At 39.3% G+C, this 61,695-nt stretch overlaps 1 protein-coding gene across 1 annotated transcript; it reads left to right on the top strand.

The window, feature by feature from the left end:
* Nucleotides 1–16,550: 16,550 nt before the first annotated feature.
* ddc (dopa decarboxylase) lies at nt 16,551–42,608 on the top strand (the record flags this gene model as incomplete). Its single annotated transcript, XM_081388426.1, has 13 exons — nt 16,551–16,751; nt 18,857–18,970; nt 20,036–20,155; nt 24,916–25,050; nt 25,439–25,582; nt 27,671–27,737; nt 27,848–27,942; nt 29,765–29,832; nt 31,435–31,511; nt 38,055–38,074; nt 39,029–39,127; nt 40,011–40,112; nt 42,408–42,608. The coding sequence occupies 13 exons, from the start codon at nt 16,551–16,553 to the stop codon at nt 42,606–42,608; spliced, it is 1,443 nt and encodes a 480-aa protein (XP_081244552.1).
* Nucleotides 42,609–61,695: the final 19,087 nt, after the last annotated feature.

Genomic DNA, 61,695 nt, shown 5'->3' with positions numbered 1-61,695 from the left:
TATTTTTGTACAAATAAGGGACTGATATATTCTGTTTAGAATAAAACATTAATTCATTGCTATATCTCAAGGTGTGTTGATATTATATTAGCATGCAAACATCACACACTTACATTCATATGATTAAGTCATTAGCACTGGTAACAGCCTGATTAGCATATCCGTGTGTAACGTGTGTTGTAGGAGTTTGTAAGATGCTTACTGTTTAGGGAACATGCATGCGGACGAGTGGTTAGAGCAGCTTTTATGTGCACAGCTGTAATATCTTAGGCAGTTTTTAGCACATTTCATGCATAGTATTTCATAGTGTTCACACAGGCATGATGGATGGATGGATGAAAGTTTATTCTAATTTTTGTCAGCAGTATAAATAATTTTAAAGGCCATGTTGGAATTTAAAATGTGTATTACATCGACAAAATGAATTTGAATCTTGAATCAGTTCTGCTGCATCTCAAAAATGAACTGTTCAATACATACACAACAGTGAGCACTTCTCATAAAGGTTCTAAACGTTAGAGAGTTGTGATTACACAGCATACAATAAGACTATTTGCTTAATTATTTTGTAGAATCACTGTTTCTGTGTGATGCAAGCCATGTTCATGTCCACTAGAGGGCAGACAATCTCATTATCAGTAAATCATTTCAATCATCCTCACCTGGGGTGCGTTTCCCGAAAGCATCGTTGGCCAACTATGGTCGCAAGTTCATTGCAATGTCCATTGAACTCTATTGGTAACGACGGAACTTGCGACCATAGTTGGCCAACGATGCTTTCGGGAAACGCACCCCTGGATGATTCTTCGTACGTGGACGGTGGATTACTCAATTATCTGGATTTCACTGTTGACGATTTGACATGATACAGGATTGTTTGGTTCTTCGAAGCTCATCCCAGAGTTGCTGTCATAGCAACAAGTTCGTAAGCTCAAACCTGCTTTGGAGCAGGCATATTTCATGTAAACAGGGTTAGATTGCATTTTCTTGATGAGTCTTTGACCACACCAGAACTCTGTTGTTGTCCCCTCTGTTGTTTTTTTTCCCTCTTGATGAAACTCTGGCCTTCAATATATTCTAGTTTCGTCTGGAATGATTTCCCTCTTGCTAAAATGATTTTTCTCTTGCTTTTATATAGCTTCTACAGTTTAATTTTTGAGTGAACTATCAAAGAAAGGGGTGGGAGTGCCACCCTTTCTTAAAGGGATAGTTCACCCAAAAATTAGCAACAAGTCCGTAAGCTTAAACCTGCTCGGGAGGCAGGTTTTATTTCATGTAAACAGGATTAAATCTTTTAAAGATCTTAGTCTTTTTAAGTGGAGGCGATACTTAAAGTCCGTCCCAGCCACTGCTACTACTACTACTGCAACAATAATTTTAAATAATAATAATTTTAAAATTAATTTGAAATACCATTATGATATTGTGTAGTCTATCATAATAAACACAGACAGTTCTCACTAAGAGATTTATTTGTGAGGGAATAATTACATGATAATTTTATTGGAGTCTTACACGCATGATGTACGGTATAGTCTAAGCCATGCATTAACTTGTTCCGCTCTTATGGGACATGTTTTTGATAAGAAACTTTGATTAATGCCGACTCATAACAAATCTGATTCACAGATAAAATTAAATGAATGGCCGATTACAACATTTAAATAAAATGTAAAGCCTGTACTAATAGTAGAAATCGTGAAATAATGGAAATAATTGGGATATGTAGCAAACAGTACACATTTTATTTATCTATCCTCCTGAGAACCAGAACATTTTTCCATGTCATTATATTGTTTAGAGCATAAGAATCGAATATGAAAAAAAAAAAAAAAAAATTATATATATATATATTGTATGTTATGCTATGTCCTTTGTAGTGGACACCAGGATCAATAAAAATACATGGAATTACATGTAGGCTATAGGCAAAAACAATGCAATGTTTTTCATTCACCAATTTTTTTTTTTTTTAACTAAACTTTGTAAAAAGATGATTCTCAACTATGTTATGAAATATATAATAGAATCAATTGATATAGGGGGAGAGTGGGGTAAGATGAGCCAGTGGGTAAGTTGACCCACCCTCTTTATCTTGGCAACCGTACAGTTTTATTGTATTGTGACCATATATTTTGGAACACTCATCATTTCCACCAGACTGTGAAAGGGAGAAACACATGGGAGGGGTTTAAGACACCCATTTACTTTAAAAACAGTTTTTGGCTTGTCAAAGTAAAATTTTGCCATTTATGACTATTTAAAAGGAAATTTAATTATTAAATTAGTTTTTAAAAGAGGTAAATTATCTTTAAAATTTCACATGGGTTTGATTCAGATTCAGCTAGATCAGGGTGTCCAATCCTGCTCCTGGAGGGCCACTGTCCTGCAGAGTTTAGCTCCAACCCCAATTTAACACACCTGAACCAGATAATCAGGCCTTGATTATCTGGTTCAGGTGTGTTTAATTGGGGTTGAAGCTAAACTCTGCAGGACAGTGGCCCTCCAGGACTGAGTTTGGACACCCCTGAAGCTGCTAGATGGTCAGTTTACACCTAGATGGTGCAACTTACCCACTGACTCGGATCAACTTACCCCTTCTCTGGGAAAAATTGAGCCACGGGAACTCTTTTTTTTTTTTTTTATAATGGCGCTTTTCCACTGTATGGTACGGCTCGGCTCGATTTGCTTTTCCACTGCAGTTTAGTACCGTGGGATTATAGAGCCATACCGAACTGTACCATGCAGTGGAAAAACACCGTAAAAAACACCGCTCGGTAAAGCGAGCTGTACCGAGCCGTACCAAACGGAACAGCACCATAAGAAGCCATATTTTTAGAACCCTTTTTCATAGATATATTCTGATCATTTTAAATGTTATAAAACATCCTGAAATTACTTTAGATACTTTCATTGTACTTCTGCCTGATTTTCTGATCTTGAGGAACAAAAAAAAGGCTCATCTTACCCCACTCTCCCCTACTATTTTACCTACTATTTTACTTTATGCAATATGTGGGTAAAATGGCCATAAATGTGTCATCCCATTCAGTTAAATGTATATATACACTGCATCTATTTTGCATATTAATGTGTTATTGGGTTAACATGTAATGAAATAAAAAGTATAATAATGGGAGTAAAAATTGGCAACATTTTCATAATATCTAAATATTTGATAGGAATACTGATATAAATTTTTTTTTTCCCTATTCACTTATTGTGTCTCCCAAAATGCATGATAAACATACAGTGGATATGTATGAAATCAATGTCCTATTCAATCAATATCATATTGTGATTAGAAAATGTACTCGGTTACTAACGTAACCTCAGTTCTCTCTAGAAGAGGGAACGAGTACTGCGTAATATCTTACGCTAGGGGAAAATCTCTTTTCCGTGAGATATTGAAGCCAAAAATTATCCTTAATTTTGAAATAATGTCAAACGCGTTGCAGCAGCATGCAGACATAGGCAAGACGGCTCGCGAGCCTATTGGCTGCCCTGCGGCAACTGCAGCAGCCTATCGAGAGAGGCCCTTCGTGACGTCAGATCCAATGAGGGTGCTTCACGGCCACTGCGTCACGTCCCACCGAAACGGGCGTGGCTTGGGCCTATAAATACAGCTCGACAGGCTGATAGAATCTCTTTTTTTCATCGCCGAAGCGAACCAGAGTGTGTTGCAGGCACGGCAAATATACACAGTACTCGTTCTCTCTTCTAGAGAGAACTGAGGTTACGTTAGTAACCGAGTACGTTCTCTTACGAGAGGTCTCTCGTACTGCGTAATATCTTACGCCAGGGGAACACAGTGTAAAACGCTGTGCATGCTGAGATCCAACACCAAAGTCCTAGGGGCAGGTGCCCGGGGCTCATATAGTGCATGATCACCAGGGACTCGCAGAGAGTCCGGGAAAGAGGGGCTAGAACAGCATCATTCCCGTAATAAGTAGCATCCTATAAGGAGCAAAATATATCAATAGTGTTCCACACATGCAGGGCGAAAACTCGGCCTGGACTGATGAATATTATGGGTCTTACACACTGCCCATAGAGTTATTTAATCGATCAGCGAGCGGCGCTCAAGCAGTTTCAGTATTCTGAGCCGATAGCATCAGGGCAGACAATACTGATTTATTAGACCGAAAGCAGCTTAGCCTGCAAGGTGGAAACCTCTAGGTTATAAAACCTTATAAATGTAGACAGGGAGGCCCAGCCTGCCGCCATACAGATATCTTGCAAAGCAATCCCACTAGACCAAGCCCACGAGGAGTGCGCTCTGACACCTAACGGGCACTGCAGGCCCTGAGAAGTGTAAGCCAGCGCTATAGCATCAACTATCCACCTGGATAGACTTTGTTTCGACACAGCTAGTCCCTTAGAACGTCCTCTGAACAAAACGAGCTGCTCCTTCTGTCTGAAGACAGTCGAGCGAGACACATAAGCCCTTAATGCCCTGACCGGGCAAAGGAAGCCCGCGTCTTCCTCCTCATTAGAGACCGGCAGAGCCGACAGGGAAATCACCTGTGCCCTAAACGGTGTGTTGAGGGATTTAGGAACGTACCAGTGCCTTGGTTTGAGTATGACTCTCGAGTTTGGCTCAAACTCCATACACGTCGCGCTCACTGAGAGCGCTTGCAAGTCCCCTACACGCTTTACTGAAGCAGGAGCCAGAAGAAACACTGTCTTGAAAGACAAATGTTTGATATTTATTGATTGTATTGGCTCGAATGGGGCACCTTTCATGGCTTCCAAAACCGTAGAAAGGTCCCACATGAGGACTGAGGGAGGTCTGGGAGGATTCAGCCTCTTAGCTCCTTTAAGGAAGCGGATAACCAGATCGTTCCTTCCAAGTGACTGGCCAAGCGCCAGTTTAGTAAACGCTGCTATGGCCGCCACGTAAACCTTGAGCGTGGATGGGGTTCTACCCTCGTCCAGTAGCTCTTGCAGGAAGGAGAGAACCTCCGTCACCCCACAGTTTGAGGGTGATATGCCACGGGCTGTGCACCAGCTAGAGAACACAGACCACTTTGAGGAATAGAGCCTGATAGTAGACGGAGCCCTAGCCTGCGTGATCGTGTTTAACACTCCCACCGGGAGGTTAGCGGGTACCCGTTGATGGCCCACGCATGTAAGGACCAAAGCTCTGGGCGAGGATGCCAGATCGAGCCCTTGGCCTGAGAGAGGAGGTCCCTCCTCACTGGTATCGGCCATTGGGCAGTGCTTGTCAGCTGCATCAGAACTGTGAATCAAGCCTGGTTTTTCCAGAATGGAGCCACAAGTAGCACTGAGCATCCGTTTTCCCTGATTCGCTCTAATACCTGAGGCAGGAGCGTCACGGGGGGAGAAAAAGAGCATCCCTGCTCTTGGAGAAAAACTCCGGACAGTGAGCGTTTTCCTGAGACGCAAACAGGTCTGCCGAATGTCTTCCACAGCAGTTGGACTGTCTGCAGGTGTAGAGACCACTCTCCTGCCGGAACATTGTTTCTGGACAGTCTGTCTGGTCCCACATTCAGGTGGCCTGGCACGTGCGCTGCACTCAACGAGCGCAGATGGTGCTGAGCCCAGACCAGGAGGCGCTCCGTTTTTGTCCGGGAAGCAGACACACTCTGTCAGTTCAAAACTAGTTTAAAGACACATCTCTTTGACCTAGCATTCACATAATACATTATAGACTTCTATAATTCAATGTTAGGCTGCATAGATTAGGTCAGATGGAACCGGGAACACTTCCCATAAATCCTGATGTACTCGTTACATCATGAGAAGAATGGCATCTACGCTAATTTTAGTGTCTTTAGCCGCGTTTCCACCGCAGGAACTTTCCCCAGGAACTAGGAACTTTGGGCTGGTACTCGATGTGTTTACACCGCAGGAACCAGGGTCTAAATGAAGTTCCGGGTAAATATTTCCCCCTCCGATAGTCCCTGCTCACGAGGTAGTACTTTTTCAAAGTTCAGGAACTTTCAGGGGTGGGACTTGTGCGCTGCACAAGCTGATTGGTTGTGTTCACGCCGCATTTTGGTTGGATGACTCCACGCAGCATTTTCTTTATTTTTAACCTCCCTTTTAAAAAGTGGCTTCATGCAGTAAAGTTGTCTGTCTGCAAATATGGAATTTAATAAAAAAAACTGGGGGACTGGCGACGAGTTTCAGGCTTTATTATTTGGGTATTTGTGGAAGAGGAAACTTTCTGCGCGTTCGTCACAGCCATCTCACGGCCAATGTCCGCAATAGCTGATAACATACAATTTTATATCTAACGTTAGCATTACGAGCTCTGAAAACGCTTTATCAGTGCTCGTCTCTTTTATGCCACAGCTTTTAATATTAAGTCATTATGTTTACACATTGTCATCTATTGCAAGGCAAACCATGTTACAAATTTACTATAACAGGATTGAAATAGCGCATTGAGGTGTAACAAACAACTATTTACAAGACTGTCACTATTTATGATTGATAGACGGGGTTCAGGCTTTTTTTAAGAGTATTTACGCAAAAGGAAATTTTTGCGCGTTATTCCCAGTCATCTCACAACGTACCTTGTCTTAATTTTATACGCATACAAGCTTTCTGAACACGCTTTAGTATCAGTGCCCGTCTATTTTGTTATGTTAATTACCTCGTTAGTAAACCAATAACTGCAACACAGTTTGAATCTCCTCCAAACTTATAAATGTGGCGCTCAAAACTGATTACTGTCCGTCGCAGACTGGGAGGAGCAGTTGCGCGCAGTTTACCTTCCCGGTACTTTAGACCGCGGTGTAAACGCAGAAAGCAACCGGTCTGGGGCAAAAAAGGTTCCTGGGAAAAAAGTTCCTGGGACAAATTGTTCCGGGTAATTTCGGTGGAAAAGCGGCTTTTGTTTATCCCGAGGTTTTCCCGCAGCCTGCCGGATCCAGGCCGTATCCAGATCTGACGAAGGACCTTTGCCTGGGCCCGATGTCAACACAGTGCTGAAGTGCCAACTAGTCTCTCCCTATGGAGGATCCCTTTGCCACTCTACAGATAAAGCGTCAACGGGAAAACTCAATTTGTGTATCTACCCCGAATTGATAAAATAAAATAAAATTATGTATCAAAACTATAAGGAAACACCAGTAGTTTGTTTAGGCTTGGTTTGTAGGGAATTACAAACCTGCGCACATATATTCAAATGCACTTAACTATAGAACCAATTCTTAATGCGCATGTGAGCGCCATCAGCGTTTCTCACAGGTTCGCGTGTAAAGTTTGTGTAGAGAGAATGGTGTCGTCTTAGCGGCCCCTAATTTAATAACAAATTATCGTTGCGACGGAAGCGAATCAATCAAAACTAACTTTAGCTGGAAAATAACTTTATTAAAGAACCGCTATAAAGCCAAAACAATCTTACCTTAAATTATACGTTTATCTCTGTAAAGCTGCTTTGAAACAATCTACATTGTTAAAGCGCTATATAAATGAAGATGACTTGACTTGACTTGACTCCATCAGCCTGTATAGGTTTCGGGACCTGATACTTCCTTGGTGATTTATATAGGCCACCATTGACATGTTGTCCGAACGGACCAAGACGTGGTGTCCTTTTAACTGGGGACAAAAACGCTTCAGCGCATTGTCGACTGCAAACATCTCCAGGCAGTTTATGTGTAGGAGCTTTTCCCCTTCTGACCACTGGCCAAAGAACGGTCTGCCCTCGAGCAGCGCTCCCCATCCCGAGGTGGAGGCGTCCGTGGACACCACCTTCACACTCGAGGAAGTCTCCAGGCTTACATCTGAAACTTTCTGAGTGGGACTATAGTGCCGTAGCGGAAGGATTTCGTAATGCGCTGAATATTCAGTCTGCGCTGTGGCGATAGTTGTGCTGTCATAGACAGCGAGTCCAGTTCTGTGCCCAGAAAAGATATTCTCTGACTGGGAGACAGTGAACTCTTCGCCCAATTGACTTTGAGACCTAGATTCTCGAGATGTTCGAGTAATATGGTCCTGTGTTCTATGAGCTCTGACTGTGATCGAGCTAGAATCAGCCAATCGTCCAAGTAGTTCAAAACTCGCATGCCCCGGAGTTTCAGGGGTGCAAGCGCCGCGTCCATGCACACTGTGAATGTATGGGGTGCTAGGGACAGGCCGAACAGCAGGACTGTGTATTGATATATCTGGCCCTCGAAGGCGAATCTCAAAAATCGCCTGTGACGTGACGCTATTTGTATTTGGAAATACACGTCCTTCAGATCTATTGACATAGACCAGTCCCCTTGGCGAATTTGCGTGAGGATTTTCCTGTTTGTAAGCATTCTGAACCGGCATTTCAAAAGCACTTTGTTCAGCTGTCTTAGATCTAGAATGGGTCTGAGACCCCCGTCTTTTTTCGGTACCAGAAAATATCTGCTGTATAGACCCCCTTTGCTCTGAGCTTGAGATAAAGGCCCCTTTGCTCAACAGTTTCGTTATTTCGGCTCCAAGTAGATGTGCTACTTCCTTTTCTACCGTAGTTTCGATTCGCGTCGCGTAACGGTGGGGACGTCGAGCGAACTGTAGCGAATAGGCTCTCTTTATAATGTTCAGCACCCATTCTGATACCCCGGGAAGCTTTGCCCATGCACTTGCATGAATAGCTAGGGGTTGAATGAGATCTGGGCTCTGGCCGCGACATGGTGGCGACCGGAGAGCACCGGTATGCTGTAACATAGACGCCGTGCTTGCAGCGTTCGAGGCGGGGGGCGCGCAGATCACAGCGGGCAGCCTGCCTGCGCTCGGCTCTCTTATGGCGGCTTGCTGAAAGAGAGCGAGCGGGGCGAGCCCCATGGGGCTTGTCATGTCTGTGAGTGAATGTGGGCGCGGGACAGCAGGCACATTTACACTGAAAACACCGTCGGCTTGAGCTGACTGTATGTGTGTTGGTTTAGTTTTTACAGAAACCGTGAGACATGCAGTGTGTAGTGTTTGTGGGCACTGGGTCGTGGGCACATTCACTATATTTAATGCACAATCGACATGAGTCGATTTTATGTGTGCGAGCCCTGTGTGGCGGGCTGTGCTTGTGTGTAGGAATGAGCACTGGGCCGTGGGCATTTTTACTACACTCATAACACCGTCGGCCATGGCCGGAATACCAGAAATTACACTCTTTATGAGATTCATCTGGGTCGCAGTAAAAACGGCGTTTGTGTGCAGGCAAATGGGCTGTGGTACCGGCTTGTTTTCTGCAAAATACACTGGAACAGTCGCATTTTCTGGAACGGAACGAGCGAGAAGTTTTGGTGGAAGTCCGGCCGCAGCGGGACTTGAACACCGTCGTTTTCCTAGGTGGGCTAGGAAGACTTTGAGGCCTCTGGCTTTATCTTAATCTTAGGCCGGGGCCCACGCGGAGGGGGGCGGCGGCCGGCAGAGCGAGAGCGTGGTCTCGGGTCCCGGGCCTGTCGAGCAGAGGCTGCGACTGGGAGCTTCGAGCAGACGGCTGTTTTGAGCGGCCTGCTGCGGAGCTGGAGCGCTTAGGCAGAAAATGTTTCATGGCCTGTGATGTTTTCTGCACCTCAGCGAATCTATCGGCAAAATCCTTGACGGATGATCCAAAGAGGCCGGCAGAAGAGATGGGGGCGTCGAGGAACGCGGTGCTCTCTGAGTCCGACATCTCTGAGAGCGTCAACCATAAATGTCTCTCCGCTACGGTGAGAGAGGCCATGCTCCGCCCCATGGCCTGTGCAGTGGACTTAGTGGCGCGAAGAGCTAGGTCCGTGGCGCTTTTTAAGTCTGGCACGCTGATAGCTCCCGGTCCTTCCTCATCCAGTTTACGGAGAAGGTCGGCCTGGAAGATTTGCAGGATGGCCATTGAGTGCAACGCAGACGCAGCCTGTCCAGCGGCGGTGTAAGCACGGCTGTGCATGGCTGAGGTCGTGCGGCAAGCTTTGGATGGTAGCGCTATCTTGGCACGCCGTCCAGCGGAGGGCGGGCAAAGATGGGCCGCTACGGCTTCTTCCACAGGAGGAAGAGAATGGTAACCCCTGTCCTTAGCACTGTCCACCACGGAGAATGCTGCTGAGACAGAGGCTCTTTTAGAAAAGAGAGTGTGAGTCGCGGCGGTGAACACACACTTAGCAGAGAAAGGATATAACACGCCGGACAGCGTAGCAGGAACGGCGACTGAAGGCGGCGAGTTGTCGGCCAGCGGCTTCAGATGCAAACAGCTCGTCCTGCAGAAGGCTTTATCAGACGGCGCGGCTTCTTCCTCTCGGGATCCAGTAGAGCTTCGCTGAAGAGATGAAAAATCAGATTCTATCAGCCTGTCGAGCTGTATTTATAGGCCCAAGCTACGCCCGTTTCGGCGGGACGTGACGCAGTGGGCACGAAGCGCCCTCATTGGATCTGACGTCACGAAGGGCCTCTCTCGATAGGCTGCTGCAGGTGCCGCAGGGCAGCCAATAGGCGTGCGAGCCGTCTTGCCTATGTCTGCATGCTGCCGCAACACGTTTTACATTATTTCAAAATTAGGGATAATTTTTGGCTTCAATATCTCGTGGAAAAGAGATTTTCCCCTAGCATAAGATATTACGCAGTAATATCCTCTCATGAGACCTCTCATAAGAGAACCTTTTTAGCGCAATTTTCCACCGGACAAAATTGCGATTGTTAACTCATGATTTCTGTTCTGTCTGTGCGCACCAATCTTGCACTTCTATCTACTCCTCAACCAGACCACTTAGAGACTTCGGGTTTTCGGCATTATGTTAAGGAAGGTCTAATCTCGGGAACGCACAAAAAAAAATCCAGGAAAAGATTTACTATCTCTTAGTGTTGTGATCCCATGACGTGAGAAAATTGCGCTAAAACACTCACTGAGTTTTTATTACTTGTTTACCTTAACATTTAACATTTTCCTGAGATGTTGATTTATAACAAACAATTTGAAAATTAGTCAGATTTCAATGATAATTAAATATTATCATCTTTCCATAATAGTGCTAAATTTGATTAAATTTGATTAAACTCAGACACCGATGACCACCTGCTGATAACAATCAGAATCACTGAAGGAAAGAGAAGCAACTAGAACAGAAAAAAGAGAAACAAAACAAATTGATTTTCAGCGACAGCCTTAGATAAAATCAACTGAAGGTAAAAGAAGACATTAAAACTCTCAAGATCTGATTAAACAACTCCACAAACAGCATTACCAGCTTCACCTATTACTAACCTTAGTACTAAGTACTAGATTGTACATCTCATTTTTTCTACAAAAATTCTTATTGAGAATTAACAGAGCTTTAGACGTTGATGATTTATTTTTAATTTTTTTAATGTTCCCATGATGGAGATCAGTGTGTGCTTTAGTTGAGCTCTTGACCCTTGACTTTTTGAACATTAGTTTTTCTTTGGCTGCTTTAACTTGATCAGATGACATTGGTTATTTATTAATGGTCACAATCATCACCTAATGGTCTGATCCACTGATCTCATTCAGAGTGTAATCTATAATTATATGGGTAATGTTTTATATTATGATCAAAGTATCCCTGTGATTCTAAAGAAAGGTATATCAGTGTTATGACAGTCAGAAAATATGAAGGATTTTAAAAACAGTTTGTGGTCAAAACATTTTGAACTACATCATTTAGACTTAAAGACAAAAAAAAGCTTTAAACTACTGTTTAATTTAGAAACACACAGACATCTCGAAACGGCATATGAATCTCAAGAATGGTGACAATCAAAAGCTTTATACCTCGGTGCGAGATGGGTACCAGCATAGTCCAATACTCATCCATGACTCCCAGCATGCATTGCAGCATGGATAAATTATGCCACTGAATTGTCCAGTTGTTTTCTTTAATTCTTACTATTTGGCTTTATTTTTGCTGTTGTTTTTGTTTAATTTTAATAGCGTGTTTTTTGATATTCAGAGTTTATCTGTTTATCTATTTTGTTGATTGCCACTGTTGTTGAGATTCATATACTGATTTGTGATGTCTGTGTGTGTCTAAATTTAACAGTAGTGCTAAGCTTTTTTTTTTTGTGTGAAAGATGATGACACCTGCTGGTCAGAAAAGTGGAAATATAACAAAAGCTCAGGCCAAACATGCGTAATAACAGCTTTTACAAACCCATTGCATTATGTTTTATTTTAAGTAAAATCTACCAAATGCAATTAACCAATCATCTAATAATATTAAATGTCACGTGTCTGTATAATATGTGTTATTTTATCAAGTTTCAGGACTTGTTTTGTTTGTTCCATGGATGGCTCAGCTAAACAGGCCAGTAAGAGACTAATAACTACTATTATTCTTTTTAATTATACTAATGTCTAATTAAAGCATTTACAAATGTATCAAACTGATCGTCTCTTTTTACTGCGCCGAGTCAAAGTGCTCCCAAGTGCTATTCCGGCATACATTATCCTTTTTACCCGCTTAGAAAAGCGCCACGCTTTATTTTGTGTCACCATACTTGGTTGTGTAACTACTCGTGTAACTGTATTTAAATAGGGAAAACGTGGAGGTGTTTGGTCGCTTCTAACTTCATATCTGTTTGGATCCTAATGGATGAACTGGGCCAAGCTAAGTGCTATCAAAGTGTCGCCGCGCGCCAGAGCTATTGAGTGCACGCACTGAGACGAGAGAGGTATGTATCAACTCATCTTAGTTAAGGGAATAACATAGTTTAATATGAAAAAACGGTGGAGTGTTCCTTTAAGCGAGGTTCGAATGGATCTCAGATGGTAGAATAGTTTGTTTTTCTGTTTCAAATCATCTAAACTGTTCTATACATCCTGTAGTCAATCAGTACGAGTCTCCAGCAATGTGAATTATACAGTACGTGTCAATATACAGGATCTACAGAAGACTGATTTTAAGAACAATGTTTTTTTTTTTTCTGATAGATAAATAAATAAATAAGTCAATAAACTACCTTACTCCACATCTTTTAGTTTTAAAATCATTATTTGTCGTACTAATTGAGTTGTTCCATAGATATTCAGTTGTTGTTGTTTTTTTATCACCAAACACTCATGGGCAGTCGTGGCTGAATGGTTAGAGAGTCACTTGTAACTCGAAGGTTGCGGGTTTGATTCTCAGTACCAGCAGGAAGTTACTGAGGCCCTTGAGCCAGGCAACTAACCCCCAATCACTCCCTGGGTGCAGCATGTCTGCACTTCATAACCCAAAAAGTGTTTACTGAGATGCCTGAAGCTTAACAAATTAAAACCAGACTGATTATTAATTCAAGCTTTTGTATGCAATAATTATTTCCGCAAATTTGATTTAGGAATATTAGTTTTAGGAACATAATGACTGATCCAAAATGCTTCTTTGCATTTGCTGGCTTGTTTGTCTTCAAAAGTATTCTTAAGTTTAATTAGCTTTTTTTGGATTGGGTTAAGAGATAACTGGCATATAAATAATTATTAGTAGTCAATGTCACCAACCCTGCTGATACAGCCAGAACTCTTTTAGAACAACCTAACACCCAATCGCTCCCCGGGTGCCACAGCTAAATGGCTGCCCACTGCTCCGGGTGTGCTTTTCAAATAGTCTGTTTCTGTTCTATAGACTTTGGTTCCAGTGCTAATTCACTCAAGATGTGAGAGTGAAACCTGTGATCTAATGACTAACTTAACAAGAAAACACATTTATTCCATCATACAATATATTATTGGCATATTGTTGAGTCATGTTAATGTGAAATAGCTGTCAACTGTCCAGAAGCACTTCAGATGCTTATAATAAACGCAAAATAACAGTTCCATGAAATATTGACCAGGATAATCTATGTGAGATCTGTTTTAGAAATATTTTTTGTAATGGGTATTTATTTTCAACATTAAATGTACAGAGAAATGCAGACTAAGGATGCTCAGATCAAAGGCCATACATAATCAAAAAGTGCTTAACACAGTTTAACTAACAGTCATATGATTAGCTTAGATCATTACAAACCAGTCACCAGAACAAATCACAGTGAATAAGACTTGAGTGACTTTCATTTTTACTCAACTGTATGATTTAAATGTACATGTATCTTTCTATTCAGAAGACTCACTTGTGTCCAGTGATCTCCCGGCTGTGGGCAACTGGAAGTTGTTTAAATTGTCCGTGGTGAAGAATTCAGATTAAGTAGGTTGTATTCGTATTAAGAATTTCCACAACAGATTTTACATACAGTATGATCTCGTACATAAACCTTTTTTTTCTCAATTGCTATATGCTATTATTGTAATAATGTGATTATTCAGAGTGATATAATGGTCTGCACTGTACATTACAGAGGTTGCATTTTTTTATGTGGACTTGTATTGGTCTGTATGTCTGTAATTGTATTCATGTTTGTGGAAAGTGAACAGGTTCTCATTAACTCCTTATGAATCAGCTCCTTTTGCCCTGCCTGTGCGCGCTGCTCTGAATGAAAGCCTCGTTCTGATTGGCCGTCTGAACGGTGGCAGGGCTGATAAACCCCCAGGCTTCCCTGCTGTTCCACATCACTCTGCTTTGCTCTCTCTCAGTGTGTGTGTGTGTGTGTGTGTGTTTATATATGTGTGTTTAAAACAAACAGAAAGCGTGTGAGGACCGACGAGGGGGACATCTCTTCTTTTTTTTGCCTGACACTGTAAGTACAATGAAAGCTATTACAGGGAAGAGAGAGTTATTATGAGCATAACACTTGTTGAGCGTTTAGAACACAGTCCAGGGACAAGGTCCAAATACAGGACTATTATGGGATTTTGTCAGGTTGATGACATGCATAACTACTGAGGTGGATTGTTTTTACTTTCTCTTTCTGCATTTTGTTTCTTATTATATAGGATGTTGAGTTTAATACTCATTTAACAAAATGTCACCTTGCCACTTAAATCTAATAAGGCAAATCAGCAGACTTTAGTTTTTACTCCTTTTTTACAACACGTACTTCAGTGCAGCATGACATGTCATAAAGATATCTGCACTTGATAATCCATAAAGTGTTTCCTGAGATGGTTGTAGGTTTACAAATCAAAATCAGACTGATTATTAATTTAAGATTTTAAATGCAAGTTTTCTTTCCTCAAAATTGTTTTAGGAACATTATGATAATGACTGACCCAAAAATGCTTCTTTGCGATTGCTGGTTTGTTTGTCTTCAGAAGTATTCTTAAGTTTAATTAGCTTTAATTTTCATTTAGGGCACCACGTAATGTATAGTAAAAATGCTTGCAAAATACAAAAATAAATTACAAAATGTCCTTTTAGGGATAGGGTTAGGGTTTTTCAATGTAAGTCCATGATATTTCCTCAAATAGCTAATTTATATTTGTACATGTGTGCAAATATGAACAACTAATAGTACTTACTAGTACGTAATCAAAATGACTAGCCACCTTCTGGATGAGTCATCACTTGCATACACACACACACTGACACTTCTCAATCCATTTGTATTATGTGGATTAGGGTGAAGAGATAACAGCCATACAAATAATTAGTAGTAGTCACTGTCACCAACCCTGCTGATACAGCCTGAACTATTTTAGAACAATGCTTTCACTGACATACTGTAGTTTCTTTCTATTATATTTGCTCTAAAAAGTACCAATTTATGGTCAAATTTAACCAATAGCCTATGTGTGATTGTGTGAGGAAAATCAGTGTCATACATTTGTAAAATTAGTGCAAATTAGCTATGCCAGCACACTGTTAAAATTTAGTTTGGAAAGTTCACATTGTTCATTTTTATAGTATGTATTTGGCAACCTGTGATGTTCTTATCAGCAAATATTGTGCAGGGATGATGGTTGATTATGTTTTAACATACATTTTGGTTGCACTACAGTACGTGCACTTAAGTGTACTTACATTGTACTTACCTAAGAAAGTATAAGGTAACTACATGGGTTAAGGTTAGGTTTAGGGGAAGGTTCAGGGTTATTACCCACTTATTGCAATTACTATAAGTACATAGTATATACATGGGAAACAGGACTGTAAAATAAAGTGCCACCTACATTTTTTCATTCCCTTTTTTCATATTCACACAAACACACAAATAGAATTAATTTGTGCACTCTGCATGAGGTGCATCCATTATTTTACAAGGTTGTTATTTCATTATTGCAAGGTTATTTATGTTTACTAAAACTTAAATTACTACAAACAAGTTAGTTATTTTAATTAAATCTGAAATAAATATAAGATGAAATCAAATCAATAGATTTTTTATATTTATATATTACCTTGGCACCTAAGTTAAAACAATAAAATTAATAACTGAAAAAAACTATAGATAGATAGATAGATAGATAGATAGATAGATAGATAGATAGATAGATAGATAGATAGATAGATAGATAGATAGATAGATAGATAGATAGATAGATAGATAGATAGATAGATAGATAGATAGATAGATAGATACATGTGGCCTTTGGCTAGTTTTCCGGTTAAGATACTGAGAATCATGTTGTCCATGAAAACAGTCTCAATCACTCTAATATAATTACAGCTCTCCTCATTTGAGGACATTGAGAAGGAACCGATACATCAGATTGACTTTTATTCTTCCCACCGAAAGACTCTACTCCTCTTTCAGCCAAAACGATGGACGCTGCAGAGTTCCGGAGACGCGGGAAGGAGATGGTGGACTATGTGGCAGATTATGTAGAGAACATTGAGAAGAGGCAAGTTTACCCTGATGTGGAACCTGGATATCTAAGGCCACTGATTCCCGAGGAGGCCCCGGAGGAGGCAGAGAACTATGAGGATGTGGTCAAAGACATAGAGAGGGTGATCATGCCAGGGGTGAGTCAGTGTTAACTAGCTCTGACATTGTTTTATTGTCTTAAAGGGATAGTTCACCCAAAAAAGAGAATTCTGAACACAAAAGAAAGTATTTTAAAGAATGTCGGTAACCAAACGGTTTCTGGTCCACATTGGCTTCCGTATGGGATACATCAAGTGTTTGGTTACCCATATTCTTCAAAATATCTTCTTTTGTGCTCAGCAGAAGAAAGAAATTCAAACAGCTTTGGAACAACTTGATCATGAGTAAATGATGACAGAATTTTCAATTTAGGTGAACAATCTCTATAAGTTGAACTTTGTTTTCAACTGGTATGTTTCGTTTAGGCATCATTTTTAATAGGATGTTTCTCTTACTAGCTTTTAGTCAATTTATGTACGATAAATTCTTTTAAGTCTTGATGGCTAATAAGCTATTGATCATTTCCACCAAATGTACAACTTACTGAACATGTTAACGTTTGTGACAAAAGCACCCCAATAGCAGAGGCAACTACTGTTTATAGACACTGATTAGAGAAAAATACATTCTTATAAAATATAAAATCTCTAAAGTGAATATGTAAAATATCTGTATTTAAAATGTGTTTTCTATTAATACTATTAGTATCTATTTAACAGAAAATTTGTTAAAGGAAAAAACTATGAAACAAAATTTATGAAATATATAACACAAAAATCAAATCATTATTTTTTTCATTGTAAATAATCAGTCATTTAAATTTAATTGGTAACACTTAATTTTAGTGTCCTTGTTATGCTACATGTACTTACTGTTGTAATAAATGTAAATAATTACATGCAACTAACCTAACCCTAATTATATAGTAAGTACCCACTGTTAGTTAATATTACTTAGTACTTAAATGTATTGCTACACAGTAACAAGGGCACCTTAAAATAAAGTGTAAGCATTTAATTGATCAAACGTTTGTAAAAACTATGCAAAAGGATAATTTCAGCTCTACATTTATTATACAGTATACAGTATGCCATTTCCTGAATGTATGTTATGTTGTTTTGTGTGCATATGCTTAGTCAACAACTATAGCAAAAATATAATCATTGAAATTTTATTTTAGAAATCAAAATTCACAAAAATAAAATAAAAGAAATAGTTGTTGCTAGAAAAAACAAACAAAAAAAACAACAACATTTGTCTAAACATTCTAGTTATAGACACAGAGCTTATTTAATTTTTTTTTTTTTTTTTTTTTTTACCAATTTAGAACCAGGAGATTGGAATAAACCTTTGCCATCTTTTATCTGAAGTTGTGTATATTTCACTTACTGACATTATGTCCACCATTTAAACTGATAGTCTACCAAGTATTAAACAGATAGGATGATAGAGTTACAGTATGTTATTCACTATGCCGATGATGTAACATCTGTGTGATTCGTCTTGTACAGATAAAGATACACTGTATTTTGTTTTATGGGCCAGTGGCCATATTGAGAGACCCTCAAAGTTTTCCTTCCTTAGACATACTCAAAGTCCACCTTTTTTGTGGCTGGTAATCTGATAGTAAGGAAATGAATCATTAAACTCTGACCTGGGGTCAGAGAAAAGCCTCCCCCACACCTTAATTTCATAGCTCAGAGGGAAAAAACTAACATTTTAATTCAGTTAAAGGTGTTAACCTTCCCAATGTGTCCACTTAGACCAATTTTCCCTTTCAGAAGTCCTGTTTTAATGCTTGTTTAAAAGTGTGTGCTGGAGCTAATGAATGACTCACAATAGGAAAATCCTGCAAGAGAGAGACAGACGCACAGTGCCTCAAGCTCTCTCCTCTGCTAAACACATGGAATAATTTCATCTAGCCTTCATAATTTCATCTAACCTTTAACTTTCTGAGAGAAAAACCCAAATGTCACTATTTCTGAAGTCATAATCCATATTCAAAATAGTAAAGGTGAACAACAACAGAGCAACCACACTAAATCTGACAGAATACAGTTCCCTTATTCTTTAGCTTGATAAAATGTTGAATTACAGAAGGAAATACAGAGGTTGTAAAAATAATCTATTAGAAGTTTTTTTTTATGAACATTGAATATAAATTTTAAACAACTGTTTCTACATGTTTACTACACTATTTCAGGTGACTCACTGGCACAGCCCGTACTTCTATGCATACTTCCCTACTGCCCACTCTTTTCCGGCAATGCTGGCAGACATGCTATGTGGAGCCATAGGCTGCATTGGATTCTCTTGGGTATGTTTTTCTCTCTATTCATCTATCCATCAAGTTTGCTCTCTGTCAGTCTGTGTCCATCCATCCATCCAGTCATTTTTCTATCATCAATTTAGGAACCTAAACCTGTCTATCAGTCCGTCCGCCCATCCATCCATCCATCCACCCAGTTAGCCATCTGTATATCCATCCATCCATCCATCCATCCATCCATCCATCCATCCATCCATCCATCCATCCAGTTAGCCATCTGTATTTCCATCCATCCATCCATCCATCATCCAGTTAGCCATCTGTATATCCATCCATCATCCAGTTAGCCATCTGTATATCATCCATCCATCCATCCATCCAGTTAGCCATCTGTATATCCATCCATCCATCCATCCATCCATCCATCCATCCATCCATCCATCATCCAGTTAGCCATCTGTATGTCCATCCATCCATCCAGTTAGCCATCTGCATATCCATCCATCCATCCATCCATCCATCCAGTTAGCCATCTGTATATCCATCCATCCATCCATCCATCCATCCAGTTACCCATCTGTATATCCATCCATCCACTTAGCCATCTGTATATCCATCCATCCATCCATCCATCATCCATCCATCCAGTTAGCCATCTGTATATCTATCCATCCATCCATCCATCAATCCAGTTAGCCATCTGTATATCCATCCATCCATTCAGTTAGCCATCTGTATATCCATCATCCAGTTAGCCATCTGTACATCCATCCATCCAGCCATCCATCCAGTTAGCCATCTGTATATCCATCCATCCATCCATTCAGTTAGCCATCTGTATATCCATCATCCAGTTAGCCATCTGTACATCCATCCATCCAGCCATCCATCCAGTTAGCCATCTGTATATCCATCCATCCATCCGTCCGTCCGTCTGTCCGTCCATCCATCCATCCATCCATCCATCCATCCATCCATCATCCCGTTAGCATCTGTATATCCATCCATCCGTCCGTCCGTCCATCCATCCGTACATCCGTCCATCAGTCCATCCATTCATCCATAGCCACCTGTCTGTTCTTGTAGGCTGATGCAGGATTTTTTGTTTTGTAGGCAGCGAGTCCTGCCTGTACGGAGCTGGAGACAGTGATGCTGGACTGGCTGGGAAAGATGCTGAAGCTACCAGAAGATTTTCTTGCTGGTACAGAGGGCAAAGGGGGAGGGGTCATCCAGGTGAGATAATTAAGAAAAGATTTTGGTTGCTAGTACTGTAAGTTTATTTGAATGGCATCACTTATACAGGGGTTTCAACCAGGGGTATGAAGGTTATTGGAGAAGATAATTTATATAAACTGTATATAATTTTAAATTGATGATATTTATATATATATTGACTTTTAAGCATCTGTAGGTCTGAAAAGGTTGATTTATATAATCAAAAGGTGTTTTGAAACCAACAACACACACTGAAATATCGAAAATTTGTTTTAAAAATATCTGAATTGGCAACAGGATCTTGCGTCAGGTGTCAAAAACGGGATGTTTCAAACCACTTAAATTCCACATGCTCAATCCATGTTTACGGGTAATTTCTTTTGAACAACAACAAATATCAAATATATTTCAATGACAGCAATTTGTTTGTCATTGATTTCTTCCCTAGGCCCTGACAATTGTTACGTCCAGTAGAAATTGCCTTTTAAGACGTCAGCTACACATGAGAGGAGAGGCGTGCGTTGAGAGCAGTCCATGTTCATTTCATCACTATTGATGCAGCAGTTGAGCAGCTGTGACCATTTAGAGAGAAACACAGGAAGCACAGTGTATGGAAAGCACACTGATGACAGTCGGTTTGATGCTCTGTCATTAGGGCCGCTTTGGAGTGTGTGTGTCCTTCTCCTGGATGGTTTTGTCTCTGGGCTTTTCAGAGAGCTCACTATGGCAACAGGCATTATTTTCACTGATAGCACACACTAATGAGGAAGTTTGTGGGTTTTGTAAGCAATGCCTTTCAGCAAAGGTGGGCATAGTAGAGAGGGGAGGAGAACAGGTGCAAGAAGTAAATTATGCAAGTAAAACTGAGCATGTAGCGTTTGACATTGCAAGTGTTGGAGTGCATTCATTCTCATCACAATATTCATTTGTAAGTCTTAACACTGTAAAGCCTGACATATGAAATAAGTCAGAATATTATTAGTATTTTTTTTTAAAACTGAACAGTTGCTCAAAACAATCAAAAAAAAAATGTTTTTGTTGAGTGTCATATTTGATATATTAGGCTTTTATGGCTCATATAATGTGATAGAAGAGAATATGGAGCAAAAACACCTAATTTTTATTAGAGGCCCACACTGAGCAAAAAATATGCAATTTGGTGCAGTTGCTGATATTTATATGGTCAAAAAGATGAAATTATGTTAGATTGTAATGTAAATAATCAAAAATCAATGAGACCTTCATAATTGTTGAGCGCTGGCTTGCCTTGATTATCCACAACAATGAGGCTTGACGCAGATGAACGATGAAATAGCATTAAATGAACTCTAGGAACCAAACAGAGATACATATCAGCCTGAAACGTTAACAAAAGACAAAGAACAGACAAAGTCTGAAGGTTTAAATACACAAGAAGACAAGGGGCTAAATGAAGGACAGGTGTAAGTCATTAGTTAACATGCTAACAAAGGTAACTATGGAAACAAACAAGATGACAATGGAAACCGGAACTAAACCACAGGACCTGAAACCAGAAACATAAAGACAAAAGAACATAAAAATAAAAGGCCTTGAACACAGAGACACAGGCAATCGTGACAGAACCCGCAACCCAGTTCTGCATAATTAAGGGCGTGGTCACTTGAGTGACAGGTGGATTGCCGCTGCTGTCACTACTAGCCGTTTGTCTTCTGTCTGTGTCTGTTAGCTGTCATGTAACCACAGCTAATTCCAGCTGCTGAACTTGCCATCTCTGCTGTGTTTGTGCTTTTTTCATACAATTTAATACACACATTATACCTTAGCCCACCCCGTTGGATTCTGTTGTTGTCAATTATCAAGGGAACAACCAGCACTGTTTTTCAGTTGTTTTCCTCTGTGAACATGCACTCATGGATGTCTGACAATTTCGTTGCTTTTGGAGTTTTCAGATTTATAAACGTCTATAGATATAGAGGCTACACTTGTTCTGCGGTACTCTCACTGAACAGATAGAATATATATATATGCTTATTTAACTTTCAAGTGTTAAATAAAAAGTACCGTCAGATGAAATCCTGCAGGTGTCAGTGCTTTCTCCATCCATGCAATATATGCACATCCTTGAATGTGCATGTATTTCTATTGCATTTACTTGAACTTCTTAGGTAATATCTTTGGTTCGACCGATTTGAGAGGTCGGCCAAAATCAGAATTTAAAATGGATTGAATAAAGCTCTCTACGAACTTGATGTGCGATGCCGTGCTGACTGATATGTATGCACATGAATCAGTGTCACACACATGCACACGTACACGCTCAGAGCAATATTGTAAGTTACTGCATGATAATACATTTTTAACTAGCAGAATAATAATGCATCACGAGTCTCAATTTAGCTATGTCTTTTACCTATTATAGTATTTCGAAGGGCAAAAACATGAACTTTAACTATTGGCTTTACTTCTTCGAGTCAGCTGTCACTTTAGCACGAAGCCAGTAGCATATAGCATTAGCTCCTAAGCTTGAGGTAACTCAATCACGTCGAGCTAAACAGCTAGGCGGGCGTGGTTTCAGCAACCTGGCACCTCAGCTCCAAGATGCCAACGGCCGGCTTCACCCACTTTAGGCTTCAAAAACGCTCTTCAGAAACCTACGGGTTTTTGTTTTTTTGGTTTAGTCTATGGTTTTTATTCTATCACTGTTTTGCCTAGTCTGCTTAATCAATTCCTTATGAACTAACCATTCACAAGGTCTAAATCAAGTGTCATGTCAGTAGTCCTAAATTAATGCTAGAGTGAATCACTAGCATTAGCTGCTAGAGAATGTGCATTTTACATTTATGCAGAAGCAAGCAGGCTATGTAAGGATACAGAGAAAAGCTTTTCTGAACTCTTTACAGGCACACTATGCAGTTTCCGTTTTTCTCAAACAGCGACCCCTAGAGTCGCTGTGGAGTACTTGTATTTAACGTAACTGTCATAAATACCGCTCACGCAGAGCCGCCTCTGCACTCTTCCGACCGCGCTTTCTACAGTTTCTCATTTTTAAAATACAAACAATGCATTCACCTTATTTACATACGAAGTATGCGAGCAGCTGCATTTTCGGCAGAATTATATTTGGGCATATACTATTTCATAACTACAGGACGGACAGTGATGTATGCTAATGTTGGAAACCTTTCATTTAGACTAACTGGTCACACGTAGAATGATAATTGTCATTTCAACTTTCCTAGAGCGTGCAAGGCAGTTTTCATGTATTTCTCAAACGAAAGCAGAGCACCACAGCGATGCTGTATCATTTTGGTAAACGCTCCACCAGGTATGTGTGTGTGTGCGCGCTGGATAATGCCAGGACTGAGTGTAAATAGGAGAAGTGCAAGAGTGTAAATAGGAGACTCATTGCAGCTTGCACAGCTCACTGATGTAGCGGCATTCTCTGAGATAGCATGGGCTTAGATAAGCGAGCAGTTTGCACGACCTAGCGACTACCCAGCTAACACAGTTACGTTGTGAAGACGTAACCGGACCGGACCATATTCGTCGTAGCGACGTATCACATAACGTTCCAGCGACATAACTTTGTGATTCCCATAATCGTCATGGCGATGTTATAGTGGTATGTCGCAAGAACGTAACGATTACGTCTCAATGACCAAACTGGCATGTTGCGAGGACATAACATCAAAGGACCATATTAGTCGGTGCGACCTGCCAAATAACGTTCCAGCAACATAACTTTGTGGTACATGTGCAGGTACGTCCTAACGACCAAAATACCACGTCCACTTCTCACCTTTAGTCCTGGGAATGAAGATGTGCTTGATCAATAACCTTGAAATCCGCATAGAACTGATAAACTCAAACATTTCATTCTCTGCTGTAAACCTTATAAATTCTAATATGGAACTGTGTATTGTTTTCCATTTCTCATACTCAAAACTAAAGGGCCAGGCACACATAGATAGCATAAACACGTTACTATGGCTCTTCGGAGAAGCATCAGTACATATGTTTTGGCGGTTGATCTGCTGGGGGTGGGGTATTTTGTGACGTACAGTAAACTTGGCTTGTATTGTATTGTCAATGTCACCTGCTCTGTTGGGGTGTAATTCATGTACGCAATATTGTACAGCAGCAGCATGTCTTACTTGCTCACAGCAGCGTGTCGTTTATATGTATTGGCAGTAGTAAGTCCCGTACTTGCTCTGCCGCAGCAGCAGCAATAATAGCAGCAGCAGCAGCGTAGCAGATCTATTCCGCCAAGACCAAACATACAACATCGTCATACCCATTACCATGCCAATCACTCTGAGAGTTGTCTAGACAGAACTACAGTCACTGACATTTTCACTCCAAATTTGAAATTGGTTTCATACTTGTGTTGCCAAACAAATGTGGCAATAGTTTTCCAGTAAACTGAATCTTTAGTGATCAGGATGTGGGTCAGAGCTATCAGGCTAACAAAGGGAAATCAAAGACAGCTCATGACTCACAATGAGCTGAGGTGATCTGTATTGAGGGGTTTCGAGTGGAAGTCTTCTCATTCACTCATTGAGAACATACAAAACAGAGCTTGAGAGCTGATGAAAATTCATCACCGCTGCATCACCAGGGCATATTGATTGAGGTTGTTTTGCTCAATTAAATATTCAAGATGAGAGAAATTATGTCTCAAATAATATTGGACATGCCTATCAATTCTGAAAACGGCTCAATATAGATAGCAACATTTGGTGTACTTGTGTAGACATGTTCAAATGAATAAATAAATATGCTGTTTGTTCATACAGGGCACTGCCAGTGAAGCCACTCTCATGGCTCTTCTTGCTGCTCGTTCCAAAATCGTCAAACTGATCCAGGCTGACCATCCTGACCAATCTGAGGCAGATATTACATCCAAACTAGTCGCCTACTCATCTGATCAGGTGAGACAACAAGCCCAGATGAAAAAATAATGCAAGGGTGTATTTAACCTACAGTACTTAAACTAATGGTCTGCAATATAATACACATCATTCAACAGGCACTATGACCATGGTGTCGTGTTCTCCTGTAAGTAAGGGCGAGAATCTGTTAGTAGGGGTGAGTAGGGATGATTAGCAAGAATTCTCATTGAATGGAACTGTCAAACAATGCAAAAGGGTATCAGGATAACAGTGAAGTGCCACTTGTTTATGAATGTGCTTACAGTATTTATGTGTCTGTAAAAATCTAATTGGAAACTATGAATATTTGGCCATGACAGTAATGGTCATGTTTTTAAAACAATCATTAATTCAGAAATAACATTGCAGTGTTTTGTTCATATTTCAGGCGCACTCATCGGTGGAGAGGGCAGGGTTGATAGGTGGGGTGAGGATGAAGAAAATTCTCTCTGACAATAAGTTTTCTGTGCATGGAGATGCACTGCGGAGAGTCATAGAGGAGGACAGAGCCACAGGACTCATTCCATTTTTTGTATGTATCTTATCACCACATGCTTCATTTAAACAACACATCACTAGTGAAAAACAATAAATAAAGCAAAATAGTAGTATTACTTCTATAACATAATTATTATAACCTATCCCTAAAATAATAATAGGTGAATAATACTGATGTTGAAGCACCTAACCCTGGTTGTAAGCCTTAACTTGAGATCAATTGTATCCTTTACCCTCAAGTATGATTGGTTGATTGGAATGTTGTTCCAGGATCAACAAAGACATGGATCAAGGAACATGTTGTCCTTGGTGAAATCATGCTCATCATATACAGTCAAACCAAAAAATTTCAGACACCAGATATAAATCTACATGTCTGACAATTTCGTTGCTTTTGGAGTTTTCTTTGGAGTTTTATTTTTTTTACAGGACAAGTACGGTATTTTACACTTAAAGCCCTGTTTACTGATCGTTTCTGATGAAATAGAACGGTTAAGAATAAAATTTGGACACATGCTGCTGTCCCGAGAATTTTAGGTTTATTTCGCTCCCCCCCCCCCCCCCACCTACAGAATGGCTGCATAGGTGCACTCGAACATATCCTTCCTAAAACGCATTAAACTTTCGTTTACAAAGAGATGAAACTCACCGAGTGGTCAGGGGTGTTCACTGATATGCTCACACAAAAATCGCTGCAAAAGATGCTTTCCAACAGGTTTTATCGTAGTTTTTGTCCAACTCCATTGACTTGTATTGAATGTGCTGTGTGAGGTACGGTATTACTCCGCCGCTTCTTCTTCTGCTTCTTCTGTGTATTCAATGAAATGCCAGTGGTTTGCTTGCAATTGGCAAAGCTGCATTATCGCCACCAACTGGGCTCCAATTCAAGCTCTCAACGGAAGAATCTACGGGTGTGAGACGTTTGGAAAAATAGATCCACAGTTTTACAACGAATGGTAAAACACTTGTTGGAAAGCATATTTTGCAGCGATTTTTGTATGAGCATATCAGTGAACATCCCTGACCACACTCGGTGAGTTTCATCTCTTTGTAAACGAAAGTTGAAAGTCGAAAGAAACCTAAAATTCTCGGGACAGCAGCATGTGTCCAAATTTTAATCTTAACCGTTCTATTTCATCAGAAACGATCTGTAAACAGGGCTTTAAGTGTAAAATACCGAACTTGTCCTTTAATAGTGGGTGCAGGACACTATAGTTAATTTATGCAAAATAAAGTAAACTGTGACATTATACCCAAAAATTCTTCATACAGTGAAGTCAAACTGTAAAACTTATAAAAAATTCAGGACCAAAAATTATTTAGACACTTTGACCTGACCATGTTTTGCTTAAGTGTTTTTTCTTTAATTGCTAATGCAAATTTTTTACATCACAGACTGAACAAAATTAAGTATGTCTTGGTAATTGGTTGACCTAACTTGGTATTATCTAATTGTATACTTACATTAGCTGTTAGCTGTCATCTGTTAAATTTAATTCATTTGTGAGACAGGCTAACAAAAGGATGGCCAAAACCAGTGAAATATCATTTGATTTGATAACTGAGTTCTTGTCATGTTTTATTACCATTTTCTCTAAACTATATCAAATAAACTGTGATAATGTGAGAAATGTTGAAGGTGTCTGAATAAATTTTGGTTTGACTGTACATATATAGTAGTATAGTAGTAGTATTAGTATTATAACTTCCATCCACTATACTGTATAAAATGAACAGTACAAAATTATAGAATCAGTCAAACATCATGGTAGAAAGATAGCAGCCACTCAGACTGTTAGAGAGCATGAAATGAGAACAAATTGGACATTTGTCTCTGCTCTTTCTCTGAACCTGTCCCCCACCGTCTGCATGATGGCTAATGCTGTTTGGAGAGCCTGTTTTCTGAATCACATTAGTCAAATTAGCCCCAGGCTCAGCCAGCAGATCTGTGTTAGAAGACTGACAAAATAAGCAGGAACAAATCTTTTGTGATCAAGCAGTGATCGAATGAATTTGTCATTGAACATTGTAGGTTGTTTACTTATTTGTTTGAGTAGTACATAAAATATTAAAATCAATACATAATAATCCATCCATTTGATTTTCTGGATTTTTCTCGTAGTTTTGTGCGACATTGGGAACAACTCCATCCTGTGCTTTCGACTGCATCACTGAGCTCGGCCCTATTTGTAAGACCAAATACCATTGTTATTTTCTGTTGTAGCTTATTTGTGGTTGCAATAAAATCAATATTTTGCTGAATATTTTGATAGAAACATTGTCAATATTTCTATGTCAGGTAATGCAGAGAAAATCTGGATGCACATTGATGCCGCATATGCTGGGAGTGCATTTATCTGTCCAGAGTTCAGACCCCTCCTGAATGGCGTAGAGGTGAGATAACATTCAAATCACACGTTGTGTTCTTAAGCACACTTCACACAGGCTGCTCTTAAAGCCTTGAAAGGTGTGAGTGATAACAGAAGAGCAACCTGTGCTGGGCTCAACTATTGATCCTGTTACTTTGGGAACTGCGTGTGGAGGAAGGAGTCGTGTGTGTGTGTGTGCGATTGAGAATATTTAAATGTCACAATTGATGCGAGCTGGCATGAGCGATGTCTTGTGGAATGGGCGGGAAATTAGAGATCCCTGATCGTCCTTTGAGTTGACGTGGCACCCAGCTGGGTGTCGCAATGATAAGGGTAAAGTAATTTCCTGAGGCAAAGAAAGACCTTTAGATAAGTTCCTTTTCCCCCCGCTAAAGAAATATCACTGTTTATTAGCATCACAAGTTCAAACAATAGTGAAGACAGCGCTCCCCTGCTCAGACGATGGTTTTTATTATTGACCGGAATGACAGCAGGCTGCTGTTTCCTGTTTGCAAGTCGGTTGCCAGGGAAGGAAAGAGAGGTAGGACTCAGCATGGCAACAATCAGACCATCATGACAGTGTCTGCATTCTTTATTGCAACAGATAGAAAGGATATTGGAAAGGGGAGAGTGAAAAAAAATATTAGACTTTGAGATAGTGACTCTGTTCGAATGCTCATTGGGCAGATGCTGCAGTTGATTGTGCCTTTGACGCATTGCATCAGAGTCAATAGTTCATATCAGACCAAGTCAACAGGTAGGTGACAGATGACTCATCTTTAATTTTATTTTCATATTTCAAAATTACAGTCTTTATTTTAACACAGATTCTTGAGTATTGGGATAAAAAAGGCTCCAAAACTGAGCATCAAGGAATTCAATTATTCAAAGGTATTCACCTATGTTTAGGAGCAATATCCATCCATGTTTTCACACATAGTTTTTTCCAGGGTTCGAAATGACTTAGGACTCTTGGGGGGGGGGGTCCCCTAATTTTTTTTTATAAAATTATAAAAAATTCTGAAGACTACCTCGCTACACTATATACTGTAGGCAAAATTATATGGACCAATGTTGAAGGTGGGAGAATGGTCTTGGGATGTTTTTCATGGTTTGGGCTAGGCCCATTATTGTAGTGGTGTCTGGAGAAGTGGCTATAATCTAACAGGTATATAATCTAATCTACTATTATTATGGTAAAACATTTGGCTATATTAAATTATATTAATTTAATTATATTAAATTATATTCATTAAATTAATTTTAATGAAGACATCTGTGAATAATAAGTGTTGACCAATATATCTACAATTTCCCCCAACAACAGCCATGTTATGACATAAGCACAATTTACCCTTACCTATTAGGGGGCGGTTTCGGCCACAGCCCTTGTGTTTCCCTTTTTCCTTGTCAGTCGATGTTTGCAGTAGTTGTAGATGGTGCGTGTCCCTGCTTTTTGGTTCTGTGTTTCTTGTGTTGCCTGGTTTCTCGATTATATTTGCTTGTTTAATAAAACCCCTGAATCTCTTCAGATTCTGCTTCATTATAGGAACAATCGGGAAACCAATCAAGTCCAAACAAGACATGGGGACCATAACACGTGTTATCTGATATGCAGAAGCCTGTCTGATGAACTGAGTGAAATATTGAAAGAGGATCTTCGGGATGAAAACTGACATTGAAATTACCCCATTTAATATTTGAATAATTATTGACATTATTGCTAATAACATTCTAATGATCATCCCTGGTTTATTTCAAAATGAAAATCTTATTAATTTTATCAATGGCTCCTTGTCTCAAGAAGAATAAGTGTTAAAAAAAATCTAAATTTGTTTCTCTTTTAGTTTGCAGACTCTTTCAATTTCAATCCTCATAAATGGCTCCTGGTCAACTTTGATTGCTCAACATTGTGGTAAGTGTCAAAAAGCTTATTTAATTTATCTTCTGACCCAATCTACTGTATCACTATGGGTCAGCTTTGTCAGTCAACAGAGGAAACAGTTCCAGCTGCCATTTATATCAGCACCAGGCAAACAGACACAAAGTAAAGACACAAATTTACCTTGATATACACTACCATTCAAAGGATTGGGGGCAGTGAGATTTTGTTTATTTATTTGAATGAAATTAATACTTTTATTCAGCAAGGATGCATTAATTTGATCAAAAGTGACAGTAAAGACATTTATAGTGGTACAAGAGATTAGTATTTTAAAGAAAATCTGTTCTTTTCAACATTTTATTCATCAAATAATCTTGAGAATCCTGGCTTCCACGAAAACATTTTCAACATTGAAAATAATTATAGTAATTCCTAAACTCAATATCAGCATTTTAGACTGATTCCTGAAGGATCGTGTGACACGGAAGACTGGAGTAATGGCTGCAGAAAATTCATCTTTGCCATCACTGGAATAATTTTAATATATATATTAAAATAGAAAACAGTTATTGTAATAATATTTCACAATATTACTGTTTCATTGTTGATCAAATAAATGCAGCATTGGTGAGCATAAGAAACTTTTCTTTTTTTTTTTTTCTTTTTTTTTACCAACCCCAAAACTTAAAAACCCAAAACTGGTTCAATTCAAAAATTCAGAAATGGTAGTGCACAGTGGCCCCAAAAAATATTTTGACACTTAAGCCATGCACATGTTAAAAATGTAGGAAATTCTTCACTTTGGAAACAAATCTTGAATCCCTGCCTCTTTGTCAAACTGTTTGTTCTTCTCACTTGAGTGTAAAAGTGCTGAATAGCAATAAAGGGAACCTTAAACCTTGAACCTTAAAACAAATGTTGCAAGACCTTTTCTAAAAGCTAACTGGACTTTTCTTAGCAAATGACCATTAGTGTAGTACTGTATGTACTGTACTGCAAATAGAAAGAAAGATTCTCACATAGATATACAACAAGAAGTTACTTTGTTGAGAAAAATATGATTGTATTTCAATGCATGATCCCCTCCTATACCAGTAGGCTCTTTAACAGAACTTGATCGGCACAGTCTTGATTCAACTATGAGGTTATATCATCTCTTTATACCTCACTTCCTATTTGTTTGTTCAGTGAAAGATTGAGTCATTCTGGGCTCCCTGGGGCTTCATTTGGTCTGAGCCAAACTGTTATACTGTAGATACTTTTAAGCCACACTAGAATAAAATTACATGGCAAAACACTTATTCTTAATATTGAAATAAACAACAACACTTAAAACAGACTCCCACATACTAGACACACTGTGTATAATATAGCTTGTTTTTCAGTGCCTGTATCTATTTTATGTATCTTCTAACTTTGTTAAAAAAAATGCAGATAAAGCATTTGCATACATCCAGTAAGCTTACTCTTTGTCACATCAGGATCCATAATATAATACCAAATAAGATATTAATTAGCCATTATTGAACATTTAAATAATAATGATATATAATGTACACACAGTGATGTACAGTATAACTGACTGTTGTCTCTTCCACTCTGTGAGTGATGAATGTGAATGTCTCTGTGCAGGGTGAAGAAAAGATCAGACCTTATTGGAGCATTTAAAATGGAGCCGCTTTATCTAAAGCATGATCACCAAGAGTCAGGTAATTAATCAGTGGCATCACTACATCACGTTGCACCATATACCATAACATTTCAGTTGCTGACACAATCTTACAAATTTCGATTGGTGGTTAGTTTAGCACTGGAAACTATCAGTCGTTATTGTAAATAATAAGTACAATAACACTAATAAAAGATTGAAGTGCATTAGCATGAGGTGTAAAGAGGATGACCGTGATCCTCATTAGTGAGACATCCACTTTACATCACACTGAAGGCTCGATCAGATTATTCCCCTTAGTGCTCTGTTGTATTCTTTAAGCCTCTCTGTGTGCTGGTAAACAAGAGCTTTCTAACCTCCTACACTGACCTCAAGTAGATTTAGTGTGTTTTTGCATATGTTATACATGTGTGTTTGGCAAAATATAGTATTTCCCATACTGTATGTTATCAAATATACTGACTGAATTATTTATTTATTTTGGATGCTTAAGATACACTTAAAAATGCATTAGACATCCAAATATTATAATTAATTATAATAATATTAATATAACATCTTTTATTTTGAAGACAAATAGCACTGGCACATTTTTTTTTTCAATCAAAAACATTTAACAAATGAAAAATTAAGTTTAAAAAAATTTAAATACTATATTATATTTAAATAAATGTAATATCAAATGTCTTGGAACTGATTACTTGTTAAGAGTCTTAAAGTCGGTATGAAACAAATTACGATTGTTATTTTGAGTAAAGATTACGAGGGCACATGAATAAATAATAATAATAATAATAATAATAATAATAATAATCAGTTATATTCAGTGTTGTACACATTACAAGTAACATGAGTTACATAATCAAATTGCTTTTTTCAAGTAACTAAATATCTGTTACTTTTTCAAATAACTAACGCATTATTTTAAAATTTACAACAAAATATCTGTTACTTTTTCAAATAAGTAATAAGTTACTTTGTTTTCCTATTTATTGAATTTATCAACCATACGAATAAGCAAAGATTACTTTAGATAAACATTACATTTCGGTTTCATTTTTTTGGTTTTGGTTTTATTGCTAAAGTAAGAGTGTTGAACTTTCTTCTCCTGCATCCAATTCTTCTCCAATCCAGAATGACAGCACAGCTGAAAGGTTTGTCTGAGCTGTGCCCTCTACTGTACAGGAGTGAATATGCATTTCCTTCAGTCTGAGGCTTATTCTTTTCACTTTTGGTTTGAAAGGGCCTTTGAAAAATACTTTTTTTGTTTTGTTTGTTGTTTAAAAACAAACAAGCAAGCCCAGATGAGAAAAAGTAACACAAAAGTAACGTAACATTACTTTCCATAAAAAGTAACAAAATAATGTAATTAGTTATTTTTAGGGAGTAACACAATATTGTAATGCATTACTTTATAATGTCCCCCAACACTGCTTATATTAAATACTGCAGAATTCCATAAAAAACTGTCAAGATTGATTTCATTTCAGTGACTATTTCATACTTGTTCTGTTGTCTGACGACAGAAACAGAAAAATATATAAATAAAAACAGCTCTATTATGAATTCAGCTATATTAAAAACAGTATGTGAACACAGAGAATAAAGAAGCAAACAGATGCTTGCTATTGCTAATTAGCACATTGTGTCTAGTGATAATAGGCCTTTATCACAACACAATAGAACGCCGGAAGTAGCCGCGAAGCAGTGTACAGCGTCTTCCGGTTATTGCATTCACCATGGCTTCATGTTAAAGGAGAACTCGGCAACTCTAGCGAACTCTAGTCACTTCTTCGCTGATTTTCCCTTTTGTTGTCGCATGTTTTCCCCACGAGCTCCCCCTACAGCTGTGGTGGGGCGTATATTTCACAACACAGTCGTAAAAAACTCACTTGCGGCAGCCTCCTCCCCCTCTCTACCGCTGCTCATGTGCGTTTGTTTTGATCGGAGCAAGCCAACTGTATCGCGTGGAGCTATGTCTACTGAGGTGGGTAATCTGGTAATACATCATAAATGCGTGTGTGTTTATGTCGAATTGCCGTAAAGCAATTTGTGTTTCGCGCTCGTTCTCGTTCTCGCTTTCGCTTCTCACGAGACTTCCAATTTCTATCTTGCCGGGACGGTAGTGAACAAGTTGCAAGGTTGGTTTTCCGCCTGGGAACGCTGGGGGGAGCGGGGAAAGTCACCAATATCACCAGAACAGGTTGTTTAACCATCCAAATGATTTCTAGACAGTTTTATTAAGTTAAAAAAGCTACCAAGTTCTCCTTTAATTATCACTGGACTACTTCACTCTCGCATCTCCCAAAAGTTTCATTTTTTTTTTGTTTTCTTGATTCCATTTGAATGGTTTAATTAAATTGTTATAACCATTTGTTTAAAATGTAATGATTTAAGCAAAAATTTCTTCAAAGGTTAACCAAACTTTTATTTTGACGGGTTGCCGTGTAGACCTTCTCTCTGTGTTTTATGATGATAGTTTCTCTCAAATGAAGCTAAAAAATCCTGCTGAAGTGACTCTCAGAGCGGCTGTGTTGATGAAGTGCATTAATGTTAATAAGAAAGGCTGAAAAAAATCGCGAGCGTCATTCGTGCCTCAGTGTGTGTGTGTGTGTGTGTGTGGTAAATGAAACGCGTCGGTGCCATTCATTCACAGAGACACGCAGAACAGAGCACGATTCCTATTTAAACAGACACTGGTCTATATCGCGATTTTATTTAAGTTTACTGACCTACTTTTCATCTTAATGTGTAACTAAGTAACCACCGGAAGTGCGAGTACACTGCTTGGCGATTTCGAACGTTCCGAAACCAAAAAATGAGATAAAGGCCTATTAGCAACTTTTCAAGCAGGCTTTACATACTTTCCTTTGAAAGTAGTTGGTATCAGTGCTTCTAGTTGTCAAATGTTAATGAAACATTCATAGTGTGATGAACTACACCTGTGGTTGCTCAGTTAGAACACCTATGTGAACGTCTCAGGTTACGAATGTAACCATGGCTAGATGAGAAGGGAAATGAGACACTGCATCTTGGAGCAATGAGGCATAGCAATGAGACGCAGTGTCTTGTTCCCCTTCTCAGGGAACCCTGGTTACATTCGTAATCTGAGGCATTCCCTTTCAAAGTGGAACTCAACACTGCATTTTGGATCGACGCTATAGGGGACAAATACTCACTTCGCCATGATGAGGGAATGCCTGCCTCATTAGCTGTGCATGTGACCACAATGGGCATAGCATTATTGACTCTACATACACTTGTTTAGCTGGAGTCAATCATACAGGGCGCATCCTAAGACTCATAGACCATCAAGTGGTAATATTACCCTCAACCATTACCCATGCTCATATGCCCCCGTGACAAGGAAAGTCACAGCCTTTTTCAACCTTCCTCCCTTCCTTGTGGGCCCAGCCATCTGCGGCCCAGGAGCAGAGCTCTAAGATTTAGTTATCACAGCTTCTTTAGCTTGACACAGCCATTCAGAAATACTGGCCCAGGGAGACCATTTTTACATGCTACCCTGGCCTACTACTACCAATAGAGGGAGCAAACACATTTTCATTTAGAATAACTATACACCCTCCTCTCTACATAGAACTCTAGCCTTTAGGAAGCCACAGGGGAGCTTCAGCTCTATTACCCCAGTAAAGGGGATAGCACTCCCACCCTGACTGGACTAGTACAGGACCCCAAGACTCCCAGCACCTGACAAAAGTGCCTGGTAACAAGAGCAGCTGCCAGAAGGCAAATTAACCTCTACTTGCCAGGTTCTAAGAGATCAGTTTAGGCTCCAACACGGAATGGAGGACCCTACTTTAAAACCCAGACAATAGGACAAGAGGGTTTTACTCTACACTCAACCCAGAAGGACTGCCCAGACCTGTCCAGGGTAACAATAACAACTGCCTAAAAGCAATTTAACCTATGTTTGTTAGGTTCTACAGTACTGGTTGAGGCTCCAACAGGGAGTGGAGGACCCTGCTTTAAAACCCTACTTTAAAACCCCACAGTAGGGGAGGGTTCTACTCTATACTCAAACCTGTCCAAAGTCCCAAGACTCCCAGCACCTTACAATAGGTGCCTGATAACAAGAAGAGCTGCTAAAAGGAGCGGGACAGTTGGAGCAGGACAGTTATGGCCTGACAGGAATCGCTCATCAAAAGTGCTACAAGCAACTTCCTGTCTCTCTCCTATATTGCTTATAGGAGACCTCACTAAAACACATCTGCCTCAACTTGGATGGTACCAGCAACATCTGCTATCAGCTTGGGGACAGCAGAGGGGGCGGATTTATTAATAACGTCCTCCTCAACTCTTTCTGCATCTAATCCCTCAGAATTAAACATTCCACATGAATTAGTTTCTTTTCTTCTTCTTTTTTTGAGATTAGAAACTGGCATGAAAGTAGAGCTAGCAGGAGGAGTCCTGAAAGGTGAAAGACTTCCTGTCAGACTCCTCCCACACTCCAACTACAATCTTCGCGATTGATCCCGCCTTGCCGCTTGAGTGAGAATCAAGGAAGAACAAAGCTTCTTACCAGTCTCTTTCATTCATTCTCGCGAATGCATCATAATAAACACATCCAGCTTCCTCGAGGAGTAGAACACTCTCCATCCGAAGTGTTTGTTTCACCTGCACATACAAATAAGTGTCTCCTAAAGACAAAAAGAGTTGATGCTGTCTACTTCAGACGCCCTCTTATACGTGTGGGCGTTCCGGTAGTGACGTCATTGACTGTTGTTGACCAATTAAATTGTTGTGTATATACACGTGCTTCAGACACCGGTCACACTGTTGGCGTTCCACATAGCGTCAATCCAAGACGCAGTGTTGAGTTCCACTTAGAAAGGGAACATTCACTAAAAATCCCCTTTACACCACGGATACAAGTACAATTCTTCATTTGTTTGCAGATGCCACTTTCTTGATATTTTGATATTTAAAGGTAGGGTAGGTAGGATTTTTATAAAAAACTTTTTTTCAAATTTGTTTAAACTGTCTTTATATACCAATACATAATTCAAATGTAAGTGCTCTGAAAAAGAGAGTATAAAAAACGAGTGACTGTAGACCTTTTAATCTGCAATGAACACAGCTCATTATTTCCATTTGGGACGAAACAATTGATTGGTTTGGGCGACTGTCTCTCACTCTCGCAACCATGGCTACCACCCCTGTTGCTAGATATGCCCATAATGCGCGCGCACCCGTTTGATTTGAGGAGTGCAAGAGAGGCGCGGAACCTACGAAGAGTAAAATTATGGCAGAGAAAGAGCATTAAAAATTCAAAGCACCTGCATATTCAGTCAGCGAAGGCAAACAAGGCAAAAACTACTTCCTCGGACCCTGGTTGCCCGCACTCTTGAACGACCTCCTCTGCTTCGCCCTCGACCCCGGACCTGTCCTCGAACCGACGATGCGGTACTTGTTTCCGAAGTGTAGACCTCTTCAGAGTCAACAATGTTTTCATCATGGAAACTCTTACATGCAAAACACCGTATATGTTATGAATCTTACACGAAATTCACCTTCATCACAGTGTAACGATGGTAGGCTAATGGAAAAACGTGTATCAATGCAACCTGTTTTTAGCTTTGCCTTATAAATATAGCTCGTTACCTATAAATATAGCTTGTTACCGAATCAAACCAAAGTATATTTTAAACTTTACCAGTATCGATATGCTAGCTTGATAGTGAGTACTAAAATAAATCTTATTTGTTTATATTTATAGTGATAAAGTTAGGTATTTTATTACATGTGATTCTGACATGATGTCACTGCATGCACTGCGCTCCTTCCTCTCCACTCGTCTCAGGTAAATAAATGCGTCTTCCAGCTGAGCCTGAGCGTTTGGCGTCGTGCGTTCATGTGTTTTGGGGGCGTGGCTTTGGAAGGAGCTCAGAGGGGAGGGGGTGGAGTGAATGGAAATAATTAGCTGTGTTTACAACAGTCGTGAGAGGTCTACAGACACTCGATTTTTATACTCTCTTTTTCGGAGTACTTACATTTTAATTATATATTGGTATATAAAGACAGTTTAAACAAATTTGGAATGTTTTTTTTTTTTTTTTTTTTAAATCTACCTACCCTGCCTTTAATTCAATATCATTAATCTGATTTCCTACTATTTCTGTAGTTTTCTCAAATCCATCAACCAATGAGCTGCCTGTAGCTTGTTGGCCATATAAACATGGCTAAACAAAGACAGTTTCTTTGGTCATGTGTCTGTAGGCAGTGTGCAGCTGTGCAGACGATTGTAATTGTGCTGACAGCAAAACAAAAGAGCAGCCCTGTCTCTCAACCCACATACACACACACACACACACACACACACACGCGCACGTGCACATATGCATACATACCTTAAAGCCATTTCTATTATGAACAACTTCCTGATTAAATTATCTACAGGCTTGGCCAGATGGAAAAAAGAACTGTGTTATTCTTGAATATGTTATTGCTTGTTACCGGTAAAGAATCATTGTTGTGCTGTGTATATATTTACACCTGAGCTTTCCTGTTGGTGTGATTTGACTAAATATTGTTTTTTTTTTGTTTTGTTTTTTCATATTTATAGGACTTGTCACTGATTATAGAGTAAGTATACTGCATGCAATGTATGTGTGCATGTGCGTGTGTGGTTCAGGTAAACCCTACGTTATGGGGATAAAGATGAAAATATCCACACAAAAAAAATATCCCCATGAGAAAACAGCTCATAAATCATATTAAATTATGTTTTTAAAAAATGCAGAATTGCAGAGTTTTCTGTGGTGGGTAGGTTTAGGGGTCATGTTTGTTTAGCTCATGTTTAGATCATGATCTCTATAAACCTGTTATAGGTTATTATCTGTATTATTAGCTTGTAAAGAAGTTGTGAAAATGTGACCTATTAACTTGGTGAGTGAAACAGCATTGAAATGACAAAGATACATATTTAGGATAGACAAATAAAACCTTTTTACTGGTTATCTGGCTAAATAAAAAAAACATATATATAGCTTAGTGTTTGTTCCATGTGTTAGCCCAGTGAATCCTGCTGTGGTTTATGCATTCAAAAATGAAAAACATATATGCATATTTAAAATATAAAAAATATTGGTAACACTTTACAATAAGGTGTTATAGGTATTTGTGTTTGTTCATGTGTTAGCCCAGTGAACCTGCTGTGGTTGAATTAAATGCATGATTTCAATTTTTATTTGCTTGCTAATTGTATTGCTGTTAATGTAATATACTTTTTAAACTATGTAAAATGTTGGTCCAGGAACAGAACCAGTTGAGAACCAAATCTAAGAACCACTAAGAACCAATTTAAATGCCAATTAACTACGGTATATAATTTATTTGTGTCTCAGTAGTTCTTATATCAGAAAAAAAACAAATATTTGAATGTGTATTTAAGTATAGGTGATGAGACAAGAGAGCAGTACAAACCTTTGTATAAGTAGAAGTGTATGTGCACTGGTTTGTGTCTGTGTGATTCATGTGTACTTCTTGTATTTATGTGTGCCCAGTTCATATGTCATATCTCATCTCATCTCCCTTCAGCACTGGCAAATTCCACTGGGACGTAGGTTCCGCTCTCTCAAGTTGTGGTTTGTGTTCCGCATGTACGGACTCAAAGGTCTCCAAGCCTACATCCGCAAGGTAACTGCCTTTAATCCATGCTGTCAATCAAATTAGCCCTGCCAATCACATCTTATTTGGCTCCACAGCCGATTTGGAATGACGCAAATCAGTGCACTCTTTTTGTTTTTGAAAGACATTATGTGTTCTGTTCTGCACATGTACTATAGGAAGTCTGGTCCAGATTCTATATTTGTTGAGAAATATAGTGCATGCACTTTAAACTCTAAAAATCACCCCAATCATTAAACATATATATATTTGTTCTTGTTAGTTGACTCAAAGTTACTCTTTCAGAGGAAAAGATTTGATATAGAACCATAAAGAGTTCTGTCAGGTGCGTATACATAGAACCATTTAGGGGTCCAGAGCCCATCATGAGATCATTTTACGGATTTAGTTTTAATTAGCTTGTTTTAATTCCTTTTTAAAAATGTAATTCATGCATGAAGCAGCTCGTAAACATACTTTATCCCTTGAAAAAAATGAAATAACCCCTTAAAAATATGATTATGCAAGTGTTACGCAATCATTTTAAACATTTCGGTAGCACTTTATTTTACAGTCAAATTTAGTATAGGACAATTTGTTCAAATGATCAGGACACAATCATTCACTTTTTCATATTTTGGTTGTTTATTTTAATCTACAGACTGCCCTCTGCTGGTATGCTTGAAAGAGTATTTCACCCAAAGAAATATGAAAATTCTGCTATCTGTATTTACATCTTGTTTTCTGTTCTATCTATCTATCAATCTGTCTGTCTGTCTGTCTGTCTGTCTGTCTGTCTGTCTGTCTGTCTGTCTCGCGAATGCATCATAATAAACACATCCAGCTTCTGTTTTTTACTTCCAAAAAAATAGCTGCATCTCATGTCTAAAATGCTTTGTTCATCTTGTCTCAGCATGTAGGTTTGGCCAAAGAGTTTGAGTCTTTGGTAAGAGCTGATCAACGCTTTGAGATCTCAGCTGACGTTGTGCTGGGCCTTGTCTGCTTTAGACTCAAGGTCAGAGAAAACACTCTCTACAGAAACACAAAAGATCTCTTCTTGTGGTTATAATAGATTGACGCTGGGAGGTGGTTAACTATGGAAAATTGCAGTATGAATTATTTTAATTTTCGAAGATGTGCAAAGATAACAACACAAATGACACAAAATTATGTTGTTACAAAGAGTAACGTAAAAAAAAAAAAAAATAGTGTCTCTGCTACCACAAAACATTTCATAATACTTGTTTGATGACTCTTGCGAATAAACGTACTAATGTGTTCATTCGCATTTTAGATGTAAACTTGCATTAAATTATTTACACTTTATTTAGGCAAAGGTAAATAATATATTGTATATACATACGTATATATTATATTATTTATATATTTCACTGTTATTTAAATTAAGTTTTTGTTAATTTAAATTAATTATTATTATTATTATTGAATTAGAATTTTAGTTAAAGTTGCTTTTGAGACTGTTGATCACTGTATATTAGTTGAGAGGTCAGGCAGTGTGTTAGTATTTCTGGCCTTCAAATGGTTCTCTTCATACCCATCGGACAGGTGTTTTTCAGGCAGAGTTCAAAATGATGCCTCATCAAGAGCATCTCTGTCCCTGTGGTGTTCCCCAGGGTTCTGTTTTGGCTCCATGATGTCATATTGCTCATGCTCCGCCCACAACTATTACAGACCGTCCCGTATTAGCATATTTCCACCCTCAGCCATTTGTATACTGTCAGCCAAAGCAGCACTTTATGTGTCTTGTGTCGACATGCTCCACAGAAGAGAGGGGTGGGGTGAGCAGTTGCTCATTATCATTTAAAGGGGGGGGTGAAATGCTCATTTTCACTCAATCTCCTGTTAATCTTGAGTACCTATAGAGTAGTATTGCATCCTTCATATCTCCAAAAAGTCTTTAGTTTTATTATATTTATAAAAGAAAGATAGGCTGTACTGAGTCTTTCCGGAAAAAAAAACGAGCGGCTGGAGGCGGGCCGTGTGGGCGAAGCTAAAGCTGTGTGCTAACGCGCTGAGCTAATAACACACAGAGACATTTGAAGCAGTTTTACTCACCGCCAGGTTCAAATCCACGACCGCGAACCTTTATCATTGTGACTGCTCGATCCTTAAGCATTAGACGATCTGCAAATCCGTCGATCTGGGCTTTGTTTATAACACAATCATCGTCGAAATGCAGGAAACAAACAGTCTTGCACAACTCCGTTTATGCTCAGGAAAAACAAACTCCATCCACTGGTCCCTTAGCGCTGGGTTCTTTGGGAATCTGTGCAGGGTTGTCTTGCCCTGGCAACCAAAAACACACTTCTTTGGTGACATTGACTTCCCAAAAGCCGGGCAGGGCGCTTTGATGGCGAACTGCTTTCGCTCTCTTGCTCTGGTCTACGAGTGCGCGCGCGCCCGCGATCTTACCAAAGAAGAGCCCTTAGGACCCATATAAGGAAATTCCGCCACAGCTGACGTCACACAGACCCATACTCGAAAAAAAACTTTCCGAAACTTGTGACAAACCGGAAGGACATTTTTTGGCAAAGAAATACTCCTTCAAACGTACAATTTAATTTTTGAAACTTTGTCCATGTTTAGCATGGGAATCCAACTCTTTAACAGTGTAAAAAACTGAGTATGCATGAAATAGCATTTCACCCCCCCTTTAAGGAGACATGCACCGAAACGGGTTGCTGTGAACAGAGCTGTACAAACTTTACATGAAGACCCTAAAGAATCATACCAACTTGTGGAAAATGGGCATCCGATGACCCTTTTAATGGAGTTGTTTTTTTTACATTTCTTTGTCACAAATAAAGGGAAGCAGGTGGGACTGAATAGATAGGTTGTTATGTGTCACTTTTTAAGTGCAATAATGATAAATGCGGTATAATTCAGTATGATTAATGTGCACTACTGACACAAATTAATAAATTACTGTCACTGTAACATTTTTAGTGTAAATCATCGCATAGAGTTGTTGCAACCTTATAATTCCAGCTGGAATCTGAGATCCTCTGTATAGGTTTCATTAGATGTCCCTTGCTCTAGACTAAAGAGTAAAGGTGACTGTGCCTTTGAGGTTGTTGCTCCTAAATTGTGGAATACACTCCCATTGGATTTAACGTCTGTGGACACTTTTAAAATTTGCTTTTGTCTAAATGTCTAATCTCTAATCTTAGTTTGATTTCATTTTATTTTTATACGGATGTAAAGCACTTTGTGTAGTTTTGCTCTTGAAAGGTGCTATAGAAATAAAAAATTCTCATTTACTTACTGAGCTGTGTATTAAACCTTGCAGGGCTCCAATGAATTGAATGAAACTCTGTTGAAGAGGATCAACAGTGCACGAAAGATCCATCTGGTTCCATGCCAACTGGCAGGCAAGTTCGTTCTGCGTTTTGCCGTGTGTGCCCGTAGTACTGAGTCACGGCATGTTCAGGAGGCTTGGTGCCACATCTGCCACCTGGCATCAGAGCTGCTTCAGGAACTGCCCCACTGACTATGGTGGGCATCACATGTTAAGTGAAAAAGGGTGATCTGTGCCACACCTGCCATCCACACTGTCTTACTTTAACTCTACTGCTGCGAATTGTGCATAAATGTGTGTGCATGTTTGACACAAAGGTGTCTACCTAAGGTTGTTTGTCTTTTGTGAGCTAGATCATGTGTGTTGTCTGCTAAAAGCAATGTTGTTGTTTTTTTTTTTTATTATACAGTTGTGGCCAAAAATGATATTTGTTTTTTATGACCCTACAAGTTCGATTAAATGATCAAATTATTTTCAAAGTACAATATGTAGGTTTTGGCCCTTTAGCTTTTAAAAAAAAATTTGCATGCATTTTACGGAAGAACATTGTTTTGGTTGTGCTTCGACTCGTGACTGTGTGGATGAATATGGTTATCCTACTGCTCATAAAACATTCACTATTCTAGGCTTAAGAGATATAACCAGTTTAGTTGGAAAGGATCTCAAGCTGAGTTGCTGAAGACATTACACCCATTAACAGACACGGTACTTTCTTGAAAATAAATTCCAGCACAACACTACAAAAACTATAATGAACTGACCCTTCACAATAGATAATGCTTTACAATGAACGCTGTTAGAGAGCTACATATGGCGATTTATCTGTTCAATAAAATACCTTACTCACCTGTGGAGTTATAAATACGTATACGAGATAAAAAAATCTTTTGCTTTTTCAACATTTCAAATCCCTCAGTTATCAGCATCTCCGAAAAGCCAAGCCAATGTTGATTTCAATCTTTGTCACTTGATATGACAAATAACCTATGCCACTCTTACAACATAGGCGCGTCAAAGTAGCCGGAGCAACTTTTCTGTATTTATGGATATGACAAGACACGCACGGGCGAGTGACGCATGGATGCAATTTCCCGTGAAAACCATCCCGCCAGGTCTAAAATATAAACACTTATAATAAGCTTACCATAGTGAATCAGGCTAAGACAAAAACATGTTTTGGAAGAAGGATTGATGATGTATTGACTTATTTAAATTTTGTTCATTTTGAACTAAAAAAATTACATGGTGTACCTTTGAACAAAAATTTAAGTAAAAATAAAAAACGCTAAGCTTGGTTAAGCTTTTTATCTAACAAAATTATTTGCCAAAAAAAAAAAAAAAAAGCTCACTGGAAAAAGCACTGACTACAACATGATCAGTTATGAATATTTATTACAATTTCTTTGTATGACAGCCTGTCCAAAAAAAAAAAATATATATATATGTCAGCACAATTTTGCATGTTTAATTGCTTTGTCACAAATAAAACAATTGACTCCAAGCACCACTACTTAATATGATTACAAAATCGTTAAATAAATCAATATTAATATTTAAATAAAGGGTTAATATATCAATTTTCCAAGGCCGGACATCCCTTTTGGCCACTACTGTACGTGTGCATTTTAAATTGTCTATATTAAAAAAATTGAAATATGTTTTGTAATATACAGTATTCAGAGAATGTTTTCTCTTGAATTAGAGTATAGAGAAAGTTTTCAGACTGCTTTTACCAGAGCATTGGCCTTTATTGTTTCTGCTTTGCTCACTATTCTGCATTTTCAAAAATCTAAATCAGATATTAAGCCTAATCTTTCCTTTCTTTTTCTGAAGTATTGTTCTTGACTCAGCACAGCTTCTGTGACGCGATACCTTACCAACCTTCTTTGACACAGTTGTACCCAAAAACAAAATGTGACTGGTACATATTAAATAGTAGTGTATATGTATTAACATACACAATAAAGTGCATTTCTCCCAAAATGTTGCGTGTGAATGTACTGCTACATTCTTCAGAGATGCTAAGGTTTATTTCATGATGCTAGGTTTTAATCTGTTAATTCACTATGAACACTCATAATCTTGTTCACTGGACTGCAGATGATTTTTTTTTCCATATACTGTATATCTATACATTCTATATAATTATACAATAGTTGAGAATGTATATATATGGAAAAACATCATCTGCAGTATTTGTGCTGAGGGCCACTGCCACCCTTCCAGTCTGCTGTATTTCTCCCACAGTAACCTAAAGGGAATGATCTTTAATAACGATAGCCTATTGTTAAATAATAATAATAATAATAATACAAATACAAATACAAACCATTCATAGACAATAAATGCTAGACTTGTACATCCTAAGATATGAAATGTTTAAAATATAAATTATACATAAATTAGTTATATTAAAAATAGGGTTGGGAATTTTCAAGGCTGAAAACTTTCCATCGGAATTAATGGGAATATCTGGGAATTAACAGGAATTAATGGGAATGAACTGAGAATTTGCAAATTTCCAATAAATTCCTGTTAAGTTTCCAACTTAAATTTCCCAGATTAAGTTCCCATGGAAAGTTTCTGGAAATTTACCAGAAATTGTCCGCCCCTTTGCAACCCTAATTAAAAATAAGATAGAGTAAACTCTTTACACTAAGGTATTAGTTAATTGGCAGACATTATGAGCAATACATTTTACAACATCCAACAGTATTTATTAATCTTTAATATTCATAAAATAATATAACTGTTCATTGCTTGTTCATGTTAGTTTACAGGGAACTAACTAATGCTGACAGATAATATTAACATATTAATAAATACATTTAAAAATATAAATATATATTAACCATAGAATGCAAGGGAGTCAAACTGATCTGGCATGCTATGATTTTTGTAAAATATATTTTTTCAATGAAAACATTTATTTCTTTGATATTCCATAAATTCTTCAAAAACCTTGTTTCTGACTCTAATCAATTCATTTTCATATTTCTTGGTCATAGGGGAAAATAATATATTTTTGTATTACTACCCCAAGAATGTATAAAGGGGGTCATATTAACCCATATTCATTTCCTATGGAATTTTGACTCAACACAGTATTTTTGGATACATTTTTGGCAATAATAACATTTCTTTATGGATTATTTTAAAGATATTGTGACTTTTTTGTTCGGAGCCAAGAATTCGCCTCTGATACCAACCCTGTGTCTGGATATGCAAATCTATAAAGCAGTAGGCCCTATACTGTATACTGTAGTATTGTAAAGCAGTAGGCCGTATGTTAAATAAGTAGTATGTCTAAATTCACAGTATTCATTAAACAGTAGGCAAAAAAAGTACCTGGATGACCTACTATTTCTGCCATGATTATCAAGTTCACATACAATGGACATTTTACTATCCATAGGCCATGGGAGTCAAGTCATGATTGGAAGGGGAAACAACACAACTAACTATAGCTCGCAGTCGCATGACAATGCTAACATGGCAGCGGAGTATATTCAGACTGCGCTCATATTACACACATTCATGCTTGATAATACTTTCATACTGTACACATGCATACTTTTTAAGTCATGACGTTCTCAAATGTAGAACCTCAGACAGTATATGTGATTTCAGATGCAGTAGACGAGTAGAGAAAGGCTACAGGCTACTTTTCTGCCTTTGTCTGCAAAGATCATTTTCACATGGTCTGTGAGAAATGTGTGGAGTGAATGGTCAGACTAGAATATACTTTACAGTACATCTATTTTAGTTAAGAGTTTGTTTAGAAAAATGTATAATGCGTTTTAAAAATAATAATGCATATATACAAGGAAAGTGGACAAATAAACATGATTGATATATTAAACATTTGTGTAAAATCAGTTATTTTAATTATTTACTTAATAGGAAACCTACTTGTTTTTTTTTTGTTTTTTTTTTAGGCAAAAAACAGTTAATTCCAATACAGGTAATTTTGAAATAATTATGTGTAGTTTTTTTTTTGGTTCATGGTTAAATAAGATTAAAGTCCGCGTGAACCGGAAGTTGCAAACAACTTTTCTCCAGTGTTGTGACGTATTTCCCAGTGAAACGGAATATTGAACAGAGGGCAGGGTTTTACTCTAGCGCTCCTCCTCTCCATCTCTGCTCATAACAGACTAATGGTTTGAGGGGAGTGGTTAAGCGTTTCCCAACCCAAGTCCTCAAACCTACGTCATCAGGGAAGGTCCTCCAATGCAGAGGGGAGGGGCATTTTCAGATTTTGATTAAAGATTACGAAGCCAAATTTTTTTTTGTGTGTGGATTTACATGCATGGATGAATTGTTCACAACAAAACGATCAATTTAGGCAAACAAAGTAAATATGGTCAATTTTGATTTCATGTGGACTTTAATAAATAGTGTAGAAGTTTTATTCTTTGATAACCCTATTCCCATACTCAAAAATGTGTAACAAAATTAAAAACTGCATGGGCTAAAATTATGGCAATAAATAAATACACAAACATAATCACACCATGTTTGTTCGTTTGGCAGTAGGAGTTAGTCAATTCCATAATTAATTAACTTTATACACAGTTATTGAACTGAACTGACCTCAGCTGAAAAAATGACACTGTTTTTTTAGAGCTGATTTGAATTGAATTATGTTTACATCATTGATCATTACTTTTCTATTTATAACAGTAAAGCTGCTTTAAAACTATCTGTATTGTATAAAGCGCTATACAAATAAAAGTGAAGAAAATCAATCAATCAATCAATCAATCAATCAATCAATCAATCAATCAATCAATCAATCAATCAATCAATCAATCAATCAATCAATCAATCAATCAATCAATCAATCAGTCAATCAATCCACACTTTTATTGATGAGTTAGTTGTTGCAGTGACTATTCAAACCCAGCAGATGGCAATATGGCTTAAAAAACAATATCAGTGTTACTTTCTTGCTGCAGTTTCATTTCCTGAAGCACTGAGTATAAAATATAATGAACAGTCGATAGGTTTCCCATAATGTTGAAAATCTAATTTTTAAGACTGTGTTTATTTTAAAACAGAGCAACAATGCAATGTGAGTTGTCAGGTTGGAAGTACTGGTTGGCAAATTGGAAGTAATTTAGTTGGAAACTTAACAGACGTACACAGAACAACATTACTGCCACTGCTGCATCTGGACTATAATGAATGCTCTGAATAAATACATATCCCTATATACAGATATTCTCAAAGCATTCAGATCATTAGTTTGAGGTCTGTGAATGGGTTACCCAAAATGTTGCAAATCATACTTTTAAGATTATTGTATGTTATTTTAAAATAGAACAACATCGTAATGGGAGCTGTCAGGTTCAAGGGTAAAGCCCAAAGTCACCAAACATGAAAATGGCATGTTATTTTATTGAGGCACAGAAGCTCATTACATAATATATGAAATAAAATGGCTTTGTCAAGACAAGGTTTCAGAAATGAGTCTACATAGAGATTACAGAGAGTATCCCAAGACAGATGCATGTAATGTGATTACACTCTCTGACATTACTGGTAAGCCTATTGGAAGTCAGTTGATTGGAAACTTAACAGATGTACATATAACAGCATTACAATATCAACCACTGCTGCATCTGGACTTAAATAAATACTTTGAATGAATCCATATCTCAAAATACAGATGCTTTTAATGCATTTAGGTCATTAGTTTGAGGTCTAAGCACTGTACAATATCTTTTTGCAACTCTGTTATAAAACAGTTAATCTATCTATCTATCTATCTATCTATCTATCTATCTATCTATCTATCTATCTATCTATCTATCTATCTATCTATCTATCTATCTATCTATCTATCTATCTATCTATCTATCTATCTATCTATCTATCTATCTATCTATCTATCTATCTATCTATCTATCTATCTATCTATCTTTCTTTCTTTCTTTCTTTCTTTCTTTCTTTCTCTGTAACTAGGGGGCCAAGCCCAACCCCTGAAAAACAACCCCACACACTAATCCCCCCTCCACTAAATTTTACACTTGGCACAAAACAGTCAGGCAAGTACCATTCTCCTGGCAACCACCAAACCCAGACTCGTCCATCGGATTGCCAGACAGAGAAGCGTGACGTCTCCACTGCTCTAGAGTCCAGTGGTGTTCATGCGTTCATGACATCAAGGCTAGATTATTGTAATGCTATTATGGGTGGTTGCCCTGCACGCTTAATTAACAAACTACAGCTGGTCCAAAATGCAGCAGCTCGAGTTCTTACCAGAACCAGGAAGTATGACCATATTAGCCCGGTTCTGTCAACACTGCATTGGCTCCCTATTAAACATCATATACATTTTAAAATATTGCTGATCACTTACAATTCACTAATTGGTTTAGCTCCGCTGTACTTGAGCGAGCTCTTAATTAGAGTCCTTCATGTCTATTGCGATCTCAAAATTCCGGCCAGTTAATAATACCTAGAATATCAAAATCAACTGCTGGCGGTAGATCCTTTTCCTATTTAGCACCAAAACTTTGGAACAGTCTTCCTAACATTGTCCGGGAAGCAGACACACTCTGTCAGTTCAAATCTAGACTAAAAACACATCTCTTTAGCCTAGCATACACATAACACATTATAGACTTCTAGAATTCAATGTTAGGCTGCATAGTTTAGGTCAGCCGGAACCGGGAACACTCCCCGTGAATCCTGATGTACTTGTTACATCATAAGAAGGATGGCGTCTACGCTAATATTAGTCTCTCTGTTTATCCGAGGTTTACCGCTGTCCATCGTATCCAGGGCGAATCCAGATCTGATGAAGGACCTGCGCCTGGACATGATGACAACGCAGTCCTTGTCTCTCCCCTGTGAAGGAGCTCCTTCCTTTCCCTTTACCTCTGTACAGATAAAACATTGTTGGGATAATTCTGGTTTGCGTGGATACGCAGACGCGACAAAAAAATTCTGTATTATAAATTTTTTAAGGCCAGACAAGTAGTTTATTGAGGGTTGATTTGTAAAGAAGGACTACACGCCTGCGCACATATATATCCAAACGCACATACCTTTGGACTGAACACGTAATGCGCATGTGCGCGACGTCTGCATTTTCGCGGGTTTGCGTTTTTGAGGTTTGCGCAGAGATAATGGATAATCGTTTGCACCTTCGAACCTATTTCAGGAAGTGCGTTCTCGAGACACCAGGTACTGTTTTGTGCGGATGGGCGACCGGAGCACGTTAAGAACGGTGTTTAAACATTTCCTGTTAGAACGGTGTTGTGTTAGCGGCCCCTAAGTTTATAACTAATGATCTTCGCAACGGAAGTGAATCAGTCAATCAAAACTAACTTTAGCTGGACAATAACTTTATCCCAGAGCTGTTGTAAAGCCTAAAGAACCTGTTACGGTAATTTACTATTATCTCTGTAAAGCTGCTTTGAAACAATCCATATTGTTAAAAGCGCTATATAAATGAAGGTGACTTGACTTGACTTGACTCATCTATGGCAAGAATGAAATGAAGTTAAATGAAAATAAAGAGCTAGAGCAGTGGTTCTCAAAGTGTGGGGCGCGCCCCACTGGTGGGGAATAGAGACGTGACAGGTGGGGCACGCCAAACGGGAGGAAATTTTCCTTTTTATGCCTTTATATCTTTATCCAGACATCCCAACTGTCCCAGAAGTTCCAGGAGTCTCCCACATATTGATAGCGTCTCCTTGACGCCCGCAAATGAGATCCAATCTCCCGGAATCGTGCACTAGAGAGTGACTGCGCGCGCATGTGTGTGTGTTTGTGTGACTATAAAGGCATATTAATATTAGCGGAACAAACTTTCGTGCCCATAGATATATGTGTAGCTATAGCTATGTTTCGCGCCGATGGGTAGCAGGCTAGTGTGGGCAACAAATAAATTGTGCAATGCAAAACAGGCTCATTGCAGCCACTAATGCAGGGATAAATAGACCTGTCTTGCCAAATGGATTTATCTTCTTTCCTTTTTTAACAGATTGCAAAGTGGCACTTTTATTGCTTTTCTATTTTTGAACTTGATACAAATTTTGACAAAGCTGCACTTTTATTTTCTCTATTTTTGAATTTTATGCAAATTATGACACAGCTGCACTTTTATTTTCTCTATTTTTGAATTTCATGTAAATTATGACACAGCTGCACTGTGTATTTTTGAACTTGCTGTTATTTGATGTAGATAGTTAGTTTGTATTTAGATATAACTTGTTACTATACTGATACTACTTGTTAATTCAATAAATTTGAACATTTTATTTCTTTAGCATGTTGAGGCAGGTGGGGCTTGGAAATTCCCCCTTGTCCAAAGTGGGGAATTACCGAAAATGTTTGAGAACCACTGAGCTAGAGAGAGACAGCTTACTATGTAGCCTATTATTTATATCAACTTTTTCTTATTTCGATATCTTTAACTATCCTTAAAAAACTTTACAGGCATTACAGAAGACTAACAAGGACACATGAAAACAAACAAAAAACTAAAAACATCCATCCATCAAATGGTTGCGTGGTCACTTATGTGTATGGATATGCTGTTGGGTGTGTTTGCGTATTTGCCACTCATATGAATGTTTTATTAGGTGTGCATATATTCTCTGTTTATATCAAGTGTTGAATGACCAGTAAATGGGCTGTATGAAGAACTGTCACACAGTGCTAATGATCTCTGTTATGAAACAGAGATGCTGTCGAAACATGTTGACTGACTCCAGTCATCATCATAGTTATGAAACAGAGATGCTGTCGAAACATGTTGACTGACTCCTGTCATCATCATAATTCATGTTTAATTTGATATCACTCAGTTGATGTTACTCTAAATGGGTTACATTTTTAAGAGGGTACATATTCACCCAAAATGAAAAATTAGAGATTGTATTATTTTATTGTGAACAAGAGATGTCAAACTCGAAAAACAGAACAAAAAAGGTCCTATAAAAGTACTATAATCCTGAAATATTTTTCCTAAATGCACTATATTCTGAGTCCACTAAAGCCCTTCAACAACTTAAACTTAAAATATTATTCTTTGAAAATTGAAACCATAGCTCTCAAATCTCATAATCAAATTATTCAATTAACATTATACCACCAATTTATTCATCAATTTATCTTAGAGAGGCCTGGAGGATAACACATTGTCTAGAATTCCAAATTCATCTTACCAAATTTGCTTGGTGCAGGATACACAGTTCATTTTGCATGGCCGACAAAGGAGAATTGCTTTTTGTGTCCAGACGGCACTGCATTAAAACTGTACATGCCTATTGCATTCCTGGGTCAATTTGGACCATGTGGAAAAGTTTTGAATGTTACCATGTTATCGCTCGTCTTAAGTGAATATAAACAGTCTGAAGAGAAATTAGAAGTGTGTCGAAAAGAAATGAATTAAAAAAGGTCTTAACAGCAGCCTATTATACCTGCTGCTGTCTGTCCTTAATGTTAATCAAACAACAAAAGACAAAGAGAAAATCACTCACTGCTCTTGAAGGATCATAACTTTTGAAGCTTTAATAACAATCAGCGTATATTTAATGAATACTAGTGTTTTATTTCTTATAATCCAATATTACATTTTTCTATTACTTGAATGCTACTGTTAAATAGACCTACTGTACTTGAAAATCTTAAAGCCCTGCATTTGTCTTAGCATTTGTTATTTGCATCTTTGTTCTTATTTTTAATAACAAAAATAAAACAATACAAAAATATATATTTTGTGATGTATACTATCATTATCATGAAATAAAATCACTGATATCATGAAATAAGATTTGTGAAAAGATTGCCCACAACTAGTAATGTGTGTATGTTTGTTCTTTCTGTTTTAAAGGCCTAAGTTACATATATATTTTCCCTGATATTTTTTAGCCATTCTAAGTAAGGCCCTGTTTTCACCTGGCATTAAGATGCGTTTTGGTAGTTCGGATCACAAGTGGACGACGCTGCATACAGATGTAAACAGGGTCTAAAACGTTTTGAGCTTGTCCAGTTTTGACCACTTCCAGAGGTTGTCGAAAAGTTATTTAACCGGATTGCTTTCATAGTGAAAACGTTCATGTGGTCAAATACGTCTGAACAGCACAAAAGACCGCCTACTCTCCACCTACTGAGGGATATGAGGGAGACCGATAAATATCAGTTCCTGGACTCCTCTCCCAGGTTGGGTTATTCGGCGACCCAGTCGAGGGCTTCTCCCAATAGTTCTCGGCTGCCCAGAAGCAGACGGAGGCCATCCTGTCCTGGCAGACCGCTGCTGCCTCCACCCGTCCGCTCGGCGCTGAGGTCAACCTTCTGCAGCATCCTCCGCTATCGATAAGCCGTCGCAGCAGCCATCACCCAGGCCACAGCGTGGAGCCAGCCGCAGGAAGTCGACCCCGCCCATCCAGGCCGATGGCAAATGAGGTGGCAAGTGGAGGTGCAAACAACCCTGAGACGAGCGACCCAGAGGTGGATCAGACTGCTCTTCAGGAGATGGTGAACTCCTTCACCTGGAGGAGGGCTGGGTGGAGAATCCTTTGTTTCCTTTTCTTTTTGTTCTTTTTTTGCACCCACAATTTCTATAAAGAGCAGTTTCTGAAACCTCTGGGTCCCAAGAGGGCGCGCTTGGAGGTGTAAAACGCTATGCCATGTCACCCTCAGGCCCCTCTTCTATTGTCAGCAAGCAGCAGTGGCTGTGTTCCAGACGCACCGAAGAGGCCTCTGCACACTCACTCTGCCCCTCGACGGAAGCAGATACGTGTTGCATCACACACTCAGACCCAACTTCGGGCCGATGTGCCGTCCGAGTAGGGTCCCTGCATTCCGCCGCGCTGCCCCACCTTGGGTACGTCTGTCGTACTGTTGGTCCCGCTTGCACGGTGTCTGGGAGCCTGGCTAGCGCTTCCCAGCCTGTCTCACTGACTCATCCGTACCATCAGACTCGGCTATGCGATTCAGTTTGCCCAGAGCCCCCCGGCCTTCAGGACAGAAATCGCAGTCCTACTGGCGAAAGACGTGATCTAGCCAGTCCCTCCAGCCGATATAAAGACCGGCTTCTACAAGCACACACTTAATTGTACCCAAGAAAGGCAGTAGGTTACGACCAATCTTGGACCTGCGTGTCCTGAACACAGGCTGCCGTTCAAGATGCTTACGCAGAAATGCATTTTCAAGTGCATCCATCCCCAAGATTGGTTTTCAGCAATCGACCTGAAGGATGTGTTCTTTGATGTCTCGATTCTCCCTCAACACAGACCATTTCTTCGCTTTGTGTTCGAGGGGCGGGCATATCAGTACAAAGTCTTACCCTTTGGGCTGGCCCTGTTGCCCCGTGTCTTCACAAATGCCTCTGAAACTATTTCAGAGGCTCTTGGGGTATATGGCATCTGCAGCCGTGGTGACACCAAACTGGTGTGTTGTCGCCAAACTCTCAGCCCATGGTCAGACCCTTCATTTCTTCGGGCAGGTGTTTCCTTAGAACAAGTGTCCAGATATGTTGTGGTCACCATGGATGCCTCTGCCACCGGCTGGGGGGCCACGTACAACAGGCATGCAGCTTCAGGTCTGTGGACGGGGCCTCGACTGCATTGGCACATCAACTGCCTTGAGTTGTTAGCAGTACACCTTGTGCTGGGCCTCTTCAAAACGCCGCTACTACTGGTCCAAACATGTAATTGACTGTACATTTAGGATTCTGTATTTTGTATTTTTATCTCTGCGATTTCTTCCTCTCCGGACGAGGACCCGCTCTCAGCTTTGAGGAATTGGACATTTAGGTTGGTTATGCATTGAATGCACCATCGTTGGGTTCACTAAACACGGTTATCAGTCCTTATACCTGCTCAAAAAACTCGACTTTCAGCACAACTTGTTCGATGAGTTGTTTTGAATTTTACACATGAATTGAGTAAACTTAGGAATTTTATTCAAAGCCTAGGCTATGTTTTTGGATTTGTTAAATATGTTGTTGAATATGTTTCATAATATGTGTTATACAACAGATCTTTCTAGTTCTTGAATCTGATTGGCTGAGAGCCTTTTCCAGCCGTGCGATATTCACCCAGTAACTGAACTCTGACCGTATCACTCCGCTTGCAGCGACTGTCAAGCAAATCCACTATTTAAAAATAAAATAAAAAATAAGATTTTTTTTGTGCCACAAAATGTAGTTTTAAGAGTTTTTGTAGGCGAGAACGTAGTCATTTAGACCTCAAATATGTCAAGTCAAGTCACCTTCATTTATATAGCGCTTTTAACAATATAGATTGTTTCAAAGCAGCTTTACAGTGATAATAGGAAATTACAGTAACAGAGATTGTTTTGGCATACAGCAGCTCTATAATAAAGTTATTGTCCAGCTAAAGTTAGTTTTGATTGATTGATTCACTTCAATTGCAAAGATCATTAGTTATTAACTTAGGGGGCGCTAACACGACACCGTTCTAACAGAAAACACTCAACGTGCCCCGGCCCGCTCATCCACACAAAACAGTTCCTGGTGGCTCAAGAATGCAAGCCTTGAAAAATGTAGAAAAAAAGGTTATCTCTGCGCAAACCTCAAAAAAGCAAACCCGCGAAAACGCAGACGGCGTGCACATGCGCATCACGTTTAGTCTATAGTTATGCGCGTTTGAATATATATGTGCGCAGGCGTGTAGTCCTTCTTTACAAACCAACCCTCAACAAACTACTTGTCTGGCCTTAAAAATGAATAATAAAGAATTATTTATCGCTTTATCTGTACAGAGGTAAAGGGAAGGGAAGGAGGCCCTCACAGGGGAGAAACAAGGACTGCGTTGTCGTCGTGTCCAGGCGCAGGTCCTTCATCAGATCTGGATATGGTCTGGATCCGGCGGACTGCGGTAAACCTCTGGAAAAACAGAGAGACTAATATTAGCATAGATGCCATCCTTCTTATGATGTAACAAGTACATCAGGACTTATGTGAAGTGTTACCGGTTCCATCTGACTTAACCTATGCAGCCTAGCATTGAATTATAGAGGTCTATAATGTGTTATGTGTATGCTAGGCCAAAGAGATGTGTTTTTAGTCTAGATTTGAACCGACAGAGTGTGTCTGCTTCCCAGACAATGTTAGGAAGACCAAAGTCCAAAGCTTTGGTGCTAAATAGGAGAAGGATCTACCGCCAGCAGTTGATTTTGATATTCTAGGTATTATCAACTGTTAACAAGCAATAGACGTGAAGGACTATAATGCATTAAGAGCTCGCTCAAGTACTGGGGAGCTAAACTATTTAGTGCTTTGTAAGTAATCAGCAATATTTTCAAATTTATACGATGTTTAATAGGGAGCCAATGCATTGTTGACAGATCTGGGCTAATATGGTAATACTTCCTGGTTCTGGTAAGAACTCTGCTGCTGCGTTTTGTACCAGCTGTAGTTTGTTTATTAAGGGTGCAGGGCAACCACCCATAATAGGATTACAATAATCTAGCCTTGATGTCATGAACGCATTAACTAATTGTTCTGCATTTGTCATTGAGAGCATATGACATAATTTAGATATATTTTTAAGATGGAAAAATGCAGTTTTACAGATACTAGACACATTACTTTCAAATGAAAGATTGGTATCAAAGAGCACACCCAGGTTCCTAACCGACGACGAAGACTTGACAGAGCAGCCATCAAGTGTTAGACAGTATTCTAGATTTTTACGTGAGGAAGTTTTTTGTCCAATAATTAGAATCTCTGTTTTTTTTTTTTTTTCAGAATTAAGTAGTAGGAAATTACTAGTCATCCAGTTTTTTTATATCAGCTATGCATTCCGTTAATTTTGTGAATTGATAGGTTTCGTCAGGGCATGAAGAAATATAGAGCTGAGTATCTACAGCATAACAGTGAAAACTAATGCCATGATTCCTAATGATATCTCCTAAGGGTAGCATGTACAGAGTGAACAGCAAAGGTCCTAGCACTGAGCCTTGTGGTACACCATACTGAACTTTAGATCGATAAGACATCTCTTCATTTACTGCTACAAACTGATAACGGTCAGATAAGTATGCATGCTAATGCAGTTCCATAGTCTGGCTATCACCAGACCAAGCTCAATCTTTTAAGATTGATCACTGGTCTGGGGAGTCTGCTATGTATTTTCTACTGCACAAGAGGCGTAATCAACGGGCATAGTTCAAAGGACTCTGTACGCAATTGGATAGTCCTTCAACCAATCAGGCCAACGATCCGGGTGACGTACTTTGCAGATCAACAAGAAAACTCCAGGCAGGAAATGTGTAACTGAATGTGTTGATCAGTGGTTTGTGGAAGCAGCAATGGAGTCGAGCGATTTTTGCAGGTTGTGTAATAAAACATGAAAGTTAGTGGTATTTACACTCACTCGAGTGATTTGTAGCTAAAAAGAATAAAGATGAAAAACCGCACTCTCAAGGTATATTTTCATAGATTTATTGTTTACATGTCCACACAGACGCGTTTCGGCCTAAGCCATCATCACACACTTATGATGGCTTAGGCCGAAACGCATCTGTGTGGACATGGTAACAATAAATCTATGAAAATATACCTTGAGAGTGCGGTTTTTCATCTTTATTTTTGATAACGTCTTTATTACTCGCACCCATAAACAATTTGGGAGTTGAGCGTGCCTGCTCTCAATACTATTTGCTAAAAAGAAGCCATTGAGCATCGTCGAGAGGTTAAAAGAAATTGGACAGAGCCGTAACGACTCTGGAATTGGATTAGACTAATAGATCGACTATTTTTGACTGCCAAAATGCCGGCGGACACAGCTACAGTGAGTTGTTCAAAATCTTTCTTTTTAGTAAACTCTGTGTACACAAACAATGTTCTCAATGCTCGAGTTCATGTGTAGAACCCCTGGTGATACTTCGAGCAAAGTTTCATGTTGTGTCGAGCCTTCTTAGTGTTTTAAAAATAGCTATTTTTGATGCAATCATAGAAGTGCCCCAAGCACTCCCATTCAAAAGGCAATTTGACCGAAAACGAAAATACGGTCAAACTTATAAATTAAACGAAAGTTTGCCTTGGGTAGATTAACAAAAAGACCCTAGATTGCATTTTGGCGAGAGTTACCCTTTAAGCGCAAAGAAGCAACTGTGTCTAAAGTGCTGGAGAAGAGAGAATCAAAAGTTTCTGTCGCAATATCGAGTGCTTCTAAGCTAGCAGCAACATCTGCCCCTTTGCCTTTCAGACGAGGCTCATGTGTATAACAGTAATCTTGGGGGGGTGGACTCATTTAAAGTAATGTAATCGTCTAGTTTTAGCCAAGTTTCTGTCAAACACAGCACATATAGGTTATAATCTTTAATCATATCATTAACAATAAGTGCAATAATTTAATTTTATTAAATGGGAGTTTGGGAGTTTTTTGTATTTCCTAATTCGGGGAATAGACACAGTCTCTATATCTAGGTGAAATAGTCTCTATGTGATGGGATTTATCTGACCTCAGTGACGTGACTAATATGTGACTAATATTCATTATTAGGTACAAATTCATGATTCAAAGTGCCTATGTTACAATATGTTTAGACGCTTTCGCAGCTCCAGGACGTAAGCAGCTGCTCAACGTTCATGTACCCGCAGAGAACAGCGTCATCTCGGCCAGTCCTTCAGGAATTTGCCACTGGCTCTTATGTTGATAGTGGTTAAACATGAGATATAATTATTTTGGGGTACATCAAATGGGCAATGATTGGTCTTATCTATTACTTGTTCCAGAGCAAATCAATTTTGGTTAACGGTAAAATTAAGTTACATAACTTTATATTTAGGCTAAATATTACTTTAATTGAATGTGCTGCTTGTAAGTTTGACTGAATTGTTTGCTTGTTTATTTCCTATTGTCTTTTATAATGGCTATTGTTGTAAATTGAAATATTGTTGTTCAATAAATTTAATTTTATATCAATAAAATGCCGTATTGTGAAAGGATCGTGATATGGATCAGTGAAAGTTACATTATTACGCCATTTGATGGCGGCAAAGACTGTCTTTATGAGTGAGTCACAACAAGGAATTGTTTTAAGTGCTGTCATGGGAAGGAAAAAGTCGAACATATTACTTTCCTCAGCGGACTGTTAATTGATTGATTGGTAAATGAGTATGCTCCCAATTATTGTGGATTCCTCTCAGAATCATGTGACCATGCCATGTGATGTTTCTATTTAAGCTGCACCTGTACCAATAAACAATTGATTGTGTGTTCTCACTGCAACCTGTGTGAAGCATGTTTATTGTCTTTCGCCGGTATCTAGTCAAGCTCTGTTTAACAGGTTATGGGCCGAGATGCGTTGATGTTTTGTGCAGATACGGCGTGAGTAGCAAGACAGTTTGTCTGCACGTTTGAATTCGTGTCTCAAGGTTTGGAGTGCCAGCACTATGAGCGAAAGGACAAGTTCACGTTGGTCTCGTCTTGTGTTTGACGGAGACGAAAAGAATTATGAACTGTGGGAGACAAAGTTTTTGGGCCATCTGCTGTTGCAGAAATTGAAGGACACAATTTTGAATGGGCCCGCTGTGGGTGCGGATGCAGATGCAGATGCATTGGCTGAGGATGCAGCAAAGAATTCTGAAGCATATGCTGAACTGATCCAATTCCTCGATGACAAAAGTTTGTCCCTGGTCATGCGAGAGGCTGCAGATGACGGGCGTGGAGCACTCAAGATCTTGCGGGACTATTATGCTGGAAAGGGTAAGCCCCGCATTGTGAGTCTCTACACAGAATTGACTTCCCTGCAAAAGCTGAGTGGTGAGAGTGTGACTGACTATGTTATACGTGCCGAGACCTCAATCACAGCTCTGAGGAATGCTGGAGAAGTATTGAGTGATGGACTATTAGTTGCAATGGTTTTGAAGGGGCTTCCAGAATCATTCAAGCCTTTTTCCATTTTTGTCACTCAAAGGGATGAGACTCTCTCTTTTGCGGATTTTAAGACAAAATTGCGGAGTTTTGAGAGCACTGAAGGTATGCGCACAGCTGTGGCTGAAGACAATGTCATGGGGGTCCGGGTGCATCCAAGGAAGGCTAGTGCCCCGGCAGGCGTAAGGGTGCGGAGCACTGAGAGCGGGGACATTGAGTGTTTCCGTTGTGGCCAGAGAGGACACAAGGCAAGACAGTGTCAGCGTGATCAGCAGTGGTACAGCCAGGGCCAGAGTATCACATGGCGAGGAGGACGGAAACAGCAGCGGCAGGACAACGCACATGGGGTGTACGAGGAGACAGACAACACCTTTGCCTTCAAGTTGGTGACCAATGATCGTCAGCCAGGGAGCGGTGTCACCAGAAAGGGGTTGATGGTGGACACCGGTGCGACATCGCATATCATCACCGACCTAGCCAGGTTCAAGAGCTTTGACGACCGATTCCAGGCCGAGACGCACTGCGTGGAACTGGCCGATGGCACAAGGTGCAAGGGGGTTGCGGAGCGCAGAGGAGAAGCAGAGGTGTGTCTGGTCGACAGCAGGGGGCGGCACCTCAGTGCCACACTGAAGCATGCGCTGTACATCCCCTCCTATCCCCAAGACATCTTCTCCGTGAGAGCTGCAACTTCTGGGGGGGCAACAATGATCTTCAAGGAGGGTGAAGACGTCCTGCAGTATAAAGACGGTACACGTTTTCTTATTCATGAGCATAACAGGCTGTTCTATTTGCCTACTGTGCCAGTGAACAATGACTGTGATGATCAATGTATGAGTTGCCATGATATTCAGAAGTGGCATGAGATTTTGGGACACTGCAATTTTAATGATGTTCAGAAGTTAGAGAATGTTGTGGATGGTATGTCAATATAGGGTAAAGTACCCACGTCTATGCAATGTGATGTGTGTGTCCAAGGTAAATTCACTCAGAGTAGGAACAGAAAGCCCGATGTGAGAGCCAAGTCAGCTATAGAGTTGATACACACCGACTTGGCAGGCCCCATTGACCCAAAGTCCAGAGAAGGGTATAGGTACGCACTTTCTTTTACTGATGACCATTCAAGTGCAGTGTTTGTGTACTTTCTGAAGCACAAAAGTGACACAGTGGACGCCACAGAGAGGTTCTTAGCTGACACAGCCCCATATGGGAATGTTACATGTATCAGGTCTGATAATGGTGCTGAGTTTACTGGACAGGGTTATCAAGTACTACTTCGCAGGAACAGAATCAGACATGAGACATCAGCACCATACTCACCACACCAGAATGGTACTGCTGAGCGCAACTGGAGAACTCTTTTTGATATGGCTAGATGTATGCTCTTAGAAAGTCAGTTACCCCAGGAGCTATGGCCGTATGCAGTCCAGACAGCAGCAGTGGTGAGGAATAGATGTTTCAACAACCGCACCAAACAAACACCTTACTTTATGCTGACAGGAAGGAAACCTAATATGTCCAGGATGCAGAAGTTTGGTACTGTGTGTTATACCTATAGACAGGACAAGAAGAAGCTAGACTCAAGGTCTGACAAAGGCATTTTCGTTGGGTATGATAAGAACAGCCCAGCCTATATGGTCTACTATCCTGACAGTAGAAAGGTGATGAAACACAGACTGGTGAGGTTTATGTCCAATATTGAGGGACAGGAGACTGATGACGTGTCTGATGATGATGACGTTGGTGTGCAGGATAGCACAACCAGACCTGACCCTGACAAACCCAAGCAGTGCGACATTCCAGAGACTATGCTAGGTCCAAGCCAGATAAGTCTACAGTCAACTGAGGTCAAGCCAGAATCGTATTCTCCAGATACCCTGAGTAGAGAGAGGAGATACCCTGGTAGAGAGAGAAGGAGGCCAGATTTCTATGGGGTGGAGAGTGATCGGGTGCAGATCAGCATTGATTATTGCTATAAGATGTTTTCCAATGTACCTCAGACTTTCAGAGAAGCTGTGACTTCATCTGACTCAAGAGAGTGTGTAGATGCAATGGACGAGGAGATGAAATCACTGAGGGATAACACCACATTTACTTTGACCACCCTACCTGATGACAAGAAAGCAGTGGGGGGTAGATGGGTGTATGCTATCAAAACCAATGCTGATGGATCTGACAAGTATAAGGCCCGCTATGTCGCCAAGGGGTATAGTCAGGAGATGGGTGTAGATTATGGAGAAACTTTTTCTCCTACTGCCAACCTTACCAGTGTGAGAGTGTTAATGCAGAAAGCTGCTCAGGAGAATTTGATCCTCCATCAGATGGATATTAAAACTGCCTACCTACATGCACCGATTGATTATGAAATTTACATGGAACAGCCAGAGGGGTATGATGTAAAATCTCAGACAAATGAG

Source organism: Scardinius erythrophthalmus (genome assembly GCF_964197995.2).
Source record: "Scardinius erythrophthalmus genome assembly, chromosome: 16".
Taxonomy (NCBI): domain Eukaryota; kingdom Metazoa; phylum Chordata; class Actinopteri; order Cypriniformes; family Leuciscidae; genus Scardinius; species Scardinius erythrophthalmus.
The sequence above is the reverse complement of the archived record's forward strand: the minus strand, read 5'-3'. Positions and strand labels throughout refer to the sequence as shown.